The sequence below is a fragment of the Rhamphochromis sp. 'chilingali' genome (genome assembly GCF_963969265.1).
Source record: "Rhamphochromis sp. 'chilingali' genome assembly, chromosome: 15".
Classification (NCBI taxonomy): domain Eukaryota; kingdom Metazoa; phylum Chordata; class Actinopteri; order Cichliformes; family Cichlidae; genus Rhamphochromis; species Rhamphochromis sp. 'chilingali'.
In genome coordinates, this window is record NC_137942.1 from 23099023 (window position 1) to 23169136 (window position 70114).

General features: G+C 41.8%; 4 protein-coding genes across 5 annotated transcripts; 3 read left to right on the top strand and 1 right to left on the bottom strand.

Annotated features, from left to right (window-relative positions):
• Positions 1-1926: 1926 nt before the first annotated feature.
• Positions 1927-8787, top strand: shmt1 (serine hydroxymethyltransferase 1 (soluble)). Its single transcript, XM_080906504.1, has 12 exons — positions 1927-2044; positions 2667-2809; positions 2946-3091; positions 3190-3305; positions 3414-3574; positions 5259-5340; positions 5479-5691; positions 5823-5936; positions 6028-6150; positions 7434-7550; positions 8019-8129; positions 8218-8787. Exons 2-12 carry the CDS (start codon positions 2717-2719, stop codon positions 8388-8390), a joined length of 1449 nt encoding a protein of 482 aa, XP_080762630.1. The 5' UTR covers positions 1927-2044; positions 2667-2716; the 3' UTR covers positions 8391-8787.
• Positions 8788-11218: 2431 nt separating this feature from the next.
• On the top strand, positions 11219-14875 carry cpsf4 (cleavage and polyadenylation specific factor 4). Its single transcript, XM_080904519.1, has 8 exons — positions 11219-11623; positions 11765-11815; positions 12300-12452; positions 12553-12648; positions 12786-12879; positions 13117-13189; positions 13350-13508; positions 14266-14875. Exons 1-8 carry the CDS (start codon positions 11521-11523, stop codon positions 14332-14334), a joined length of 798 nt encoding a protein of 265 aa, XP_080760645.1. The 5' UTR covers positions 11219-11520; the 3' UTR covers positions 14335-14875.
• Positions 14876-14959: 84 nt separating this feature from the next.
• atp5mf (ATP synthase membrane subunit f) lies at positions 14960-17820 on the bottom strand. Its single transcript, XM_080904520.1, has 4 exons — positions 17718-17820; positions 16689-16796; positions 15197-15313; positions 14960-15073 (listed from the first exon to the last, which is right to left on the bottom strand). Exons 1-4 carry the CDS (start codon positions 17803-17805, stop codon positions 15045-15047), a joined length of 342 nt encoding a protein of 113 aa, XP_080760646.1. The 5' UTR covers positions 17806-17820; the 3' UTR covers positions 14960-15044.
• Positions 17821-36059: 18239 nt separating this feature from the next.
• On the top strand, positions 36060-62310 carry slc29a4a (solute carrier family 29 member 4a). Of its 2 annotated transcripts, none has more exons than XM_080904312.1 (11): positions 36060-36302; positions 38078-38443; positions 41846-41977; positions 42063-42176; positions 44676-44804; positions 49948-50022; positions 50132-50391; positions 56093-56213; positions 56400-56587; positions 58595-58835; positions 59710-62310. In XM_080904312.1, the coding sequence occupies exons 2-11, from the start codon at positions 38221-38223 to the stop codon at positions 59853-59855; spliced, it is 1629 nt and encodes a 542-aa protein (XP_080760438.1). In that variant the 5' UTR covers positions 36060-36302; positions 38078-38220; the 3' UTR covers positions 59856-62310. The 2 variants fall into 2 exon arrangements, with proteins under 2 accessions (XP_080760438.1, XP_080760437.1); XM_080904311.1 differs by having other exon boundaries at positions 36062-36302; positions 50132-50400.
• The last annotated feature ends 7804 nt before the right edge of the window (positions 62311-70114 follow it).

A 70114-nucleotide genomic window follows, 5' to 3' on the forward strand; every position in this document is an offset into this window, starting at 1 on the left:
ACATGGCCAATGTGAGGTAAGTAAAAAAACAACAACAACCCACAAATTCAAATTCAAATTCAAATTTTTATTTGTCACGTACACAGTCATACACAGTACGATATGTAGTGAAATGCTTGGACAACTGCTCGTGACCTAAAGAAAACAAAAAAGGAAAAGGCTATGAATAAGAAAGGAAATAAATATGAAAAATTAAAAAGGGTAAATTTAACTAGGAAGGAATAAAATATAAATTAAGGTTAAAAATGAAATAACTGTACAACACAAATTAGAATGAAGGGTAAATTTAACTGGGAGAATAAGATAAAGATAAATATATAAATTAAAGTTGAAAATAAAATAACTGTACAACAAAATACACAATACACAATATAGAACTATATAAGAATGTATGAAGAAATCTAAATATAAATAAATATATACACAATAACAGCAGCTGTACAAGTATTAACCGGAAATGAAGAATATAGTGACCAGTGGTGTGCAAAACCAAAGTCCAGAAAGTCCAGTGTGTGTGTAAGAACCATATGTGTGGGTCAGTACTGTGTGGTGGTGTGATTGAGAGACCGTATCGCCTGCGGGAAGAAGCTCCTCCTCAGTCTCTCTGTGTTGGTCTTCAGGGAGCGGAATCGCTTTCCTGACCTCAGCAGAGAGAACAGTCTGTTGTTGGGATGGCTGAGGTCCTTCACGATCTTCCTGGCCTTGGTCCAGCACCGCCTGCTGTAGATTGAGTGCAGATCAGGGAGCTCGGAGCGGATGGTGCGCTCAGCTGACCGCACAACCCTCTGTAGAGCTCGTCTGTCCTGCATGGTGCTGTTCCCGAACCAGGTTAAGATGTTTCCCGCCAGGATGCTCTCTATGGTGCACGAGTAAAAGTTCCTGAGCACCTTGGAGGGCAGTTGGAAGTCTCTCAAGCGTCTGAGGTGGTAGAGACGCTGTCGGGCCTTTTTCACCACGGTGTTGATGTGACAGGACCATGACAGGTCCTGCGTGATGTGAACTCCGAGGTATTTGAAGCTGTCCACTCTCTCCACTGGGCACTCGTTGATGACGGGGGTCTGGTAGTTCCTCTCCTGCTTAGTGCTGAAGTCCACTATCAGCTCCTTTGTCTTACTGACGTTTAGAAGGAGGTTGTTCCTCTGGCACCAGTTCTCCAGATTCCTAATCTCCTTCAGGTAGGCCGTCTCGTTGTTATCAGAGATCAGGCCCACCACGACGGTGTCGTCAGCAAACTTGATGATGGTGGTGGAGCTGGTAATGGCCACACAGTCATATGTGTACAAAGAGTACAGCAGGGGGCTCAGAACACACCCCTGGGGGGCTCCAGTGCTGAGAGTGGTGGAGGCTGAGACATGTCCGCCCATCCTTACTGCCTGTGGTCTGCCAGTTAGGAAGTTGGAGATCCACTGACACATAGATGAGCTGAGTCCCAGATGCTCCCACAAGTCCCACAACCCCTCCTATTATTAATGACTACATTTACAAGAAATAAAATTCTTTGCAAAGTTTTCCAATGCAATGTCTCCTGCTTTCAGTCCACTGTAAGATTCCTACGGTGGAAGGGGGTTAGCTGAACTGCTGCTCACTGGATATTTTCCCCTTTTCAGATCATTCTCTGTAAACTACATATGTTTGTGTGGGAATATCACAGCAAATCCTCAGAATAGACATTTAAATCACCTTTCTTCTCCGTGCTGATGGTTACTTTGAACCTGATCTAGAGATGGAGATGAGCTGTCATGTGATTGGCTGATTAGATTTTTTTTAGTTAATGAGCATGCTAATAAGTGTGCCTAATAATGTGTCCGGTGAGCTGATCTCCATTTTTCCTCACAGTCGTCTTCATGTCTGTGCCCGTAGCACAAGGTGGCAGTAAAGAATGTAGCACGCAGGATAAAAAGCAAACGAAGAAGAAGCGATGCGCTGATTGGTGGGAAGTTTGGCGGACTTTACCCTCCGCTGTGAAGCAGATATTACTGTTGGCGCTCAGGGGCTCGAACTTCAGCTCAGTGTACGGCTGACAGCGCGGGAGTCTCCACAGACGGTGAGCTGGTTAAAGTTTCACACACAGAGGACGGTAATGTTAATGCGAGCAGGGAGAAAATATGTGGAGAAGTAAATGTGTTTTGCACTTTAACCTTCGTTAAAGCAGATTAGCTCTGCAGGTAGAAGTTTTCACGTTTTGTGTTTTTTAAACTTGATGATGTGTTCAGGGGTCCTCTCAGTTCAGATTTAGCCAGCGTGTGCACTGAACAGCTGTTGCTGTCTTTCTGGGTCAGTCAGGAGATGTAATGAGAAGCATGCGCTGCACAGATGCATGACTGTCATGAGGAGAGACAGTCTGATAAAGATCTGGCAGCTGTGGATTTCATGGAGCAGTGAGCTTGTTATCTGGGTTACAAAATAACCAGTGATGCGGCTTATTGTGTAGTTCAGTGACCTTTTTGGGCAGTGCTATGGTTCAAAGTTTAGCCTTATCACTATAATACTGTAGCAGGGGTGGTGTGCTGCTGCATATTCACTCTTTGTCTGAGGCTTTGTGCTGCAATAATGGAGCATCTGTAGGGCCAGTTTGTCAGCAGCGCTGTCTGCATGCTGTGTCATCACACACAGATGTTCATTTCTTTCAAATTGATATTGTTTTTGTTTTTATGTCTGTGTAAAAGTCTCATCTTTTAGATTTCCACTTTGTGAGACCAAGAAAAAAACAGCAATCATGTCTTTATCTAACGCCCATCATATAAGCAAAGAAGAATGGGAATCGCACAACAAGATGCTGCTGGAGCCGCTGGCAGTCAACGACTCAGAGGTTTGTGTTTAGTGGAGGTAAAACATCAAATTACCTAATAAACGTGTACCTAATAATGGGCCTTTGAGAGTTCCCACCTAACAGGTGTGTGTGTGTGTGTGTGTGTGTGTGTGTGTGTGTGTGTGTGTGTGTTCAGGTGTTCTCCATTATTAAAAAAGAGAAGCACAGGCAGACGTACGGTTTGGAGCTGATAGCATCTGAGAACTTTGCCAGCAGAGCTGTTCTTGAAGCGCTGGGTTCCTGTATGAACAACAAATACTCCGAGGGCTATCCTGGCCAGAGGTACAATCTAGTTAAAATCCCAACTGGCTCAATCTCATTAGTGTGGCATTAACATTATGAACATTATTTGTAATGGTGAGCATGATTCATGTGTACAGGTACTACGGTGGTACGGAGCATATCGATGAGCTAGAAAGACTTTGTCAGAAGAGAGCACTGGAGGCCTACAGTCTGGACTCGGAGAAATGGGGTGTCAACGTTCAGCCATACTCGGGTATCAAATATGGATGCATTTAAATCTGAGTCTGACTACACCCGTTGGCATGCAACATCTGCCGTGCTCCTGTCACTTACTGTCATACCGTTTGTGCTTCTCTGTAAGGGTCACCTGCAAACTTCGCCGTCTACACGGCTGTTGTGGAGCCCCACGGCAGGATCATGGGGCTGGATCTTCCAGATGGAGGTCACCTGACACACGGCTTCATGACTGAGAAGAAAAAAATCTCGGCAACCTCAATCTTCTTTGAGTCCATGCCATACAAGGTATGTATGTGCACGTATGGTCGGGAACCAAAAGGCTCTGTCGGAGTTGGGAACAAATTTCTCAAAGATGCGATGTGCTCTGGTATTTCCTCACGACAGCTGGGACAAATCACAGAATCAAGGCGGTTATTTGAGTTACTGTTCCCTTCCTATCAGCTCAAAGCAGTTTGGCCATTCTTTTCTGACAGTGACAGAGCTTTTTCATCAGAGAACTGCCACTCACTCAGCAGTTTCTGAAACACTCAGACCAACAATCATACCACATTAAAAGTCACTTAAAACATCTTTTTGTCCCCATTCTAATGCTCAATATGAACTTCAGCATGTCGCGCTGATCATGTCTACATACTTAAATTCATTCAATTAAAGTCATAAGATCGGCTGACTAGATATTGCTGTTTAAGGTGGTGTATAAGGTCAAAGATAAGATTTTTGGAAACAAAAGTGAGCACTAGAAATCACCTCGTGGTGGGAGCACACCATCTGTAACACCAGTGAGTACTTCAGACTCAATGAACTACACATCTGTGAAGTTTGACTGAATCTCCCACGGGTTGTGATGCCATTCATGCTGAAAAAAAATATCGTCAGATTCATTAAAATTGACCAGTATCTGCTGTGGCTGTCTATGTTTGTAAATGTGGGCAAAATCAAAACAACTGATTTCACTTTGGTTCAAGTTTTATCCAAAGTCCAACTATGTGGTGTTGTCCTCATCTTGTGTATAGCAGGTGTTATATTTTGGTTTCAAATTCAAATTTTATTTGTCACACACACACAACCATACACAGTATGACATGGGGGTGAAATGCTTGTAGCTGTACAATGCCCGACCATTAAATGACAGAAGAAAGTTTTACAATATTTACAATTTACAGTTTCCTACAGAATTTACAAATTAACTTAGGAATTTACAGTAAAGAATGTGCAAATAGCAGAAGAGATTATAAAGATTATAAGGATTATAAATTATAGGATTATAGGAAATGTGTGGTGGTGCATGTGGTGACGTGTGTGAGAGTCCAGTCTTATAGTGACGTGTTTGGGAGAGTCCAGTCCTACACCTGGTTCAGGCCCCGAATAGCCTGGGGGAAGAAGCTCCTCCTCATTCTCTCTGTTTTGGCCTTAAGGGAGCGGAAGCGCTTCCCAGACCTCAACAGTGAGAAGAGTCCATTGTTGCGATGGGAGAGGTCCATCATAATCTTCCTAGCTTTGGACTTGCACCGCTTGGTGTAGATGGACAGCAGGTCAGGGAGCTCTGATTGAATGATGCGTTCGGCCGAGCGCACCACCCTTTGCAGATCTCGTCTGTCCTGCTTGGTGCTGTTCCCAAACCAGGTGCAGATGTTTGCCGTCAGGACGCTCTCGATGGTGCAGGAGTAGAAGTTCTTGAGCACCTTCAGTGGCAGATGGAAGTCTCTAAGTCTTCTGAGGAAGAAGAGACGCTGACGGGCTTTCTTAACCAGGGTGTTGATGTGACAGGACCATGACAGGTCCTGAGTGATGTGGACACCCAGGTATCGGAAACTGTCCACTCTCTCCACTGGCGTGCCACTGATGATGAGGGGTTTGTAATTCCTCGCCTGCTTTGTAGTGAAGTCCACGATCAGCTCCTTAGTCTTGCTGATGTTTAGGAGGAGGTTATTCTCCTGGTTATGATGTGGTCTGCTGCTTCTCTGTCCAGGTCCATCCAGAGACTGGCTACATCGACTACGACAGGCTGCAGGAAAATGCACGACTCTTCCACCCTAAACTCATCATCGCAGGTAGTTCATCCCTCCTATGTTTTTATCTTTTTACTTTTATGCATCAGTGAGCAGTGACTGGGAACTTTAAATCTGAGGGTATTTGTCGGGGGAAGAAAAGAAAAACTCTACACTTTGTCTTTTTTTTGTCTTTCTCAGGAACAAGCTGCTATTCTCGCAACCTTGACTATGCCCGCTTGAAGCAGATTGCTAATGAGAACGGTGCCTATCTGATGGGAGACATGGCTCACATAAGTGGATTAGTGGCTGCCGGAGTGGTGCCCTCACCCTTTGAGCATTGTGACATTGTTACCACGACGACGCACAAAACACTGCGTGGCTGCCGTGCTGGGCTTATTTTCTACAGAAAAGGTATAAAACGGACCTGAAGCTTTTTCTCCCTTTGTCTTGTTGTAAATCTGCTCTTCCCCACACTGATATCTGTGAATTCACTATTTTTATTTGACCTTCTCCTCTTTCTCGTCTTCACTCCATCTCTTCAGGAGTGCGGAATGTGGATGCCAAAGGAAAAGAGACTCTGTACAACTTGGAGTCGTTGATTAACCAGGCCGTGTTTCCCGGACTGCAGGGAGGACCGCACAACCACGCCATCGCAGGTCATCATTTTCTTCCACTTTCGCTTTTTACTAATTTTCATGTCTCTCACTGGGCTCATGTTTTGTTTGTTTCTTTTCCTACAAATGGCAGGTGTTGCTGTAGCTCTGAAGCAAGCCATGACACCAGAGTTCAAGGCCTATCAATTGCAGGTTCTCGCTAACTGCAGGGCTCTATCCAGCGCTCTTATTGACCATGGCTACAAGATTGTCACCGGTAAGTACTGCAGAGCACCATAATAGACAAGTGGAAGAGAAAATTGCCATGACAGCCAGCTGAAAATACACTGAGTGGGAGAAGAGCAATCAACATGGATGCAAAAAGTATAACTAAGCCCCTTTACTTTTTATTTTTTCATTCTTCAGAGTAAAAGAGGCTTGAAGTTTCCAATCCCGCAATAACTTGACCATCCATCCCTGCTCAATCTTATTTGATTGATGTCCTATGTGAACATGAGACATGGTGCATGCGATGCTTTATAAAGCCTCCCTTATATATAGTTCAAAAGAGAGGGTTGTTTATAAATTTCAGAAGGCCAGCATGTTCATGTGTGTTTGCGTGGCAGTAAAGATCCTGTGAATGTTTCGGAGGATGCCGAGGACGGGGAACACCATGGATGCCCAAGAACGAGTGTTCGAAAACAAATCAAATGAAGGCGTCAGAATGATTGCAGCAATGTGTCCATCAACAAAGAGACTTAGGGAAATCTTTGCACAACATGAAGGACATTTAGGCAAAGTTTATCCCACCTTTTGGATTAAACTCGTGAAACAAATTGAAGCAAATCTGGAGTATTTATATCTGGAGAAGGTTGGACATCACCTGGGTTGCCAAGGATGAAAGAATTCAAGTTCAAGGCTGTGTTAACGGTTTTCTTTGACATTAAGAGCATAATTATGGATTAGAGGACGGGGTTCTAGAGGAATTAACAAAAGGGATTGAACCAAAACTCTATTATAAATGGGTTCTTGAACATTTTTATCTAAGGGTGAAGAAAAAGAGGCTACAACTGTTGGAAAATGGTTCCCTCTTTCATCAGGACCCACACTGCTCTCTCTGAAAGGTTCTTTGGTCCACACCACACTCTGTATTTGCCTGATCTTGCACCATGTGACTTTCTTTTCCCTAAAATTGGATCTGCTCTCAAAAGAACTGATTTTGAGTCTTTTTCAGAAGAAGAAAACGATAGCTTTTGAAATGCCTAATGAAAGATCTGCTGCACTGCTTTGATTGGAAGACGAGAGTGCAGCAGCGTGTAGGTGCAAAGGGGGAAAATATCAATTCATTAAAATTGAATTACAGCATCAGCCTTATATGGTCATTGACTTAACTGATGATCCTGAGCCTGAGTGAGCCTGAATGATTGATCATCTCTCTGTGATGGAGTAGCCTGCCCAGTGTGTAGCGCTCCACTATCTCAGTGGGGTTAAAAAGGTGGATGGATGATTTGTAGCTTCATGCTCATCTAATGTTCCTTTTTGTAATCTCTTAATGTGCAGGCGGCTCTGACAACCATCTGATCCTGCTGGACCTGCGCAGCAAGGGAACCGATGGAGGACGAGCAGAGAAGGTCCTGGAAGCATGTGCCATTGCTTGTAATAAAAACACCTGTCCAGGTAGTTAGTGAGTGTGTGTGTGTGTGTGTGTGTGTGTGTGTGTGTGTGTGTGTGTAAGGCAAAGTAGTTTTCCATACACGAGTATGGCAAGTAAGGAACATTTCATATTTAAGATGGGATAAGAACTTTATTTATCCTGAGGGAAATTCTTTTGTCATAAACATGCTCAGAAGCAGAGGAATAAGGCAAGTTTATTTATATAGCACAATTCAACAACAAGGTGATTCAAAGTGCTTTACACAGAAATTAAAAAACAAAATAAAGCATGATTTAAAATTGATTAAAAAAAAACAGTAGATAAACTCAGAACAGTAGATAAAATCAGTAGTTAAAATGTAAGTTAAGTGAAATTTAAAGATGTACAATAAGATTTTTTTTTTTTTTTTTTTTAAGTAGATAGATCCCATTTTTGCTTGATTGGTGTCTCTGCAAAGTCCCATTCTTAGTTTTTCTCGTACATCTTTGTAGGAGATAAAAGTGCTTTGCGACCTAGCGGCCTGAGGTTCGGCTCGCCGGCTCTTACCTCCAGAGGCTTGGTGGAGAATGACTTCAGGAAAGTGGCTGAGTTCATCCACAGAGGTAATTTATTTCTTTAAAGGAGGAATTGGTGTAAAAAGATTTCTCACAAACAAAATGTAAATAACCCATGCTTTCCATTCTTCCGCAGGCATTGAACTGACTGTGGAGGTGCAGAAAAGTCTGGATCCCAAAGCCACTCTGAAGGCGTTTGTTCAGGCATTATCCCAGGGAGAGAAGTTCCAGCAGCGGGTAGCGGAGATCAGGGTTGAGGTGGAGGCTTTCGCCGGACAATTCCCAATGCCAGGTCTACCCGAGCTGTAGAGCGCAGTTCAGACTCTAAATGCAGCTGAACGGATGATTCAAGAAGATTAGTACGAAGGCATATGATGCTGGGTTTTTGTTTTTCCTTTATTTTGACTGTCGACTCACAGTTCGCATGGATAGACACGATTTCTGTTCAAACAGATTTAATAACCATCGAATTATTCTGTGTTGTTACTGAGCCTTTCCCATTTTTACGTGTTTTCCATTTAGCTTCATGGTCGGGTGTTACAATCATATTTAAGCTTTGAGCTCATCAGAAATCTCACTTTCATCTTTATTAAGATTACACTTCAGAGGTTTTGTAGCAAACTACCACATTTTCAGTATATAGTATCGTAAGTACAACTTTGAAAATAAAATAATTACATTCTGAATAAACTAAGAATGAACGAAACCTCAGCTGTTATGTTTTGTTTTGCTTTATTTTTTCCCCCAGTCTAAGTACATCAGTGCTCTGGACTCTGATTAAGTAAAGTAGATTTTGGAAGCTTACAGTGGTTTAATAATCTTGATTTAGCAGCAATAGAAAAACAGCTGATGCTGGCTGGAATGTCATTACAAGAGCACTGGACAAATGAAAATTCTGGTAGAATAAAAGTTAAGGGGTCATTAAAATTCAAATCACCTTGATGAGAACGAGTCCACAGAGAGTCGAATATCCAGACCCTGTGTTCCTGTGAAACCTGGACGTTGGTTTCAAAGGGTGAAAATAAGTTTTCTCCAGTAGACATTTTTTCTTCCTAGTACAATTCTCAGTGAAGAGATATCCTGGACTTGGATTTTCACTCAAACTGGATACTGCTGTATGAATCTGTATATGCTATAACATAGTCTCTTTCAGGAAAAACGGTCAGTAATCCTGAAAGATCAGGTGATACAGGACATTAGAAAACACTGAAACAGCATAGCATGCTGCTGGCATCCAATTTAAAAAAAAAAGAATATCTAATTTTCTACCTTTCATATGTTGCTTTTGTACCAATTTTAAATTAAACAAACAACCTTATTTACATTTTACGTGGTGTCCCAATTTTATTGGAAACAAGAATCTGATATGTTTCTACTGAAAACTACAAATGTTGGTACAATCACTGGTTTGGGGGTTTTAAAATTTTCTTAATCTATACATTTGATTATTTTAGATTAGAATCTTGTTTGCAGTCGCACTTTTCTCCTCTCCTCCTTCCCCTTATCTTCCCTGCTTAGCCTCTTGTGTCCTTGTCTTGTCTCGTGTGTATTACTTTCCCTGGAACACTCTCTCACAGTCTGTTCTCTAAAACCTAAAAGAGAATTATGGATTTGATCAACTGGTCTCTGAATGCTATTGACACCCTTTTCTCAAGGAGAAGTCTGGGCTCGGGTGAGCCCAAGTGCCCTGGAGGGACTGATAGACTGTTTACTTAGCCTGGTAGGGCGAAGGAAACTGTCTCAGCTGAACTATGGACACGGACACACATACACTTACACTGATAAGCACTCACACATCCCCCCTCCCCTTCCAATGCCTTCGATGCTTGTTGCCTCCTGGGAACACGAGGCGGGTCTGGACCCGCACTGGAGAGACGGCGAGGGGCAGGATGGCTGCTGTGTTGCCTGGGATTACTCCTTTCCCCTACCCAACCCTGTTGCTCGTCACGTGCTCTATAATGTTGTACTGTGGACATTTATGTGCTTTCTGTCCTGAGGAGTTTTTTTTGTTTCCTGTTCTCATGCTGTCCTCCTATAGCCCAGTATGAGTAGAGGTCTCTTTTTTTCCTCTTGTACTTTCCCATTGTAGTGTATATTTCATTGTTTTTTCTGTAATGCAACCGTTCTCTGACTTGTATCCCTATGTGATGTCTGTGTTGTGTGTGTAAAGTCGGGGGGCAGGTTGCCCTGCATTCCACTGCAGGGCAACCTGCCACTGCATGTGGCGAATAAAAGTTGAACTTGAACTCCATCAACAGACAAGCTCGGTTTGAGAAGTGTTGATTAGTGTTTGGGTTCAAATGAGCCAAAATCAGGTTTTGCTCAACATGATGTGTATATGTGTGTATATACGTATGTATGGATAGATAGAAACATATATGTATATATAAAAAAAAAATTACACATAACATATAATGTAATTGCAATGAGGTATTTCTGTAGTCTATTGATACTAGATAGTGGAAAAGGGGTGGGATTAAATAAGCTTATGCTTCTTCCTGCTCCTTTTTGAACATGAACGTTAATTGGAGTTGTGGTTGCTCGTTTTCCTTTTGTTTTGCTTTGTTCATTTGTCTCTTTTAATTCTATTTTGTTGTACTTTTTCAACATGTTCAAAATAAAGATTCAATCAATCAATCATTGAAGATCAAAATAACACATCCCAGTACCCTCAGCTTTCCCACTGAGAAGCTCTATAATAATCATAATAAATGCACGAAAGCAACAGCGATGGATTTTATAAAGAAAAAAAAACACTTCAGTGAAGCTGAATAAAACCTTGTCGGGCCTGTTTTGTACCAATGGTGTCAGACATAAAGGGGCACCAGAATCCAAATGTAATCAGTTTTACATCTTTTCCTTCCAGCTCCCCCCTGGCTATTCATGCTACACTACAGTAATTTCTGATTTCAATGCTCTTACATTCAGATTACAAATGATCTACTATAGAAATTTCTGTTTTGGCTCCACGGTTTTTTCCTGTAATTTTTCTCATTTCTTACAGTTTAAGCCCAAAGAGAAATGCTGACAGATTTTACTAAAGCAGCATTTCTTCATCATGTGGAAAAACTGAAACTTACTGTTGAGTTGTGGATTTAACGAAGCGCTCTGCGATCGTTTAGTCTTGTCTGATTTTGTCAGGTCGGAGGTCAGCCTGCGCGCCTCCCATCATCCACACAGAACAAGGAGTAGTTCGGGGACATACAAACATTTACGGGCCGGTCGTGTCCATGGCTTGTCTTTAAAACCGACATTAGACCTACAAACTACGGCATCTGTTGTATTCTCGGTATCGGAGTTTGGTGCTAACTTATCAGTTAGCTTGGCTAGCCGCCTTAGCAGGCTGAGAGGGAACTTGGTAGCTAGTAGCTAGACTTCGAGCTAGCTTAACCGAAACGGACATTTATCTGATCGGAGGAGTGAATAGACTGCAGGGGACATGCAGGATTTACTGGCCAACGTGGACCACATCAAGTTTGACCTGGAGATTGCCGTGGAGCAGCAGCTGGGAGCCCAGCCGCTGCCTTTCCCCGGCATGGATAGTAAGTGCTGGGATGCTAGCTGGTACTAAGCCCGCTGCGGGTTAACCTTAAGCGGAATTAACGGTAAAAGTGACGAGGGGAGAGTTGACCGCCACTGACTACTTATGTTCATTGACCCTGTGATCGTGTGTGTCTCTGCAGAGTCCGGGTCTGCTGTGTGTGAGTTCTTCATGAGAGCTGCGTGTCAGAAAGGTAAAATCACAACATGGTCTCAACTCTGTGGTGATGTCACTGCAGCGTGAACGGCCCCAACAATGAACTCTTTAACTTCCGTAAAGTTAAAGTTTAGACACTTCACGCCACTCAAACGCACAGATCGGTGCTGGTTGACCTTTTTTTAAGCAAGCTCGACCTCTCATGTCTAAATACAGCCTTAGATATACTGTTTACGCACTGCTACAGTAGCCTGCACCTCACTGATTTCCAAGAATAGCCCATTTTCATAATGTTGTGAATTATATTACTCCTCTAATAGCTTCAAGGGAAATGACCTTTCCCCCCCATCTTTATTAATCACTTTTGTAACCATTTCAATCCCTGCCATTAGGCCAGTCTCTGCTGATCTCAAAATGTCCAAATTTAAAGTACTAAACTGTGTTTTAAGTGATCAGCATGACACTGAGAGCCATGTGTGTCTTAATGAGGAGAAGGTCACAAAGCGCACTGTGTCTCACAGGTGGGATGTGTCCGTTCCGTCACATCAGTGGAGAGAAGACAGTGGTGTGTAAGCACTGGCTCAGAGGTCTGTGTAAGAAGGGAGACCAGTGCGAGTTTCTCCACGAATACGACATGACCAAGATGCCTGAATGCTACTTCTACTCAAAGTTCGGTGAGTTGACATCATGAGTGCATTTATTTGGTTAAACTTTGCACAGATCTTGTCAGATGAATGCCGTACTGATTAATGTTTTGTTCTGCGACCCTCACAGGTGAATGCAGCAACAAGGAGTGTCCTTTCCTACACATAGATCCAGAGTCCAAGATCAAAGACTGTCCCTGGTATGACCGAGGCTTCTGCAAACACGGTAAGGTCAAATTCTGGTACTAATACCACAAACCCACTGCTTATAGACGTAGCCTGTCTGTTCTGTGGTTTAAATGGAGAAAAACATAATACGTCTTATTATTTGTCCTCATCTGTGTCTCCGTCTTCTTACCTCAGGTCCTGACTGCCGACACCGACATACCAGAAGGGTGATCTGTGTGAACTACTTGGTGGGCTTCTGTCCAGAAGGAAAGTCCTGTAAATTTATGCAGTAAGTAGTCCTTTTACATTTACTTCCTACACAACAGGTATGATTCCTGATAGGACCGCTGCTCCACATTAAGTTGGTTAAATCTGCCAAGCAATTGTGCAGGAATTTCATTTCATTACATTACACTCCAGTATAAATGGTCTTTGTTTGATTTTATAATGATGGATAGCTGGATTAAAAGTTTTTTGAGACTTCACCCTGCAGTAACGTAAATTATACGTTGATGTTCCTCCACAGCCCCCGATTTGAGCTGCCTATGGGCGCTTCTGAACAGCCTCCTCTCCCACAGCAAAACCAGAACCAGGCAAAGGTAAGAATGCACACAAACACTCGAATGATGCATCCCGATGCCGGCGTGGATCCATCTCACAGGATGAATCAGCATGACTCTCGGTGCTTCTATTTAACTGTTCGTTCCTGTTGCTGAGGTGCACAGTGAAAACAGTCTCTCTGCTTGCCTCCTGCCGCAGCCCGTGCCTACCATTGGTCGCTCGTCGCTCTCCTTAATCCAGCTCACCAACTCCATCCCAGCCCAGCGGCAGCAGAACAACACGACTACTGTGTCTCAGCAGAACAATCTAAATGCCAACAGAGGGCCTCGTCCGCTGGACCAAGTCACCTGCTACAAGGTGAGTCGGCTGTACATCTGTGTGATTAAAGCTATGCCAGTCTCTCGCTTTGGTCGTAATTGCAATCATTAATCAAACTGTGGTTGGTTATATTGCCAAAGCATGCACCGGCCATACATTTAGATCATTAAAACCAGACTTTTCTCAAGTTTAGATGCACTTGTAAGGTTTTACCTATAATACTGGTTTCCTCTGCGTGGTTGCAGTGAGCCTTGAATAAGATGGATCACTGGTGCTCTTGTGAATTTATCCAGCTTCTTAAAGGGGAACAATTTTCTGAATTTCTTGGCTCTCCACAGTGTAGTACTTTACACATTTGCCTAAAAGCAAAAGGCGGTGACACAAATCTCTTTGGGATGAAAAATGTGCACAAGAGTCTGGCTCCTCAGTTCAAACACAATCTGGAATCATCAGTTTTAAGTTTGCTTCCCACTTTTTTCTGATTGGCTGTCTCTTGCAAATTGTATGCTGAACATGTATGAATGTGGGTGGAGCAGCTGTTCCAACAGCCTGGGGTTTTGGGTTATAGGATTTACTTGGACATTCACTGATATCATTATTTAAACCTTGTACACTTTTAACAGAGCCACCAATCTCACAGCACATATGACTGTAAATAATGAAGGGAAAACACCCCTAAAACAATCTCCTTTAAAATTAGAGGATTTTTTTTTTTTTTTTCCTCGCTACTGGGAACAACTGGAACATGCAGTAAATGTCGTTAATTGCTTCATTTCCGTCTTCCTCTTGTCTGCAGTGTGGCGAGAAGGGCCACTATGCCAACAAATGCACTAAAGGCCATCTCGCCTTCCTGAGTGGTCAGTAACCTTCAGCCGAACACCTCAGTGCTGTAGCGCACCACCCCTGATGTGAGCAGAAGAGAGAATGGGGAAGACTGCTCTACATGCTGGTGTTTCTTAAAGACTAACTGCTGCCCGACAGACACGGACAGTGGGAGGGGGGCCTGTGGACACATGAAAGTGACAAGAAAAAAGGTCATCCGGCCTGATTTGCTGGGTTTGTACAGTACAGGTGACTTTGAAGAGTCACTCCCAGGGTCCAGACTGCTGCAAACACCAATACAGGTGCTGTTGTTCCTCAGGTCATGTGACTGCAACTGCCACTGCTATGTTCCAAGTCTGACCGTGAAAAAAAAAATTGAACAAATGTGATAAACATCTTAGGAATGTAATTTAGCTTGTACTCAGTGCCCAAATCCACACTAGCTACAACGGTCTCATTCTGGACATTTCAGCCTCTGTTTAGCAGCCGTGTGTGGCAGGTACGGTAGTGCAGAGCAGCTGGAAGAGACGCTTTGTTGACAGTCTGAACATATTCTGTCTGTACAAATAAATGTTCTTGTTTCAGATTTTATTAATTTTTTTTACCCCTCACTTCTGATCTTCTCATAGCCACTTCTGAGATTTACACAGTACACTCACAACAGTAAATCCTTATCCTTATTTTTTATTGGTCACAACAATCACATATGAACAGAGCCGAGGATAGAAAGAGCTGACGCGTTCCTGAAGGGGCTCAGTGGTACTTCCTCCAGCGATCGTGTTCTACAAGAAAAGAAGCAGAAGTCGTTTAACATATTAGCTTTTTTTTTTTTTTTACCAGTGAGGTTAACTGTGACAGGAGTGCAAAGAAAGAAAAGAGGCTCTGTAAGCGAGTGTTTCTCTTACTGATGTGGTCGTATTCCCATAAGTAGCTGATGGCCACGTAGCCCACGAGCAGCATAGCTACACCACCGATGCCCCCCTTCTTCACATTGATGTACTTGTTGTAGTATCTGTCATGGCCTAGAAGAGAAAACAGCATGGTCAAGTGTCCTGTTTAGTATTCAATACATGCAAGAGGAGCACTCATTCTGTGACCTTAATTACTACTGAGGCCAGATTCTCAAATTAGTGTCCCAAGTATAAGTAAAGCTACTAGCACAGGGGTCAGCAACCTTTACTGTCAAGAGACATTTTTCAGCAATTTGTGATTCAAAAAAATAAAAGACCACAAAGCACGAGCCTCATGTAAAGAAGGATACTAAGATTAAGTGTAAAGTAGCCTAAATGAGTAGATTCTTACTCTCCAGTGGGCCATTTCTGATTATTTTGTACTTCAATTCTGGATTTTCACTTTATTTTATACTTATTACTAACAAAAGAGAAGTGGAGTTAAACTAGCATTTTTAAATCCACTTTGAGACAGAGCAGGTATAATTTTCAACCCAGGTTTCTGTGCAAATCAATCTTAAGGGGCCCCAATCAGACAATATATCAAAGTGAAATCTAAAAACTTTAAAACAGTCAATTTTCAACATAATTTTAACTAAAGTCCAGCTTTAGATTAAAAATACTTGGTGGTGAAAGTGAAGAAATCATTCCATTTTCCCCTCACACTTTTTTGTTTTTAGATCTGGAATCCATACCAACTGGGAGTTAAAACTACACAGCCATGCTGACCATTTTTACTGAGGTTCAGCAAAAATCAAGGCGATAAACATGAGCTATGATGCACATCGTAAAATATTTTTTTAAGAATCTGTGTTTAAGGACACAATTGTACTGCTGGTAAATGTAAAGAGTGTTTTAGATCAGGGGTGTCGAACTCCATGCCGGTGTCCTGCTGAGTTTAGATAACACCCTGGGTCAACACCACTGAATGAAATGATTAGTTCATTGGCAGGCCTCTTGAGAGCTTCAAGACATGTTGAGGAGGTAATTTAGGCCCCCCCCCCCCGAGGCCTGGAGTTGGACATCTGATCAATGCCAAAAACTGAAATATTCACACACAAAGCCATTGTTTATTTTTATATACATATCCATTTTCTGATAAAGTCACTGGAGAGGTTCAGGACCCTTGTACTAAGGAAGCGCCTAGCCAAAGGCAGAGCTGAGCCCTCATAAATAACATTCCTTACATAACAGATGCGTTACAGGTGAAACCATAAAGATGCAATAAGCTGAAGTAGTTAATGTGGATGGGTTTAAATATGTGGGGGTCAAAGATCCAAGGCAACCAACAGTGCATAAGAGAGGTGAGGAAGAGAGTGCAAGCTGAAAAAAATGTATATAAATAATCAGTCAGTGTTTAAAAACCAAGTTCCAGTAGATAAAAAAAAAAAGAAAAGAAAAACGTTTTTCCTGCCCACCAGAAGTAGTCGGAGCAAGATGTACTCACCCCTGCGAATGGCTGAGAGGATGCCATTGGGAGTAAAGTCTCGACCTCCAAGCCAGGCTCCCAGCTCGTTGAGTTTCACGTCCATCAGCCGCTTCTCAGCTAAGGAAACTAAAAACACGTAAAAAGAGCGTCATCACTGAAAATGCACACTGTCAACAAAGAATAAAAACATGCCACTGAATTACAAACATTAGCAATCTAAAAACACGTTTAAACCGCTTGTCTAAGAAGACAAAAAGTGGCAACATCGTGTACCGAGGATACAAAATTGTAATTTCCCTACATATTTTCTGACTTTTTTTTAAAAAAATATCCAATAAACTATTAACCTTTCAAATAATTATCAGGCTAAGAGTTACGGAGACTAATTAAAAACCGAAGCTCTTAATTCTGCAAAATAATTAACAACTTGTTAACATGTTTTCAGTCGTCGCAGTAATTCAATTACACTCAAAACACAGCAGCCGACTCGCTAGGAGCTAGTTTGAAATTTACCAGGTGTGTGTAGCCGATTGTGATGACATAATGAATGAAAGTTTGCTGGACCGCTTTTCAAAAACACCATAAAGCACACAACAAGGCACCCAAGCACCCAAGTTCTTCTTTATGTTTTTTTACAATTAAAGTTGGTCAAAGAGACCATCCTAGTTTGTGCTAATCGCACCGTGTTTGCGTGCTACCGAGCAAGCTAGCTAAAGAAACCGTTATATAATCGACACGTTTATCAACAGCACGATTATTAGAGCTTCATCCAAGCTGTAGGTCACTCTGAAAGGTGCAGTTAAATGTAAAAAAGCGGCCTGCAGATTTATTTTCACAGTAAATCCGCCAATGACACGCAAAGTCCTTGACGTGACTCAAAGGGTTTAGCGAGGCCTTCAGTCCGAAAAAGACCTTCAAGTGACGAATTCACGGCTTGTCTGATAGAAAACACCCCTCAGTCCCCAAAAGCCTCGTTATATGCCAAGATGATGACATATAAAACAAAAACAGGACAATATTTTTTTGGGAGAAGGCACATTACGGTACCTGCTCTGTCCGCCATCTTGACCGGTGCAGAAGGTTTGCTGCAAGGAATGATGGGAATAAAAGGAGAAAGTGCATTATGGGAGGTCATGTAGTTTTAAAGTGAATCCACTAGAGAGCGGCAAAAGCAATAAAACCAAACAACAAACATTATTATTATTATTATTATTATTATTATTATTATTATTATTATTATTATTATTATTTCCTAAATAAATTAATTTCTTCTATTTTATCGTAATCTGCTCTGAATAATACTTTCACGTTTATTAACATCTTAATTTTTTATTTATTTTGGTGTAAATTTGTATCTGTTCACCCTCCCTCACTTTTAAAAATCTAGAATGAATCATTATTCAGATATTTTTAATGTTACTCCCGGTTGTCTGTTTACGTCTCTACATGTGTTAAAAAATAGGAACAAACTTGTCAGGCACACCATAATTGAATCAACACTTTTGTTAAATGGTGTGCACAAATTTAATTAGAGTGAGATCTGCCCTTTATAACTTATTGATTGAGTAAAGACTTAAAAGATTAACTTGCACACTTGCAGAAGCCTACTTTTGTTGCCAGCTTTCCTTCCTGACTTTGGCTACAGCACCTGTGCTGCTAGTACCTTGTTAGGATTACAGTTTTGCCCCACATGTGTGAAATTGGCACTGCAGATGCAAATAGTTGTATGCGCCTCCTGGAGGTACTGATTTGTGCTCAGTGGCCTGGTCACAGCTCTGGATGGGAGTTCTTAGCTTGGCCGCTGTTGTGAGTTAATTTTTCAAGTGTGCATCACCTCAGGGAAACCTGGTCTGCTTTGTATATCAGATAAAGATTTTGTCTGCCTCAAAGAGAGGAAATGCCGCATTTGATAGAACACCTGCACACTGGAGTTGGATTTCCACCATCTGTGTAACTAATGGAAGCTGTGTTTCAAACAAATAGTAGGAGAAGCACAAGAGGCAGGACACGGAAGGACCGTAGCAACTGTCAAAGTGGCCATTTGTGTTTTGGACTAAGACAGAGCATGACCTAATGTCTCAGTTTCATGCCAGCAAAGGTGCATTGAGCCCCATGCAGGGTCCTTCCCCTGAGCTGTCTTTTCCGAGTGTATGTGGAGACTGAAGATGGGTCAGAGGCTTCCCCCATTAACTTTAGAACACAAGTGCCTTACTCATGCCTGGCGGTTCTGTTGCATAGTTTGTCCATGTGGTGATCAAAAAGATGCCTCACCTCACAGATGAAGGGCTGATATGACAGAAGAGGTCAGTCCAGTGAGTTTGGAAACCATTGGAGGGAAAAACAGCACACGTCTCAAACAGTCTCCTCGGCAATGAAGCACCTCTTATCTGTTCTGAAAGGCTCATTCAGATGGACACCACTGGAGCAGTGTTTATATCATTGATCAAGCCACTTGAAGGTCACTGGAGTCCCTGAAAGAAACCTGAAGGCTGCTGATGTGAGCTTATAACTGTTTTTCATCCTTTAGGTCAATGCAGCTCACAGAGTATTTCTCAAGGCACCTTAAACATTTTCTAAGGTTAATTGCTCAGCGTGGCCTCTGGGTCTGTGCTAGCTCTGGATGTTCTGTCATTAGCCAGTACAAGGTGATCAGCGAGTGGGAATTGTGTTTTTGTAAGATCGTTGGCTGGGATGAGTCATCAACCTTGTTAAGTTGCGAGGGAACAAAACAGCCGCACTGGTCTCTGTGAATCTTTCAGGGCATAAGGATTTTGAGAGGCCGGTTGTAGGCTACCACGTGGGATTTTGTTGTCCCGTTTGTGAAAGATCTGTGATTCACAGAAGCAGAGTTACCTTTGTAACGTACAGTTTAGGGTGAGCTCACAGCTTTCCCCCTGCAGCAGATGAAAGAGCAGGACTTCCATCAGTGCTGCACAGCGACGCTCAAGCATCCACATGGAGCAACACAAAGAGCTGAACTGAGCGGGACTTCCATTATAAAAGAGCCTCTTACTTATTTAAAAGGACTTCATAATACATTTTAAAATGTCAGGACTACAAACCCTGATTTTCCACAGCACACATGGCAAGGTGAAGTAAATAAGGCCCATTCTTCTTACACTGAAATGCTGTGCTGGGAAACCTTGGGTCACTGTGTTGCCTGCCTAAACTGGGGAAGTGGGAAAGTAACCTAAAAGGCAAAATAATCCAAGTAAAGGGTTTTATTAATAATAAAAATGTAAAAGATGCAAATTCTGCTACGACCTTGAAAAAAAGAGAGAAACAAAGATAACAGAGTCCAGAAGTTGGCCACCAAACAAAAGAGTAAGTTACGAAGGGTAAATCACCAGAAGACACACAGCTCATAAAGTGCAAATCAAAACGGCTCTCTGGCACCAGCGTGCTCCTCTCTCTGGCATTAAGTACTCTGGCTTTATTGCTGAGTCAAGTCAGACGTACAAAAGGGAAGCAGCTACACCTGGAGAAAGAACAGAACACACCCACCGGGTCAAATCACAGCAGGCCCTGCTGGAGTCAGAGCACAGACCATGTTGTGGCTGATCAGTAGTGCTATTGTAACCTGTGCAGAATTTGAATGGGAAATCTGCAGACTTATTTATCCAGGATAACCTGTGTATGGTTCTTGTGCTGGCTGCTCTCCACGTTTTCTCACATTTTCTTTCTCTCTTTTTTAAAGGATCGGTGCTCATGAATTCTGAAATACTGACCTGAAGGGTTTACTATTGATGTGTCCCGACACGCTATCAGACAGGTCCTTTTTATTTTGGTTTCAGAAAAGGAGGCGATCGATGAGCAGCACAACAACAGCTTGTAGCACTTATACATAATGTACCTGAAGATACAGTCTCATTCAGAGAGGGGTTTGTGTTAGTGGGGGAGGAGGTGCTGTGGTGCTTCAGGTCCCTGTTAAACACACCCACCAATCAATACACCCCTGTGTATCAACCCCACCCCTATGCACACACACATACCACTAACTAAATTATGTCTCTGGCCTTCATCCAAGACTCAAGACTCAGCACCAACCTCTTTCCTTTATTAGACTGATTTTCCTGCTTCTCTCTAATGACTTTTATTAGATGGACGACTCGCAGCCATGTCCAGCACCCACTATCCTTAGCATCCCACAGCATCAAATTCCTTATGATGATCCTCCATGATGGAGTGGTTAGCACCTTCACCTTACATGAAAAAGATTTCCAGTTTGAGACCTAGGGGCAGACGCAACCCCAGTCCAAGGAGTTATGAACTAATGCACGCCTCGTGCAGGCTTCAAAGTCCCCATAAAGAAGGTTGCTTCAGGAAGGGCATTAAGTATAAAATCTGCACCAAATTAAACATGAGGGACCAGCTGCTGTGGTACCTTTGGAAGTAGGGGAGCAGCAGAAAGTACCTTATACAATTCTTCATAATGAAATTTTAAAGAGCTCCCTGCATTACCTGGGCACAGAAATAACAGAGGAGCACTAAACCATGCTCGCCTCATGACCAAAACACAGTTACATTGTGAGTATTGCAATTATTTACCGAACCCACACACCACTTTAACACTACACTTTTATCATACTATTGCTCTGTATCCACTGGATTGCTCAGTATGCTGACTAATGATGATGCTGAGTACGTACTGTGTTCACGGCTCACGTCTGGTGCTTGGACTTTATTATTTTCATTATGAAGACTTCATATGAATGTGGAGGTGTGTGCCAACGAGCACCTAAAATTACCAGTAACAAGAAGCACTCAGTGAATGCAAACCTCCGCCAAGCCAGCTCACTCTCTGGACAGGATTTAAAACAAAGGCATTGTGGTTTGTATCCAGGTTCTTTTTAAACATCTATTAAGTAGTTTGAAGTAAAAGTGAAAGTACAATGTACAAAGTACAACACGTCGCCTCAGTGAAGGTTAGTGATGTGCCAGCTGCACAGTACCCAAAGAGTGAGGTACTTGTGTCCCATTCCAAGGCAAAACAAAAGTGTTTTTTCTGTTTTAAGCCTGACCATTTAATTGCAAATTGTGAGGCCTACAAACAGAAACAGTCGGTCTCAAGGGCTAGGAGTGTGCCAGCTAACAATGCTAATGCAGGCATGGTTTCAAGATCCAGAGCAAAGCTCTGTTTCTTCTGCCACAAACCTGGCCACCTGATTGCTCACTGTTCAAAAGACAACTCAAAGCAAAATCGATCTGCTTTCAAAAGAGTGAACTGTGGTTCACAAACGGACAAAGTTGCCAGTCCTAGGCGACAGTTGGAGCATAATTGCTCGGTGGTGTCATTTGGTCACTGTCAGAGATCGACTAATTGTGGTCCGCCACCTGTTGACCGTCTTTTAGGTCCAGAAGACCTGCAGTGTGACACATTGTGTACGACACAAACATTCAAACCTGCACCTCTGGCTAACCAGCATACCTGTCGCCATGACCTAGCGAAGAAGCGTCTGAAAAGTGTTTCGGAAAGGCCTTCTAGCTATTCGCTGGGTTCTCCATATGTGATGGCTCAAAAAACATCTGGCTGTCACTTGGGACACTATGTTGAGGGACTTGAGCCAACCCCGTGCAGTGTTTTCAACCCATCAAAAAGGTCTTGGCAGATTTGGCAGGGTATGCCTAACCGTTATTATGGTGCGTGGTAGGTGATATGTTTAAAAGTTGGGTAGGACGTTCTGTGACAAACCACTGGTTTGTATTTATGGGAGGGGGTGTTACAGCCCTAGCTGGGCCTCCTGATACTGCCCTTGTGTGGGCGTGGTGTTTTTCTCCTCCTCCTCCTCTCTTGCTCCACCCCTCTGTCTCTCTCTTGCTCTTCGCTCTCCCCAGGACACAGCTGCTGCTCATTGGCCTCGTTTACCACCTGGGCCCAGTCAGCAATCACCTCTCTGAGGTTATATAACCTGGGGATGGGCTGGATGTGGGAGGGTGGCGTTCTCTGGTGTAGCCGCTTTGAGCGGTTGGCCTGCGATGTGAGCAGTGGAAGAGGCTTCTGGTGGAGTTCCTCTGTGCTGGTCAGTGTGTGAGTCTGGTCTAGGTGTGGAAAAGGCCTGCTGTGTGTGTTACCAGCCCCACCGTGCGTGGCTCTTTGTGAGTAGCTCTTAACTGAGCAGTGGTTTTGCCTAAGTGACGGCAGCCTCCATTATTTGGTTTGGCCTGCCTGGTTATTGCTAAAAGCAGCGTTGCTGTCTTTTTCTGTTGAAGCCTTAATGTTGTTTTCTTTGTTGAAGTGGTCACCATCTTTTTGGGTTGGCCTGTCTGATTTATCATTAAAGTAGCGTTGCTGTCTCTTTTTGTTGTTACTGTGTATATGAATATTGAGTTAATTGATTATAATAAAGATATATTGTGTTAAATATCTCTGCCTGGCGTTCTTTTCATTTCAACCTGGATCCAACTGTTACTGTCCCCCACACTCTTCGCCTAGCTTTCATGTGGGGACGTAACATACAAAGTGGAGCCTTTTGTTATTTACCCTGTTGAACCAATTTTAATATACTTAACATAATTTTGAGTACAATCACTTTAAAACAATTGTGTGGATTTAGTACATGTGTAGCACTGATTTCTTTGTTTATTAAAATTTAAATGTGTAGAAATAAATATCAAGTGTAAAGAGTTTTTGAGATCATATCATATTTTGTATAAAAAAGTATTCATGAACATTGTGCATGTATTTAAACAGTTATAACCTGTTACTATTCTGTACAAAAAAAGGCAGCAGAAATTGATGCATTGTTTTAAAGATAAAATACTTTTTTTGAGATTTTGACCTTATCTGAGCTTGAAGAAGAGGTTAGAGTAACTTACATCCCTATTTATTGTTCCCTGTATGCCTATATGTTGTCGATACAAACAACTGAAGTAAGAAAGATTTAAATAGCTCTGTGTAGAATTATCATCAATGACCTTCAGATTGGTCTGTTGATCTTGAAAGAGAAGTCGGTGTTCAAAAGTGGGATGATATTTTAAATCTTTATATGATACTTTCAATATGTTGACAATACACACCGCACATATGAGAATCATAGTTTCTCAGTCACGAGGTTTTTGCTTATTGTTAACCTGACCCCACTCCACACCTCTACAAAGTTTCATCACAATTGATAAAGTTTTGAGCTATTGTGTTTATAGACAGAATGATGACACATGCACACGCTGCCAAAAACGCTGCCACCGTCTTGGTGGAGGTAGTCAGTAACGGAAATATGCTGTCTCCTGAATCCAAACTGGGAGCTGGTTCCACAGGAGAGTGGCCTGAGAGCTGAAGGCTCCCATACGACCTGTAGAAACTTTATAGAAAGTCTAGGAATGACAAATAAGTCAGAAAGATATGATGAGGCCTGATCGTTCAGGCCTTTGAGTCAATAAAGACAAGCTAAAACAGGAGCAATATGATGGATTTTTCTAGTCCCAAGTCCCTGTGAGCTTTTGGAACTAGACAGTGGATTAATGTGACAGTTAAAGGACATTGTTTTGGTAAAGTTTCTACAATTTGGGTTATTGTAGGCTCTTTGTCTTACAATATAAATGCCGCTGTTTTGATCTATTGCTATATAAATAAAATAGAATTGAGCGTCTACTTTAAATGTGTCTACTATACTACACAAAAAGTCAATTACCTGTGATGTAAGCCTGCAGAAAACGGCTCAGTCTATCCACGTTGCTCTTCTCTTCTCCGAATGAAGGTCAGATTCAGTCACACACTCTGTGGAACCAACACCTGTGTGCGTTTCACACACAGTGTGGGCCAGAACCTCTAATCCAATGTCATCCTTTGACACCGAGAAGCCGGCACCAACCTCCAGAGTGGCATTTTCCCAAATGCTGTCATCAAAACGCCTACACACACACACACACACACACTGATTCACGCATATGTACAATGGCAGACTGGCACACTGAGCAACGGTGCAGCACAAACCCACATGTCTATTGCACTCAAATTTCATTTGGGCTCTGAGGGTTACCAGCGAAACTGTAACGTAATCTCATTTAGAGAATGAACCCAGAGGCAGAAGTGACCCCGCGGCCGAGCTTCACCTGCTTGTTTATTAGTTTTGCTTGTTTGGTGCAGCGCTGCTGCCCAGCGGCCTCAGTGCACTTCAGAGGAGTCTGCACTAGCTACACACACACACACACACACACACACACACACACACACACACAGGCGCTAGGGGACGTATGATTTAATTCCACCTCAAGAGGCAGGTGCCCTCGAGGTCTGCCACAGAGACAGCTCTTTGAAGCTGATAGAGGGAGAAAGAATGGGAGATGGAGGGAGGGGGGCTGGTTTGTGTGAGGGTGAAGAGTAGGCAGGCAGACAGGAGCGAGCGAGGACGAGGGGCTAGAACAGAGATATTACAAAAGGAGAAACTGGCAGCAGAAAGAAAATGATGGAGGGAGATGAAGGATAAAAAAGAGAAAAGAGGAGAGGATGGAGCCCCGTGTCTCTGCACACGGCTCTGTAATACACATGACCTTTAAACAGCCACGCTGCCACTCTCTGCCTGTTCATCCATCCCTTACCGGGCACATCCTTTTAGGTTTTTTCAGACTTTTATCCATGTTTTACTTAAAACTGCCACTTTTTTTCCTCCTCTCGGCCTTGCAAGAAATTTCCTCCCTTCCCCCATTTGTAAGTGTCACTCACTTTTTTGCTCATTTCCTCTCTTTCTTGTCTTTTCACATCGACCTGTTCTTCTCCACATTGTTACAGATGTCCTTTTCTCATCGTTCTCCTGCTTCCGGTGACCCGGATGCTTTTTTTCCCCTTCCGGACGCCCTGAAATGTAACAAAGGTGGGACGGTTAGTGAGCAATAGATTTAAAAGATTTTCTGTTACTACAGTAGTGTCATTAGAGATATGTAGACCATCAGGGGAGAAACTAAAAGGAGATCACAAGCCTGATGAAGGTCCCACAGGAAACTGGTGGGTGTGTGCGTGCGTTAGAGAGTAGGTGAGCCAGCAGGGTGGGGGGGGGGATGGATGCTACATGCACAGAAATGCTCCACAGGGAATATATTATTCATTGCAGTGATAATGGCTTCATCCCCTAAATCAAACTTTCTCATTCAAATCCAATCACAACCTTAATTGTAAGAGGTGCTAATGGCAAGCGGACTAATCAAAGGCACACTTGTGGATGACCTCGATCACAGATGAGCATGTTATACATTTTTTAAGAGAGCTAAAAACCGGCTTTCAGTTTACTGTCAAATTAATTGGCTGCTTTATTTACAACGTGGATCCCGAATGCTTGTCAGCATTGCTTGTTTTCATTTATTTAGGACAGCACCCAGCTGACTGCTCATTTAACCTTGAAGAATAATTCATGGTTGGAAAGCACGACGCCTCTGAATTTCATCACAATCTATGTTTAGTCGAGAAACAATTCAGTATATATTTTATTCTGCGTCCATGTTTTTCTCCACAGTTACTGTTTATTTAGGCTTGTATCTGTGGTTTGCTGTGCTTTATGTGACTGAACCCTGTAAAATTGCATTTTGTGTGTTGTGGATGTAAACACGCGGCTAGTCTCAAGGGCTGGGAATTAACAAAAGCTATAAGATCAGTTTGACTCTCTGTACCGGAACCATGTTCAACTGCATCGTTCTGCTGCAAACTTTGCAGTAATATTACAATCTCTATCATACTTAGTTTGATATCCTGAACTGATAAGAAAGAAATGCATTTTTACTTACAACTCGAATTCCAGTAAAGTTGTTGTGCTGTGTAAAATGGAAATAAAGACAGAAAGCAGTGATTTGAATCCACATTTTATTCACGATAGAACATGGAAAACATATCAAATGTTGTAAAGCGAGGCGATGAAATGAAATTGTGAATGTGATGGCAGTTTACCACTGTGTAGCATCAACAGTCAGTAAACATCTGGGAACAGTCCAGTCTCATTTGGGAGATATATACCTCTTAGTTCAGTCTTCTACAAGAAGCTACGCCACTGTAATAGATGCAGTTTAGCACTATCTTGCTGTAAAATGAAGAAGACTTCATCTGGATGTACAGGGAGTGCAGAATTATTAGGCAAGTTGTATTTTTGAGGAATAATTTTATTATTGAACAACAACCATGTTCTCAATGAACCCAAAAAACTCATTAATATCAAAGCTGAATGTTTTTGGAAGTAGTTTTTAGTTTGTTTTTAGTTTTAGTTATTTTAGGGGGATATCTGTGTGCAGGTGACTATTACTGTGCATAATTATTAGGCAACTTAACAAAAAACAAATATATACCCATTTCAATTATTTATTTTTACCAGTAAAACCAGTATAACATCTCCACATTCACAAATATACATTTCTGACATTCAAAAACAAAACAAAAACAAATCAGCGACCAATATAGCCACCTTTCTTTGCAAGGACACTCAAAAGCCTGCCATCCATGGATTCTGTCAGTGTTTTGATCTGTTCACCATCAACATTGCGTGCAGCAGCAACCACAGCCTCCCAGACACTGTTCAGAGAGGTGTACTGTTTCCCCTCCTTGTAAATCTCACATTTGATGATGGACCACAGGTTCTCAATGGGGTTCAGATCAGGTGAACAAGGAGGCCATGTCATTAGTTTTTCTTCTTTTATACCCTTTCTTGCCAGCCATGCTGTGGAGTACTTGGACGCGTGTGATGGAGCATTGTCCTGCATGAAAATCATGTTTTTCTTGAAGGATGCAGACTTCTTCCTGTACCACTGCTTGAAGAAGGTGTCTTCCAGAAACTGGCAGTAGGACTGGGAGTTGAGCTTGACTCCATCCTCAACCCGAAAAGGCCCCACAAGCTCATCTTTGATGATACCAGCCCAAACCAGTACTCCACCTCCACCTTGCTGGCGTCTGAGTCGGACTGGAGCTCTCTGCCCTTTACCAATCCAGCCACGGGCCCATCCATCTGGCCCATCAAGACTCACTCTCATTTCATCAGTCCATAAAACCTTAGAAAAACCAGTCTTGAGATATTTCTTGGCCCAGTCTTGACGTTTCAGCTTGTGTGTCTTGTTCAGTGGTGGTCGTCTTTCAGCCTTTCTTACCTTGGCCATGTGTCTGAGTATTGCACACCTTGTGCTTTTGGGCACTCCAGTGATGTTGCAGCTCTGAAATATGGCCAAACTGGTGGCAAGTGGCATCTTGGCAGCTGCACGCTTGACTTTTCTCAGTTCATGGGCAGTTATTTGGCGCCTTGGTTTTTCCACACGCTTCTTGCGACCCTGTTGACTATTTTGAATGAAACGCTTGATTGTTCGATGATCACGCTTCAGAAGCTTTGCAATTTTGAGACTGCTGCATCCCTCTGCAAGATATCTCACTATTTTTGACTTTTCAGAGCCTGTCAAGTCCTTCTTTTGACCCATTTTGCCAAAGGAAAGGACGTTGCCTAATAATTATGCACACCTGATATAGGGTGTTGATGTCATTAGACCACACCCCTTCTCATTACAGAGATGCACATCACCTAATATGCTTAATTGGTAGTAGGCTTTCAAGCCTATACAGCTTGGAGTAAGACAACATGCATGAAGAGGATGATGTGGACAAAATACTCATTTGCCTAATAATTCTGCACTCCCTGTATATTGCACTAAAACCTGAATATACCAGTTATGGTGCCTTTCCAGATGTGCAAACTGCCAATTCTGCAGGCACTGATGGACCCCCGTACCATCAGAGACTTTTAAACCGAGCGCTGGTAACAAGCTGGATGTTTTCTCTCCTCTTTAGTCCAGAGCAGTGGCCCCCAACCCCCGGGCCTCGGACCGGTACGGTCCGTGAGAGTTGAGGCTCAGGTGTGAAATGTATAGTTTTCAGGGTTTTTATCGGTTTTCAGCGTTATTTTGTTATCGTTTTTATCGTTTACTCGGTTTTCCTGGGTCTTTTCACGTGTGTTATGAATAAATTTTCTTTTTTTCGGTATCGGTACTAGTTTTATTTGTATTGTTGCATTTATCCGCGACACCTTAAAGGCCGGTCCATGAAAATATTGTTGGGCATAAACCGGTCCGTGGTGCAAAAAAGGTTGGGGACCGCTGGTCCAGAGGACACAATGTCCATGTTTTCCAAAAAGAATGACAAAAAATGACCACGGAGCAGTTTTGCACTTTGCGTCGGCCCATTTAAAATGAGCTTTGACTCAAAGTAAACAGTTGTGTTTCTGGATCATGTTAACATATGGCCTGTTCTCACGTGCATTTGTAGATGGTACGGTGAAGCGCCCTGACTCCTGTACACAGAGGTTTCTCCAGATTCTCTGAATATTTTGATGCTTTTTACTGTAGATAACGAGATATTCAAGGCTTCACAATTTCACAGTTTTCATTTACATTTCTTTCCAACTTTGTGGATAAAGTTTTATGTAGATTGGTGAACCTCTACCTCTCTGAGGTGCTCTTTTATATTAAGTATTCAGTCATGTTACTGACCTGTTACCAGTTAACACAAGTAGTTGCAAAATGTTTCCTGGCTTTTGATGCCATAGTGCCAACCTTTTTTGAAACATGATGGCTCCATCAAGTTCTAAACACCTGATATGTATTCTGTGCCTCACTGTGTATGAGATTTGTAAATCATTGCATTCTGTTTTATTTAGACTTTACATGCCACTGTGGGTATTTTGGACTGGACTCACATTTATCTGTTTAATGTACGTCCACTATTCCTGTCACGAGGCAGGATGGACTCAAGCGCAGACTGAAAAGCACAATTCAGTTCCTTTTATTAACACACAACACCAGGTGCTTGTACAGGTGAGAGAGGGGAATCCAGAGGCGGGCACAGGGGAAGTCCAGGAACAAGGGGTCTTCACACAGCTCCACTCACAGAAAACAAACGCCACACACAAGTCACTTTGCTCGCCCAGAGCTCCAAGGAGCGGGAGACCTATGCACAAGAACAAGAGGTTAATCCAGTGAAACACGAAGAGAAAACTAGAAACATGCGAACGAGTGGCTTTACTAACGAGGGAACTCAATAGTCCAGAGGTGAGATGTTCTCAGCCACTGCCTTAAGTAGTGGATGCTGGTGAGGTAATGAATCACAGGTGCATTATAACTTACAGGTGTGAGGGCCAGGGCCGGGGAGCCCGCAACGAGCTCCGCCCAGGCGATGCATAGCTGGGCAGACACAGGGACCATAACAATTCCAGCTTTTAGACCTGTTTTCATCTTCACTACCTCCTGACAGAAATCCTCTGTTAGCAGGAAGTGCTCAGTCGCTAACTTTGTCTGTGTGTCGTTTGACGCTGAGCAAGTATTGATAGAGCTTTTCACTGAGATCAACTACAGACTGTGTCTGAAAACCATCTTATGAGAGCTGAAACAACAGAGTATCAAAGAACCATGGCCGCCCTGTGCCGGAGATTAAACACAGATTGGTCCAATTGTTTGGCCGTAAAATACTGCAGCGGGGGGCAAAGAAACATAAAACCACAAGCCACACATTGAAAGGCACACAATAAAACACGCATGATGTGTTAAAGCCGCGAGCAAAGTAAGGGAAGTGGTGAAGAAGCTCCTCGTTACATATCAGCCTTTAATACACACAAGAGGGAGGCAGTGCTGAACTCTGACCCTCCCAGTGTCAGCGATACAGAGCACGATGTTTGCATGTTCACACACACACACACACACACACACACACACTAAGAAGGTTAAATCAGTGTGTGTGTGTGTGTGTAATTTGAATGCTTATGCATTGTGTCTGTGTGTTTGTGTGCATTTTTGTGTTACATAAAGGAAAAAAAGAAGGAAAGCAGAGACTTGCTGGGATTTGCCTGTGTTGTCGTGTAATTCCGTCCCAGCACTGATCACTGCCAAACATAACAATAGTGTGGATTTACAGCAAGTGCTTTCCAAGTGCTCAAGGCACTCTCCAGTCTTCACAGCTTCCTAGAGTGTGTGTGTGTGTGTGTGTGTGTGTGTATTCTGTCTGAATGTGTTTTCCTTGTATATGCCCCGCGAGACAATAAAGACACTGAGATAATGTTTGCATGTGTGAGAACAGTAAAGATTAGGAGCTCATGTTTCCGTTTCTTAGGTGTGTATGTGCAATAGCCACAACCAGGCTCCTGAGACAACATTTGATTCCTACAACATACAGGAAACCGTTTTATTTTACGCTGAAGGCCTGAATCATGTTCTTCTCATTAACCATAGTGGGTTTTTCACTGTGTGAGCGTCTCTGCGTGCAGAAAATATTTGCTGAAGCTCCTCTTTTTATTACAGCCTTGTTATGGTGCGCCTGTTGTTTTGTTGTGTTTTGATAATCAAAAAAAAAAAAAATCTGGCACCAACTTTTAATTTTCATTCATAGCCATTTTTAAGTCTTTTTTAATCCTGAAACATTAAATTCTAAAGTGTGGTTGAAAGTAGCAGGCACTTCTAAAACATGTCATCTCGGACACAAATATGATATTCTTGTGCTCAGGATCATATGCACAAAATACTCCTGTGGACAAAGTGACCACTGTTAAAATAACTTTGAGTGTTGTACAGTGAAGTTCTTGCTCTTACACAAAGACATCGTCTTCTCATACTGAAGGACTGAAGGACAGCCTGTGCAGCAAATGATTCCTGCTGATAAATGTCGTAGGAATCTATGTATGACATTCTGTTTACGTTCCCAGGTGAAACAAAAGCTTGGTAGTTAGGAACTGTGTGATTCAAACATTTTCACAGTCCTGTAAAGACCTCACTGCTTCCATTGGAATTAAGAGGATAAATAGCAGCAGGCGCTGATAACCAAATGCACTTGACTGATTGATCACCAGGAAGTATGAGCACCTCTATAAAAGCAGATGTTCTGGAGCAAGTGTTAAGAAAACGCCGCAATCTTCCCGGCAAATTTACCCCCCGGCCTCAGCGCCCACAAGCAAAGCAAATATTTATCTGGCATTATTCACACACATTCGACTGTTGGAGCATTTACACAGTCTGTGATCGTCCAAGGAATCAACACATGGTCTGTACAGATGTCAGGCTGGGTTGCACTGAGCCTGTTCTGTGAGGCTGTTCAGCTGAACTCACCTGCAGTGCTTTGATTTCCTTCCAGTTTCTCACACTTTCTACAGATTTGGGTGGCTAGCTTTGGCCGTGAAGCTTTAGATAATTAACATGAAAAAAAAGAGCGGTGTTGTGAAGTTAAAATTCCTAATCAGGTCACAGCTTCTGAATTTGGTATTACCAGGAGCGAGCAGTGAGTCAGTGCCGACCTCACTCTCTCTCTAGTCCATGATGCATGATGTCTGTTGAAAATCCTTCAATTTTCCTCTCTTTTCTCTCTTTGTCAGATCTCACTGGAGCCTCTGCAGAGTCAATACACTCCCTCTGCCTCTTTCTCCCTCCTGCACCTGTTCCTGCCTCGCTACTTTTCATTTTCCCTCCAAACTCACATCAACTGAGCGCCTCTCCTCTGTTTGCTACAGAAAAGCCTGTAGCCTCCACTTCCTGTACATGCACTTTTATTTTTGATTGAACTATCCTTTACTTTTCACTCCCTCTTCCACGCTCTCTCCTTCCTCAGACACAACAGCTATTCTCCCCTGCTCTCTCACCCTTCGATTCGTGTGTCTTCATCTCTGCTCGTGTGAACTCCCCACCTCCTCTTCCCGCTTCAGCTCTCTCTTTTCCCCCTCCTCGCTCCATCTGTCTCCATCTCCCGATGCCTCTGCCTCTTTTTTTTTTGCTTCCACACCTGCTCTCTCCTTTCATCTCTCTCCTTCACCTGCCTGCCTCGCATGTCGCCGTCACCTCCTTTTCTTCATATTTCTCGTACTCTTTCCCGTGTGATAGGATGAAGGCCTCCATCTGTCTTTGATTGTGGGTTTTTTTGGGTCTTTTTGCCTGTTTTGCTCTCATCTTCTTGTCATCGTTTTCTCTCATTCGCTGATCCTCCTGCTTTTGTCTCCCTCCGTTCCGCCTGCTGCCTTTCTCCATCTCGTTCTTCGGAGGTGAGCGGAGGTGGTGATAGGCAGGAGTACTATCAGCATGCAGAGTCATGGCGCTGTGGCTCTGCCGTCATTGATTGAACCAGGAGCTAAATATAGACACAGCAGAGGCTCAGCATCTTTACCAGGCTGGAAGGAGGGATGGATGAGCGGATGGAGGGACACACACACACACACATACACACACACACACACACACACACACACACACACACACACACACACACACACACACACACACACACACACACACACATTGCTCTAAGGCAGTGTGGTAAAGAGCAGGATAAATATTGGATACAGATAATAAACTAGTACCACACATAGATGCTACTGTCAGTGCAGCACCTCGGGCTATTGTTGGGAAGAAAACTAACTCCATCTGAGCAAAGGAGGCATAACATACTCTGACCTTTTTACACATTCATGACAGAGAGCTACTGAGGAAAATATTTACGGGACACACACACTCACTCACAAAGTGTTGCATCCATGATTTCGGAGGATATCACACTGACATTTACTTCCTGGAGATCTAGTCTCACCTGAACCCCCACCACAACTTTCTTTTAACAAAAAAAGCTATTAGCTTTCAAATTTAAAGATTTATAGCAAGAAGAGGGAAGTCATAATGTGACTGTGCAAACACATTTAGGTCTTCCACAACATAAGTGAGACGTGGATGCCAACAAATCTACAGGAAGTCTTTTTTTTTTGACATATTGCTGTGGGCTAAAACAACACGGCGAGCCATTACTATTCAACATGCAGCATAAATCCAGAGATGTGAGCCTTCCTACGAGCTGAGCAGAGGGAGGCAAGCGCGCAACCAAAACGAGAGAGCCGGTGAGACGGGCAGGCTGGAGACTCAGTTATAACCCAGGCAGACAGGCAGACGGGTGAGAGGAAGACAGGTGCACAAACAAAACAGCCAGCTAAAGAGATAAAGCAGGCACCAGATCCAGGGTATTTCACACAGATTAAATTCATCTTAAGGAAGCGTTTCTGGACCACCGTCAGAATGCCTGCACCTCGGCCACAAGATCTTTTTGCGTGTCTCCGTCTTCCCCTGTAGCTGTAACCACTGACTTTCTTTCCTTTCTCTGAGTAGCAACCTAAGAACTGAAAGGAATTCAGAGATGAAAGTTCAGCTTTTCAAATTCTCCAAGCAGTAAAGGATGCAATCAGGGAAACCCAACATTTTTTATAATTAGTTTGGCATGAAGTTAAGAAAAAAGTTGCCTGGATGGGTCCACAGGGGATAAAAGCCTCCTAAGAGCCCCTCTTAAAGTGAACCTGTTGTCTTTTCCCTTACGTTTGTGTCAGATACAGTACATACTGTTACAAATGGTACAGACTGCACTGCATTTTCCGTTTCAAACTTCTTCTCTGCTCCTGGCTCTTTATGACATCAAACAGGACAGGCGGCTCAGGCTGTAAACACAGCTGCCCTATCAATCTGCAGCACCAGCTTTTTCTTTAGGAGGGGCAGCCAATGAGAAAAAAGCTGTCAGTGAGGGGAAAGAGTGCCAAACTGGAGCAGCCAGCTCTGTTTATTGAATTTGTTTTTCTTCTTTGAATGGTTTAAAGATACAAGGGAAAATGTGTTGTTAGTGAGCTTTGCATTTTTAGGCACAGCTGTGACAGAGGTATTGATCTTTTAATCTAACTCTGCAAGAAAACCAATAAGTCCCAGATGTAAAGGCCAGTCCTTTACATCTGTCAGACATATGTTCTGCTGTGGGGCATCTACAGTAAAGCGTACATACTGTAATTATGGCTCCAAAATTACACCCACAGTGTGATTCGTTTTGCTCATAATCCCCTGTCAACACACAGGTCTGTGTATAAAGTGTGTGCAATTTTTCTAGCACTGTGCAGCTTTGCTTTGAAAAGAATTAAATGTACAGAGAACACCGAAGCTTGAAATTTAATGACAAGTGCATCTTCTTTGGGATATTTTAATGCTTTTCTTTTTTGTACATGCAGAGTAACACTGGTGTGGAGACACACAATGATGGGTGCACTTGTCTTTTTCATGACTTCAAATTGTTCATTTCTCAGAAATCGGTTTAAAAAAACAAAAAATACACCTTGCTGTGCTGTGAGTCAGCGAATGCACTCTTTGCACTGATGATGTAGCACAGGGCTGTAATTTGGACTCATTTCAGGTATAAAGTAAAGGTCTGAGTGATGCCATTATGAAAAAGACAGACATACGAAATCAGCAGCATCAAAAAGTACTTGCTATGCAGCTGTGATTTTCTTTTCTGTAAAACATGCTTTAGCACAGCTCCCGCTGCTTCACTTTAAAAAAAAAATATTTCTACTTGTGTTCTCGCCCTGCGTCTTTTTAATTTGCGTGTCTTCTCTGAATTAGTCTGCCATACACAGCGTGTGCCAGGAAGAAATCAGAAATAGAAATCCAGACTATCAAAGGTTTGCTCTCTGCACATAATCTTTAAGAGATCAGCAAACAGCTATGTGCAAACGTGGCGATTACTAAAATTCACCAAAGGACAAATTCAGCATTCGAATTAGATCAACTTTTTGTTTGATGCTTTACAGCATTGGAGCTTTTCTGTGACCAGTGATTTTAAGCTTGGAGATGAGTGAGCTGAACTCTGCACAAGTGAAATCAACGCTTAAACTAGCAAGCTTCAGAGTGGCATTCAAACCAAGGACCTCACATCATGCACTGCAACAGCAGCAGAAACAATAACAGCAGCAGCAGCAGCTCCTGAGGCTGTTGCTGTGACACTGACAGCAGGCCCACACCTAACAAGGCTGCTATCCCATTTAGTTAATTCCCGCCTGGCTTGGCTCCTTTATGGCAGCAGTGGGGGTGTGCAGCATGACGGAGAGCTTGCCAGTAATAAAGCATTAGCATATTGAACTGAACTGATAAACTTGTCAATCACTTGGAGGCCCCACTGCCAGCATTGTGGTTATTGTGGAGGTGTGCACAATTTATCCCCATTTCCTACCACCGTGTGTCTCATCCACGTGCTCTGGTGACACATGTGTATGCAGGTTATCACATCAGGCCAGTAAATGTTGAAAACAAGTGGGGGGGATGGAGGGACTGTTAAACACATTTATATATGGGCCTGTGACGCACAGAGGACTGTGGTGTGTGAAGTAAGTGCATAATGTCTGCATTTTCTCCCCTTTCTTCCACTGAAATATAATTTTTAGTTGTAGTTTGATGACTTACACCATGGCTTATAAATCATTAAAAAACAAAGCAGCACTTTCAAATATATAAAGCAGGTGATTAAACTGGAAAGTTGTTGGAGACGCACTGGGATGAATTCTCTGCTCTATCGGTGCCTTTCAAAAGGCTGATTGCAAAAGATGAACAGCCACAGGCGGGTGCCCCCCTCCTCCTCCTCCTCCTCCTCCCTCCTCCTCCTCCCTCCTCCCCCCTTCGCTTTCCTCCTCCATCCATCCGCGCTTCCCTCTGCCTCTGCCGCTGGATGGTGCGTTTTTAGGACCCCACGGAGGAGGAAACCCGGAGCTTTCCCCCTCTGTCTGATGGAGACGGCGCTGAGGAAAGGAGCGAGTCCGGTCGGCGGAGACCACCTCGAGGATCCTGCAGGAAGGACTTCGCTGCTGCTGTAGGAAGGCGAGAGAGAGGGGGAGAGGAGCGAGAGGGGAGACTCGGGAGGTAACGGGCCGTTAATAACCTGTTGTTGGTGTGTTTTTGTTTGTCGTTCATAAAGAGGAGAGCCGAATGAGCGACGTGAGAGCGACACGTTAGCCGTGCTGGACTGACTGGGCTGGATTTCTAAAAGAGGAACTGGCATTATTATCTCTGTTTCGCCCTCCGCTCTAACGTCCTGCTCATGTTTATTTTCTATGTATGTATTTATTTTTTCATTAGATTTTATGAAAATCACGCGTTTTCTATCAAAAGCAAATGATTGTGAGTTAATGTGTTCATTTGCCATTTCTGCAGGCGTACGCTCTTCAGAAGGCGTAAAACGAGATGTTAGTTTTATTTATTCCTTTTCTTTCCTTTCTTTTATAATTTTCTTTGCTCATTTAAGTCAACAATAGAAACTGCAGCACATCAGACTGCAATTCAATTACAGCAGCTGGCTGGAGCCTTTTGATTTAAAAGGAGAAGGGCTGCGAGCGCCGCCCGAAGTCTGGACGTGGAATCTGTACAGAGCGTAAACTGGGATCATATCTGATCTAGAACAGCAGCCCGGCTTTACTTCATAAACAGAGCTGTCACTGCTTTGTATTTAATCACCTGTTCCTCTGAGGGGGCCACCGGGGCCCGTGATGTTACACAGATGATAACCTTCTTACATCATCCGATCCTACCAGTTTCCAGACAGCAGAGGATTAAAATAGAACATAAAAAGAAATAAAGCCGGCTTGTTCCGCACTCGGGAGCTTCGTGCTGTTGGCCTGGAGTGAAATAGCACTTGCAGGGCACCAGAGGTGAGCAGGGAGACTGGCAGCGAGGCCGCAGGGTTGAATTGTTGCCTCCTCTTTGCATGTCCTCCTTGTGTTTGCACAATCCAGCCAGGTGCGCAGAATAGAAGCGCTTTTGTGCTCTCTTTCTACGCCAGTATGGAACAACATCAGCGGCCATTAATATTGATCCAGCTTGTAACAATGTTGACTGAAGTAAATGCAAACACGTATTGAACCGCAGCTCAGCTGCTCTGATGACAGAAGGGACTAACTTACATTTAAAAGTGAGCAGGGGTTCCTCCGCTCCTCAGCAGGCTACACTTTCAGTCATAGTGCAGAGAATTTATTGGCGTGTGTTCTGACTGCTAATCAAGTTTCTCAATAATTGCTCGGTAGCAAAGGTCAGTGCTTATCTCATTTATAAGCCTGCAAACTGACTAGATTTGGACTGTTGGCTACAAATAAAAATCAGGGTAGTGGTGACAACAAGAGATTCCAAGCGAGTGTTGAGGTGTTTTTGGTATTGCATGCTGCAACTGTGATGAGCATCGTGCTCTGTTTTCTGATCTTTGTAGAGAAAACGATTCAACAGGTGAAAGAATACAGTGGGCTTCTCTGTTGAATTGTAAAGCTGCAAAAATGCAAACTAGTAATCAATGACTTGAATTGTAGATGACGGATATTTCTGTTAGTCAGCTAATTGATTTCCACTTGGACCTCTTCCTCTCTTCTACACTGCACAGCTTCAGCTCTCTCGGCGCCTCTTTACTGAATGCAGAGATGCATTTATGCTCACCTTGTCTGTCACTCATTCATGCATCCTTTGTCATTCTGTTTCTCTCTGTTAATATGCTTCTCACACCGACACACATACACAAACAGGGGGGCCACATTTCTTTTGCTGTCTAACCTTGAGTTTTGTTATTTTCCGGAAAGCACAGCTTGCGTTTTTTCTAGTCTTCTTCTGTCTTTTCTTATATTTATTTCTGTTTCCTGTTCTTTCATGCCCTGCAGATCCTCCATCATCGGAAGGTCTCCTGCATCTCTTCCAGGGCGTGCCTCTGTGATTGCGTCTAGCATGCACGCTCACGAGAGCGCACAGCTTGTCTAATCAACCACAGTGCGTGTTTCTTCGCGAGCGTACGTCAAGTGCAGGAATGGGTTCGGTGGGCGCGGAGCGCCGCAGGCCCACGCCGGCCCAGACACCCGAGGAGAGGGACGTGTGGAGGGATGGAGGAAGATCTGTTTGGAGAGAGGGCTGGAGAGAGGGAAGAGAGAGCGGCATTGTGCAGAGCTACAGCTTCGATTCATACCAGCTGGAGGAGGAGGAGATCAGTAAAGACGCCCCGGAGCGAGGAGTGCTGGCTTTGTCCGAGCCCGGTGAGGGAGTTTTTGTTCTATCTGTGCATGAGTGTGTGTAATCTACTATTTATAAAGAGAGAGGCGAGGAACATGGAAGGAAGGAAAGGGGTAGGTGTACCAACAAACAGCAATTTGTCAAAGTGAAAAAAGGCACATTAATATCCTTCTACTCCTAAACACCAGGAACAAAGTGTTTAGATACGTGGACAGAGAGAAAAGTGTTTGCCAATGATTTTCCACCAGAAAATTTAAAATGCACCTTCTTCATTGTTTACCACACTTTCACATTATATTCTATATATAAAGAATTTAGACAGAATAGCATTTACATGTGCTGTTTACATATTTACTGATTAACTGTTAGATATGTATTCAGAGGGCAGTAAACCTCTGCTCTGGATGTTTTTAAAATATATTTGAGATTGTAAGAAGCAGTGAAAAAGATGCTTATAGGTTATAGGTTTTTCAGCTGGAAGTTTTCAGAGTTTGCACAGTTGTATAGATCGAAGAATCCCAAGATCTTTTATAACACTGCTACTGATACCGCAGATTAACTACCCAAACTGTCTTATCTTTTAAGACCTGCTGAAATTGTATCTGTGTGGACGGGCTGTAATCTGCTCACCCGTGTTGATTTGACCTGAAACAAGCACATACGCCACAACATTATGTGGGATTTGACAAGAGAGAGGTGGAGAGACTCAAACTGCATGACTGCGAACCCGAGCTGTCAGTGAGTGTGGATAACTCACCTTCACTGCATCTATCCAAATCAACTTTGTTCTGGTTTAAACTGCAGTGTTTTTTATTGTTGTTTGTTTAACAACAAAACACAACACTGTGCAGAAGCCTTGAGTCACTCATAATTTCTTTATATTTAATTAGGAAAATGGGTGCAGAGATTTATTGAAACATGTGCAAACATACATGTAAATACAGTATATAATACAAAACAGAGTTTGTATAATTCTAATCAGCTTGAAAGTCAAGATTTGGTACGACCACCTTTATTCTTCAGCACAGTCTGATCTCTCTTAGGCAGCTTTCTTGTCATTTCTTTAAGTAGTCTTCAGGAATAGTTCTCCAGGCTTCTTGAAGGACACAAACTCTTCTTTGGATGTTGCTGCCTTTTGTTCTGTTCTCTGTCAAGATGATCCCACACTGCTTCAATAATGTTGAGGTCTGGGTTCTGGGGAGGCCAATCCATGACTAATAGTGTTCCACTGTGTGTTTTTCTATCTAGGTATGCTTTTGCTGTTTGGCAGTGTGTTTGGGATCATTGTCAAGCTGAAAAATGAAGCTGTTGCCCGATGTATTGCTCGGTGTATCTAACTGTGATGATACTTTCCCGTGTTCATAATTCCATCAATTTTGACAAGATCTCCAACAACATTGGCTGAAATTCAGCCCCAAACCATGACAGAGCCTCCACCATGTTTTACAGATGGCTGTACACACCCACTGTTGTACTTCTCTAATGACCTCATCTCTACATACTAATGAGCCGTTTTCAGTTAACACCTTTTTGGGAATCACCTCAATGGTACAAAAATACTAAGTTATTCCTGTCAAACTGTGTTGTCTGTGGGATTTTTTATAGATTATACTAAAGGAATTTTAACAAAGGTTTTTGCAACAAAGTGGCTGAAGATACAATTTAAAGTTGATTCTTTGCTGTTCTTCTTCTTTGTCTGTTACGTGGATTACACTACAGTGGTTCGTCCCTTAAGTTAGGTGCCTTTTTATATTTGAATGTTCCTCTGAAAAGAGCCAATACCGGACTGAAAGTGAGTAAAAAGGTAGCCAATGTAAAACAAAGAAAAAGAAAAAAAAAGAGAGAGAGACAAAACTATTAAAGTTCTTCAGAAAGTCTGAAGAACTTTCTAGAAAGTCTGGCTCTTTAGAAGCAGAATTGAGAAGTGGCTCAAGACTTTTTCACAGCGCTGTATTGTCATTTGATTTATTGTCAAATACACTTTACAACAGCAGCTAACCAGAAAAAAATGTTTTAAAAAATCTGAAATAAAATTTTTAGTTATATTAAGCTTTAAATCTCTTCCCCCTCCCCTTTTTTTTTACCATTTCTAACAATGAGACTATCAAACTTCAGCTAAGCTTCTATACCAACAGCTACCACAACAGATAACTAATATGCAAACTTTATTTCAAAAATGAACAATGTTGAAAGTGACATCAGATTTTTTAAATCAAAGGTTAAACATGGCCGTGCTGCTAGATTATTCCAGCCCACTTAACCTCTGGATAAGTTCTTCCAAATGTAGAAAACCGATTGGTTTTCCCAGCTGTGTTTGGGCAGGAGGTGAGGTGCACCCTGGACAGGTTGCCAGTCCATCAAAGGGCCCTTAGATTTTTGTAAATAATAAGTCAGAATGGATTTAATAACCGTCTTGAAGATTTGTATGGGCAGTGCATGTTAGACACAGACGGCGGTCTTGATAACAAAAAACTGCTGTGTTGCCTGGTTACACGGGTTACACAAAGGCCATGTTAATCAGGTCATAAGTGACCAGTGACGCATAATGACGGCCTTGCAGGCAGAAGCCTTTTTCCCTGCTCTCTTCATGTGTTTCTTATTTATATTTTGCTCTTTTTTCCTGCTTCCCTTTCTTTCCTGAAGCTGCCAGTCTTCATATTTCAGTATGCAACAAAACAGACAGGGGATGCAATCTCCACAGAGTCTGCCTTCTCCTAGAAGAAAATAAAAGATGGAGATGTGGCAAAGCAGCCTCCGAGAATGAGTTAACCTTAAGATGCTATTTCAGTTCTGCAGCTGCACAACAACTGTGTTTCTGAGCAGAGGACAACAGGTTTTATGAAGGTGTACATTGATTTTTATTTTCAGCGGCCAAATTAATTCTAAAAGGGTGAAAATCCATTTGTATCAACAGATGTATCAGTAAAAAAAATTTTTGTTTCTATAGTAATAAAGTAGTGACATGAGTCAGTGAGAAGGACATTTTCCCACTCAGTCTGCAGTAAAGCCTAAATTCTCATGATGAATGATTTGGGCCATTAATATTAGGCTTACGGGATTAGGAAAGGATTAAGAACAGTTATATAAAAAACCTGCACATCACACTTTCTCCATGTAACCGATCCGGCTGCAAAACAGAAATGTACGAGTTTTAACTGAAGCTATTTCGACAGCTAGACCATGATCTGAGATCCCCATGATTAATCTTTCACTAACACAAGCGCAACAGTCTGCTCCACCATCAGCTGCTCCATCAAGTGGAACAGAGGCGTTCCTGCTGCCGCTGCACCTTTCTTCCTCCTGATTAGCTTCTCTGAAGACAGAGTGTTCTGGCTTCAGTACTAATTCAGATGTTAATCATATCCCGCCGTCTGATTTCATGCTGCTTTAATTCTCTAACCTATGACTCCCATTTTGCTGCTCAGACTTTGAGGAACCGATCCCTGACGACCGTTACCATGGCATCTACTTTGCAATGCTACTGGCTGGAGTGGGTTTCCTGCTTCCCTACAACAGCTTCATCACAGATGTGGATTACCTGCATCAGAAGTTTAAAGGTATAAATATGGATGCGTGTGCACAAAGTCACGTTTGCGGTTACGGCTCGAGGCTACGCTGTCACATCTCTCCCTTGTGTTTCAGGGACATCGATAGTGTTTGACATGAGTCTGACGTACATCTTAGTGGCTTTGTTGGCCGTCATCCTCAACAATGTGCTGGTGGAGCGACTCAGCATGCACACCAGGATCACTGTGGGTAAGTCAGAGAGGCGCCAAGAGCACAGATCGAGTGGAAAATTAAAAACTGTTCCATTAAAACTTACCCTGTTACTTATTAAATACTTTGGGACCACACAGTCCCGAAGAGATCTACCCACAGGGGAGCTTCACTGAGAACTACAGTCATGAAAAAGAAAGCACATTCCCTTTCAATTCTTTCACAGATCAGGGTGTAAAAAAATCATCTTGGCCTTCAGACTATTTAAATATAACCTCAGATATATTTTTACACCATGCCACTTTATTTTACAAACACTAAGGCAAAATGAACGGTAGAGTGTGTGCACCCTATGATTCAGCAGCTTGGAGAACCACATTTGATAGCAATAATTGAAGAAGCTGTTTTCTGTATGACTTCAGTCTCTCACATTATCGTATTGCAAAAATGTCAGTGCACCTTGTGGGCATTTGTTTATGCACAGCATTTCAGTCAGGTTGAGCCTGGGCTATTGCAACACTTTGATTTTTTTCTTTTTCAGCCATTCTGTTGTAGGTTTGCTGATGTTCTTGCAATCATGGTCCTGTTGAAAGACCAGCCTGGGCCAAGCTGTCAGACAGATGGCCTCACATATGACTCTAGAATACTCTGGAGAATTTAAACACGTTCTCTCTCCCGAGGCTCAATATTTTAGGTGACAAATCGTCAACATGTTACGCTTCCGGGCACCCAACACGTTCCTAAATGACGAAATCGGAAAAATAAGGAAATATGAGAACTGTTTGGAATTAATCCACACATATTCGTTCATTTTCCTCAAATCACTTTGGAAAACACTATTTCACGTCATTAAAGTGCTGGTTAAGGTTAGGTATAAGGTTATGGTTAAGGCTGGAATACATGGCTGGAACATGTTTTACCACGGGATCGTCATTCTACTGTATTTCATCCATAACCCGGCGCTACCTTAAGAACGCCGAAGGTCGCCTTCCACGTTCCTCAGGAACGCTGCCAGATGTAACAAATCATCAGGATGTTATGCCTCCGGAGTGAGAATGAGCTGAGGATTTCATGGTCAACTCAGTGGCTGCAGGGCCCAAATCATCCAACGTCCCCCACCGTGCTTGGAAATTGGTATGAGCTGTTTGCGCTGATGTGCTGTGTTTGGTTTTTGACAAATAGTGTTTTATAGCCAAACATCTTCACTCTGTCCTTTGGACTGAGAAGACCATTGTTCCAGAAGTCTTTTTTTTTTTCAGTTCTATCTTTGCAAATCTGTGCTGTCATGTTTCTTTTAGAGAGACGAGGCTTTCACTTCAAACCTTTTGAAAGAGCCATACACTGTACTGTGATGAACATTAACATTTGACGTGCTGGCTGAGGCCTGTAGAGTCCAAGATGAAGTTTCTCTGAGCGTTGCACGTCTGACCTTGTGGAGAATTTGCACAAGAATGACACAAGACTTGGCTTGTGGTTGGTAATGGAGCATAACTCTTATTATGGTCTTTGATCATTTTGTAATCCTAGTTAAGCTTCTTCATGTTGTCTTAATGGCTTTGGTGTATAATTTCTGCCTTATAGCATGCTGAAAGTGAAGTGCTGGTCAAGATATGCCAAGATTTATATTTCATTTTAATGAGTCAAAAATCATATTTTACTCCCACACACATGAAGCATAAAGCCAAAAACTTCACTGCTGGTTAAAATCAGTTGTATTTTTAATTCTTAAGCCTAACCTTACAAGCTGTCCTTCACGTGTGGACACATAAAACGGTGCACTACTTCCAGCAGTAGTAACAACTGTCAAAAAACAGCAGGAAGCTCAAAGCTTATCAGAGTGTGCAAAAATGGGAAAATGTTATAAAGATAAATAAAAATCCACTTTTCCATGGATCTCTTGTGGTCTTTATTCATAAACACCACAGGAGATCCGTTTTTGGCTTTTGCCGAAAACTGTGAATTGACAAGCAGCGGTTTCAGGATTCATCTGCATCTTCCTCAGATTGCTTTCATATTTCAAAAACATCATTAAAGGTGATTTGCTATGCTCTTTGAATAAGCTGTTCGGTAACAGGCGAGCACATAGAGGCTGATTTAAAATCATGTTTGTTAAAGTCTTAGCTGGAGATACTGGAGAGATGTGGCTAAAAATATTAATCTTTGCAGAAATTATTCTCAAACTGTGATATTGGAGATGAACCTAGAAATATTAAAGCCCTTCAAGCTCACCCTTAAAAAAATCATGATAAAAAGTTCTTTAAATATGCATGTTCCCCGGAAGTTTGAGATCACTGCACATACATGCTAAATTTCAGAACGGGGTTTCACCGCAATAGCCTCTGCTGCTTAAAATAGCTGTGCTTGTATTTTTGGTTAAAGGTCTTTTGAAGTTTGACATCAGCTTGAGAGCATATCCCCAGGTTAAAGAGTTAATGAACTGCCTCACATATAGTTTCCTCACTCTTATCAAATATGTGTTCAGTCCTGCAGTCACAACATTACCTGGATCACTGACTCAGCTTGTCACTCTCTCTGCAGGTTACATCTTAGCTTTGGGGCCCCTGATCTTTGTCAGCGTGTTCGATGTTTGGCTGGAAAAGTTCACCACCAAGCAGGCTTATGTCATCAACCTGGTATCAGTGGGAGTGGTGGCCTTTGGATGTACAGGTACTTTGATGTTCTTTTACCCTAATAATGGTTAAACGAACTGAATGACAGACTACACTTAAAAGGCAGAAGAGCCACTCTTGACTACATCCTTGCAGCCTTGACTTTTTGGAACTAGATGAACTATAATTGGATGAAAGGCTAGAAAGACAGATTGCCAACATGTTACAATCAGTCCATCTGCACCAATTAGCGCAACTTGTCTGCGATGTGGCTCTTTGCAGTAGGGAACTCGGCTCAGCTACCTGGCACCTGGTTGCATTCTGGTTGTAGTCTATATAAAATCGAGGTGGTCAAGCACTTCTTGCATTTTGCAGTTAAATTACAGAGACGCAGCAATTATGTCACTTTTTGTGGAGAAATTTCAGAATTTCAGTTTCATATCCATTGGGTTCTGGCTGTGCAATGAGCACTTAATATGAATTTCTATGTATGTAGATGGCAAAAAATTTTCCATCTACATGCCAGTTTATCAGTTTATCACACACAATTGCCACAAACAGGCTGCATGTAATTTCGGACTTAACTGAAACTAGCAGCCTTTGAGAAATGTTTGCTAGCCTTTCAAAAGCCTAGCAATCATTAGCCGCTATTACAGCCACCTGTGTCTTGTCTCCCGTGTAAATCAACGCAGTAACAATGCTTATAAGCTTTAAGGCTTAACATCTTTGAAAAATGTTTAAAAATTCACCGCTGCAGATTTTTTTAATGAAGGGAGAAATTAGCTTTCGAGACAAATACTCTCTTTTTCTGTCCCAGGCTATAGAGATGTTAGCTAGTTTTACTGTCCAGGCTGTATGTAAATGATGGCTCTCATGTGAGTTTTTTTAACCATTAAAGACCATTTGTGGATGAAGGGTGCACAGCTCAGATATCAGATGGCACAAATTAGCTTGGTTAGCAAGCTACATTTTTGAAATATACCGATGCAACACAAACACATGTGTAATAATAGCTTTAGGTAACAGACTACTGTTACCTAAAGCAATTCAAATACTAGAATTTGAATCGCCATAACTGTTGCACAAACGTATTTGGAAGGCTGCCTGATAATTCCTAGAGATGGCACGATACCACTTTTTTATGTCCGATACCGATACCGATATCATAAATTTGGATATCTGCCGATACCGATATGAATCCGATATAGTGTTTTTTAATCAACAAAACTGTTTTTTAAATATCTTGCTGCATTTTGTATAAGTTCATACTCAAGTTTAAAACAACAACTACACTAAAGCTATTCTGTTATACCTGTATGCAAAAAAAAAATTTCATAGTTCAGCAATACTGATCAATAGGGCTGCTCGATTATGGCAAAAATGATAATCACGATTATTTTCACTGAAATTGAGATCACGATTATTTGACGATATTTATTTAACCCTTTAAAACCTACTATAGAACCAAGTCCACCAGAGCTTATATTATTTTTATTTATTTTTTTTACATGCTGTAGTGCCATTTGTGGGAGCATTTCAAGTTGCTATACATCAATACAACTGTTATAGCCCATATTTTAATAATATGTATGCATTAAGTGCATAGTAATTACATAAATTGCAAAAAAGTGCAATAAACTACAAAAAAAATTGAAAATCGCTTTTGTTTTGTTTACATATATTTCTACTTGGAGAAGTTTAAGAGGTTTATCCCTCAAAACTTTAAATACAATAAAGTTGCAAAAAATAGTTTCCCACCACAAGAAATTTATTTTGAGTGTCTTCATAGTTTTATTTTGGAGATACAGCAATTTTTATATACTGCAGGAAAAACAAAAAACAATCCTATGATGCAAATTTGCAAAGAAAACAGCAGGTGCATCATTTCACTGTGGGAAGTGTTATGAACAGCTGATAGGAACGGCAAAGCGTGTTTCTGGAATATTATGTTTTTGTTCCTGCAAGCGCTTTTTATGCAATTTTTGCAAAGCTATATGTGGAACGAAACCGTGACTGAGGACAAGCTGATGGCATAAAATGTAAGTACAACTCCTCCGGTTTCATATGCAAAACAAATTATTGCGCTAGCTTACACGGTTCAGGTTCTACAGGGATTTAACAATAGTTACGCAAAACGGAGCGTGCTGCTCTGACCGGCTTTAAAGGGTTAACAATGACTTTAAAAAAATAATATAAAATAGTGTGCAACACCACTGAAGTTTTTTTTTTTTTTTAAACTCTTTTCAACCAAGGCAGTCACTCTCCTCTCCAAATAACTTCTGCTTAGCTTTCCGAGCTTCCCTCGGGTCCTCTTAATCAGCGGTCTCCAACCTTTTTTGCGCCACGGACCGGTTTATGCCCGACAATATTTTCATGGACCGGCCTTTAAGGTGTCGCGGATAAATGAGGGAGGGGCTAATAATCGGCTCAGTCATTTTTAATGATCGTTGAAAGCCCAGATCGTAATCGTGATTAAAATTCGATTAATTGAGCAGCCCTACTGATCAATCTAATAAACTTAAACCTGCACCATCCTCCCTATTCTGGTATTTTAAAGAGTACTTAGCATAAATATTAAGCAACCTAACTAATAGGGTTCCAACTCCCAGCAACAACAAAAATAAATAAATAAAAAATAGGGAACCACCCCTCACGCGCCACCTCATGATGCTTAATCGACGTAATCAACCTTAATTTGATGCAGTGTGAAAAAAAATGCACAGAAATCAATTATTTTTCAAGAAATATTAAATAGATTCAACATCTTTCTTCAACAGAATTGCAGACTGCACAGATGGTACCTTCCCAAAGGAAAAAGTACTATAGCTTACAAGGGTATATATATTAGACTTAATAGTTACTATATACAGTAATGGACTTCTATTCCTTTTACATCAGATTAAAACTTTGGGTGTCAGATAATTATTTATTAAAAGCTAGACATTTTAAATGAGAATAAGAAAGAAAAGTATGTCTTTGTGCCCCCTTTTCCCTGTTAATGCCCTATCGGCCCCCCTGGCTAAACTTTGCTAGATCCGCCCCTGCACAGTTACCAGCCGTCAGCTACGTAGAAAAAGATCCTGGAGTAGAAAGTAATATTAAATACATTCTAACAACAGCTGATCAAGCTTAAACGTGCTGCTGTTGTTCAGCCGCTGGTTTCCTCTTTCTGGTGCAAAGTGGGCCAAAAGCAAACTAGAGACACGGACTCGCGACAGAAAAGCCGATCAGCTGATCGTTAAGCAGTTTCATGATTGAAGTAGCAGCCGGAGAGGCAGTCGCTTGTTAAGCTTAACGCAGGAATGCTTTACAAACATTCAGAGATGGACTTACACACTTGCTTTACTTCTCTCGGGATAACTTTGTCGGAGATGAAATGCCAGGTTGCTAGCGAAGCTCCACATGCTATCCAGACCACCGACAGGTCCCGCATGCCACAGCCGCTCTATCACGTGATGCATACTGCGCCGACGTGCTAACGTTCTGAGGTGAGTTACGGCGTGTTGCAAGTTTTGTGAGGTGCTTTCGTACGGAGCCCCCCAGGGGACATGGGAGAAAAAAAAATTACGGAGGAAAAAAAAAAAAATTAGGGAGAAAAAAAAAAATTAAGACGGACTTTTGCGAGATCTCGCAAAAGTATTGCGAGATCTCGCAATAAGTATTGCGAGCGCTCGCAAAAGTATTGCGAGATCTCGCAATAAGTATTGCGAGCGCTCGCAAAAGTATTGCGAGATCTCGCAAAACTCCAACAATGGCGGCAGCTACTTAGTTGTAATATTACTCTTTCTGGGTCACAAAATACACTTTTAAGATATTTTGAGGCGTGAATGTAGTTGTGTAAACGTCAGATACCTGCTCGGTTTACAAGACATCACATATTTGCAAAAGAGCTCCGACGTTTTTGGAGATCTGACACCCACTAGCTCGAAGCTAACGGGCGGTCGAGACCTACTACAGCCGGGAGGAACACCGCTTTCCCGGCACATCGTGCCTCGACCTCCCGGTCGGCTTCGAGCTGGCGGCCACTAGCTCGAAGCTAACGGGAAGTCGAGACCTACTACAGCCGGGAGGAACACCGCTTTCCCGGCACATCGTGCCTCGACCTCCCGGTCGGCTTCGAGCTGGCGGCCTCCGAAGAATGCGGCTAAAACTTTTGCGAGATCTCGCAATACTTTTGCGAGCGCTCGCAATACTTATTGCGAGATCTCGCAATACTTTTGCGAGCGCTCGCAATACTTATTGCGAGATCTCGCAATACTTTTGCGAGCGCTCGCAATACTTTTGCGAGATCTCGCAAAAGTCCGTCTTAAATTTTTTTTTTCTCCCTAATTTTTTTTTTTTCCTCCCTAATTTTTTTTTTCTCCCATGTCCCCTGGGGGGCTCCGTACTTTCGTGATATTTAATGGATCGGATTACATTTTTTTATTTTTCTCCGATATCCGATCCAGTAATTTAGGTCAGTATCGGACCGATACCGATACGTAATATCGGATCGGTCCATCTCTAATAATTCCATTAAAAAAACCCTCCAAAAGGCGCTAACAACACAATCACCTTAATGAGGTTGATTTCAGGGACTCTGAAATTGTCTCAATTGTGCCTCAAGTGGAGATTAGAGGACCTGCATTGGGTTTAGTCCTGGAGCTGCTGGTTGTATATGACTATGTGAAAAGTGTGGCTCGTAGCAAAAAGCTTACAGACAATGTACAGTTTTGTCTGCAGGCAGCTAGCAGACAACAACACTCTGCTAAAGCCTGTACATCACCGATTCAGCCTGTAAAAGAAGGCAGAAAAAGTGGAACATTTAGCTCCTTAATAACCAGACAGTTCCCTCATGAGTTTGTGGAAAACAATATAGAGCTATGAGGACAATTGCTTTTATTAAAAGGATAATAAATTATAACTAAATATGTGTCAGAGCTCCCCCTGTTGGGATAAACACAAACCCAATAGAGGTTTTGGTCTTCAGGTGCTGCCGACTTTAATACATAGAGTCGTTTTCCTCTGTGTTTGTCAGTGAGAACTCAGTTTCTGCCTGCTGTAATATCAGTTTAATTAGTGGAGGTCTGAGGGTCAGAGCAGCTTCTCTCAAGTGGTGTGTGGTGGTTCATTAAGTTCCCCTCTAAATAAATCGTGTTGTTACAATGTTGACTGTTGGGCCTCTATTTACACTGATAACTGCCTCCCTCCTCCCTCTTCAGTGCAGCAGTCCAGTTTCTATGGTTACATGGGGATGCTGCCCAAGAGGTACACACAGGGGGTAATGACTGGAGAGAGTAAGTACACTCAACGATTAGCACACACGTTTTCGTTAGCTCTTGCTGCCAGACTTTGTCATCCTCCTCACCTTCTTCATCTCCTTCATCATTTACGTACCCTCCTCAGGTACGGCGGGGGTGATCATCTCGCTGTCCCGCATCTTCACCAAGCTGCTGATCAAAGATGACAAGAAGAACACGCTGATCTTCTTCCTCGTCTCCATCAGCATGGAAATGCTGTGCTTCCTGCTTCACCTGCTGGTCCGCCGCTCACGATTTGTCCGGTATTACACCAGCCACGCCCAGGGTAAAGGTCCGGGCAATTGTCACGATCCGAGAGACAACGGGACCGGGTACAGGGTTCACCACGATGTCACTGCAGAGGAAGTAAGATTTGTAAGTTTATGGACAGCTTATTGACTCACATGTGTTTTATGTCTGTTCACTGCGAATACTAAGTATTGTTAGCCATGCCAGCAGCAGGCTCAATTACTCTGGCACAGAACACACATCTTAACATATATACTATATATCGCAAAGAGCCAGGCTTTCTTTAAAGTGTTTAAAGTGCTCTTAAACTATTGCCTTTAGATATTGGCTGGTTTTCACTCTTTTATATTACAGTCCTAGTAGCCGATCATTTCAAAGGAGTGTTTTTTGTTTATTATGCCATTAACACTAACCTATGAATCATTCAAACATTAATAAGCTAACTTAGCAGATGGATCAGTGTTGTCTTAGGTGTACCGTTAACAGCTGTGACAAAGACACAAAATTTCTTCCCATTTCTTGAGCTAAATCTATGAAAAGTGTCAAAGATAACAGAGTTTAACAGGCAGAAAATGTTTTACACTAACGTTCTCAAAGCACTATCAGTAGAAAACTTATATCTCAGCATGCTGTGCAGCATATTCTTAAAAAATGAATGAAATTGTAAGTAGCAAACAAAAGAACTAAACAAGTATCTACAGCAGATGAAGAGTATTTGAAAGTCATGGTCTTAAGAAATAAGAAAAAGAAATCCAGCAAAGACCTGACATACGATCAGAGAGATGTATCTGGCCCTTTAGTCGATCCATCTACTGTTCACTAAAGATGGTGGAAGGATGGCTCTCAAGAAGGGAAAGAAGAAAGACTGTACTGTACTGAAAATAGGCGGGAACATGTCTGATGGAGTGATGAATCCAGTTTTGACATTTCTGGTTTAACTGTTCATCAGTATGTTTGGAAAAGGTCAGGAGAGGTACAACAGTGTCTACAGCCATCTGTAAAACACGGTGGAGGCTCTGTCATGGCTTGGAGCTGCATTTCAGTCAGTGTTGTTGGTGTTTTTAAAACTGATGGAATTATGAATGCAGAAAAATACCATCAGATTTTAATTCGATATGCAGTAACAACTGAAAAGCATCTGATTGGCTTCATTTTTCAGCATGATCCCAAACACACTGCCAATGCAGTAAAAGCATAGCTGGCTAGAAGGACACACAGTGGAACTTCGGTCATGGATTGGCCTCTCCAGAGCCCAGACTTCAGCATTATTGAAGCAGTGTGGGATCATCTTGACAGAGAACAGAATAAAAGGCAGCAAACATCCAAAGAAGAGCTTTGAATGAAAGCCTGGAGAACTATTCCTGAAGACTACTTGAAGAAATGACAAGAAAGCTATGCATATCTCCTGTAGTGCATTTGGTACCAAAAGTCATAAATATGCCATACACTATACAGTGAACTGCTAAAGTGCTTGGACTTGATATTTTGCAGTCAGCGTTGTATCTTCAGCGTCTTTGATATTTTTCTCACGTTGCTTTTCAAGTTAGATTAGGATACTGACTCTACACAGACCAACAGGCTCCCTCATTAAAGCTTCCGCTACATGTTTTATTCATTAAATCATTTATAAATATTGTAATGACAAATAGTTTCTGGACTCAGACAGGGAGGAAATGCCAGGCCTCTAAACTGTAATGTCATCCAGAGCGAGCACGCACACAAGTATTGAGGGCTGGTTGTGCTTAAAAATGCAATCACTTAGTAGCTATGAGCTGTTTCTTGGCTGCTGGTCAGAAAGATGCTAAAAGAGAGGAAGAGCAAAAGATATTGGAAGTTGTTCTTTAGGGCTGAGGAATATAGGGAGTGGTGCAGGAGAAAGACGAAGAGTTGACGACGCCTCCTTTGAACCCAGAGAGAAAGAGAGTCACGATGCTGAGAGAGAAAAAAAAGTTTACGGGAAGCTACTAATGCGAGACAAGTGAGAGAGGCAGTGCAGAGAGTGGGGAAGAGCTCATAAAAATTGTAGAGAAAACATAAGACAAAACAAATTAAAGGAAGAGAAGGGAAAGAGAGCAGGACACCGGCCATGACAACGAGAGGAAAAGAGGGAAAGAAAACGACTTTGAATTGAAACCCACTTTGTAGCTGTGCTTTGAGCAGCATTTTGTAGCCTGAAGACATGAAGCTAGTACTGCTCATCCTGCTCTGTGTGTGTGTCTGTGTGTGTGTCTGTGTGTGCATTCAGAGCCTTCAAAGGAAGAAACTGCACCTGAGGCTATCATCGCTTAATGTGTGCGTGTTCATATTTGTATGTGCGCCATTACATACAAGTGTGTGATGGACGTCCCGCGGTGTTTTACAGCTCTGTGTGTGTGTGTGCACGTGTGTGTGTGTGTATGTGCACGTGTGTGTGTCTGGGGTTGATTCTGGCAGTTCTTTGTTCTGGTTGCCATGGGAAATGAATGCAGCTCTTCCTATTATGCGATAATCAAGAATAGGAGTGCCTTCTGGCCCGGCAGCCCCTCTAATCAACTAATGGATCTATCTATCTATCTGTGTGTGTGTGTGTGTGTGTGTGTGTGTGTGTGTGTGTGTGTGTGTGTATGTGTGTGTGTGTGTGTGTGCGTGCAGTCACCTGGCTCAGTGAATTAGTGTGTATTTGGAAAGACCTCAGCATAAAGGGATGTGCCCATACCCGAAAAGATGTCTGTGTGTGGTGGTGGTGGTGGACATCATTAAGTCAACCTTCAGCCGGTCACAGCCATCCTCTCTAATAGTCACTGTCATAAAAAGGGGATGTTATGTATCCCAGAAGCCATTACTAATGAAAAAAACTAAAACATGTAAAGGTCAAAGCAGTAAAAGTGAATGTGTTTATTTATTGTGTGATGGCTACCTCTAGTGTTTCCTTAAAGAACCTTCAAATGCTTTAAAAAAGTTTTCAGAAATGAGCAACAAAGTCTTAATTTTCCCACTCAGAACTATGTTTAAAAATGAATACAGTTCAGTATTTTCTAGCATAGGGAATTAAAAGGGGACAGAATCACATGTTTTAGTGTTTTTGAGGACAAAGGACCCTTTTTTTTATCCCAAAGATAAGGATGAGTATACGAGGGAGGCTGTGACTTCAAAAGATGATAAGTACTGCCCACACCTGCAGAATGGATCTGCATTCCTAATATAATAACCAGCTGGGTTTTTGCTCTTTTGTGGAGTCACCGTTTGCTTACTTTAACTCCAAAACTATATCACCTGCAAACATAAAACTCCAAAACCTCCAAAACAAAGTTTGCATCTTGCAGCTAATGCAGCTAACATCACCACCTCTATGCTGCTCGCCTAATTTCTGTACACTTATGTAATATACAGGGAGTGCAGAATTATTAGGCAAGTTGTATTTTTGAGGAATAATTTTATCATTGAACAACAACCATGTTCTGAATGAACCCAAAACACTCATTAATATCAAAGCTGAATGTTTTTGGAAGTAGTTTTTAGTTTGTTTTTAGTTTTAGCTATTTTAGGGGGATATCTGTGTGTGCAGGTGACTATTACTATGCATAATTATTAGGCAACTTAACAAAAAACAAATATATACCCATTTCAATTATTTATTTTTACCAGTGAAACCAATATAACATCTCCACATTCACAAATATACATTTCTGACATTCAAAAACAAAACAAAAACAAATCAGCGACCAATATAGCCACCTTTCTTTGCAAGGACACTCAAAAGCCTGCCATCCATGGATTCTGTCAGTGTTTTGATCTGTTCACCATCAACATTGCGTGCAGCAGCAACCACAGCCTCCCAGACACTGTTCAGAGAGGTGTACTGTTTTCCCTCCTTGTAAATCTCACATTTGATGATGGACCACAGGTTCTCAATGGGGTTCAGATCAGGTGAACAAGGTGGCCATGTCATTAGTTTTTCTTCTTTTATACCCTTTCTTGCCAGCCACGCTGTGGAGTACTTGGACGCGTGTGATGGAGCATTGTCCTGCATGAAAATCATGTTTTTCTTGAAGGATGCAGACTTCTTCCTGTACCACTGCTTGAAGAAGGTGTCTTCCAGAAACTGGCAGTAGGACTGGGAGTTGAGCTTGACTCCATCCTCAACCCGAAAAGGCCCCACAAGCTCATCTTTGATGATACCAGCCCAAACCAGTACTCCACCTCCACCTTGCTGGCGTCTGAGTTGGACTGGAGCTCTCTGCCCTTTACCAATCCAGCCACGGGCCCATCCATCTGGCCCATCAAGACTCACTCTCATTTCATCAGTCCATAAAACCTTAGAAAAACCAGTCTTGAGATATTTCTTGGCCCAGTCTTGACGTTTCAGCTTGTGTGTCTTGTTCAGTGGTGGTCGTCTTTCAGCCTTTCTTACCTTGGCCATGTCTCTGAGTATTGCACACCTTGTGCTTTTGGGCACTCCAGTGATGTTGCAGCTCTGAAATATGGCCAAACTGGTGGCAAGTGGCATCTTGGCAGCTGCACGCTTGACTTTTCTCAGTTCATGGGCAGTTATTTTGCGCCTTGGTTTTTCCACACGCTTCTTGCGACCCTGTTGACTATTTTGAATGAAACGCTTGATTGTTCGATGATCACGCTTCAAAGCTTTGCAATTTTGAGACTGCTGCATCCCTCTGCAAGATATCTCACTATTTTTGACTTTTCTGAGCCTGTCAAGTCCTTCTTTTGACCCATTTTGCCAAAGGAAATGACGTTGCCTAATAATTATGCACACCTGATATAGGGTGTTGATGTCATTAGACCACACCCCTTCTCATTACAGAGATGCACATCACCTAATATGCTTAATTGGTAGTAGGCTTTCAAGCCTATACAGCTTGGAGTAAGACAACATGCATGAAGAGGATGATGTGGACAAAATACTCATTTGCCTAATAATTCTGCACTCCCTGTATTTATTCTGTGGTACAGCAAATATCCTCAAAACGCTGTTCTCATTTACATATTTGTTTCTGCCATCACACAGAGATGAGAGTGTGAAACAGGGAAATGTAGCCCATTAACTTACAAGACCGTTTTCACTCACCTCTAAAAATCTTGAAACGATCGTGAATATAAGTTTAAAGCAGCGGCTAAGATCTAAAATGATCACTTAGAGAGAAAGCAGTCTTTTTCTTCCTCTCTCCCTCTAATCAGTTTTTTTGGATACCACCCAAACTGTAAGTAATTATATGAGTAGCTGGAGCTCTGATCTCATGAAAAGTGCTTTCTGATTGTTGTTTTCACAGTCTGCAAACTAACAAGTTTGTCGCTTTAGGGCCCGCGACATAATGTTCTTGCTTTGTGACTCTTATTTTTTTCCACATCTTCACTCATTGTCATTATCGGGTCTATTTCGTGTTGATTTTTTCACATTGGGGTTGTAATGTAGTGATCTTTAATAACAATCTTAATCTTGTAGTTTTTACAAGTATGTTCTGACTAGAAAATTCTCCCTTAGGACATCTTTCCCACAGTGTTGAAGGATTAACCTTCTGATTATTTTTAAATACGTCATTGGATCCAACACAGATGAGTTCCTGAAGCTAGGGTCGTTCAGCACATTGATATTAAATGTTCGTGTTTTCTGTTGCACACCCACTACGTGTAAAGAGAAATAAATGTCTGAATGATTTGATATATCTGACTATTTTACATTCTTTTCATTTCATTCATATATGTCTATCAATATATATATAGAGAGAGATATGTTACAATTAAGATTTGAAAGCATTAACATAAAGTCTCGTGTGTCTATTCAGTTTAGAAGATTACAGTAAACATCTCGTCTGTCTCTCTTCAGGGAAACGGTGGTACAGGAGCGTCTTCTGTGGAGGAAGGCGTCGAGGACATTGCGGGCGGTACCTATGTTCGATTTGATGCCCCAAAAGCCAAGATGAGAAGGAGCTGGCCCGGGCTCCGAGGTAGTCTCTTTCAAAATCTTGTCTAATCACTTCTCAATTACCCTCTGACTCCAACAGATGGATCTGAAATTTAAATGCATCCCCTGGTGATTTTTATTTAGGTAGAGGAGCGATCTCAATGAAATGACTGCTCGAGTGAATCATTTGAATTTTTAATACGGTCATGTGTGTGTGTTCTCAAACCAGACATGATCTTGCATCGTTACGTGGTGTCCCGCGTGATCTGGGCCTACATGCTGTCAATAGCTGTGACCTACAGCATCACTCTCTGTCTGTTTCCCGGGCTGGAGTCAGAGATACGAAACTCCACCTTAGGTGAATGGCTCCCCATCCTCATCATGGCCACCTTCAACATGTCGGACTTTGTTGGCAAGGTGAGCCATATATTAACTTCACAAGTTTGAATTTAAACATTGTGGGTGGTGACTTTTACATGAATACTTCACACATGATACTTTTTATAAAATCGGAGAGATTAGAATCATATATTCATATATTTCACGGTGGTGACTTTTAACCTTTGATTCCAGGGATTTAAGTTTTTGGAGAGAACTTGGAAGAGAACAACCCCAGTTCCAAAACTTTTGTGACACCGTGTAAAATGTGAATGAAAAAAGAAAATCCAAAGCCTTTCCTTTGGCTGATCCATGTTCTTTATTCATCCAAAGAACATGATCCATGTTCTTTGGATGAATATGGTTTCTTCTTTGCACGATGGAGCTGTATCTTCATATGTGGATAGCACAGTGTGGTCACACACAGTGATTTTTGGAGGCACTCCTGAGCCCACAGTGATTTCTATGACAGAGTCATGTCTGTTTTTTATGGAAGCCTGTTTCCACCACAAAAAAAAGGGTATCCATATGATATAGCTCAAAATTTTGACTTATTAACTTGAAATTTCAATTTACTTTTCTCAGAATTTCGAGTTAATAACTCGACATTTCGATTTAGCTCTGCCAATCAGTAATCTACATGAATGGCGTCATTTTCTTGCAACCTGGAAGGATACGGCACAGAGAAATACGCACTCAAAACCGGATCGCAACAAATTGGGGCTTTTTATAGTACGTTTGCTGATAGTAACGCCACATGATTCAGCTAATAACACAAGGATTTCATCATTTGTGAAGAAAATAATCAGCAATTTGTGCGTTCATGACTGGCTATAATACTGTTAGTTTAGCTGTAGCATTTGTAGCTGAGGGCTTCAGCTTCCAGGTAACAAGGAAATGACTTCATTCACGTAGATTACTGATTGGCAGCGCTAACGCAATATGTCGAGTTAATAAGTCGAAATTTCAAGAAAATAATTCAAAATTTCAAGTTATGGATACTTTTTTTTGTGGCGGAAACAGGCTTCCGTAGTTTTTAATGCAGTGCTGTCTGATGTGTCTTTCAGCCTTGTCCCTTGTGCACAGAGATTTCTCCAAAATTATCAGAATCTTTTGATCTATATGTATAACAGATGATGAGGAATATTACTGAAATTGTTCCAAAAATGCAGTTTTTTTGCAGATTGCTGAAAGTCTGCCTCTCTAAGATGCTCTTTTTAAATTAAGTTTTAGGTTTGTTCTGTTGTGAATCCCATCATTTTTGGAACTGGGCCTGTATTAACTTACTGTCAATGTATAAAATTCACTGGTTTAACATCAATATTAAATGCTATTGCCCTTCTCACGCTACACTTACTGAGATTTTGGGATTTAAATTTCCATTTACAGGCATCTTGGCATTAAAGGAACAAGAAAGACAGAAAGGCAGAGTTAACCTCTTGAAACCATTAAAGTCGTCGACCCATTAATTTAACGTAAGGCTGGTAAAACGTCTGGTGTATTGTGGGATAATTGCACTTACTATAGCTCGGAGGCTTCATCCGAACACTCTGAAACTTATCTGGTTTCCTTGGGTCATAATTTTGACTTTGAAGGCACCAACATTGGTTTAGTGAAAGTTGTTATGTAGGCTTTGGCTTTGTCCTCGCGGCAAATTGAGTTTTTTCTTCAAATGAAAAGGGAAAGAGATTAGACGAGGAATTAAATTGAAAAAGGAAAAATTAAGGTAGCTTAGAGGTATAAAAAAGAGAGAGAGAAAGAAAAATGTCACAATAAGAGACTGGAAAAGTGTAAAGAGGATTTTTCTTTTGCATTTCTCTCACGGTTCACTTTGTTTTGCACTAATACTGTTATTGTTCTTATTTATTTTCCCTGACAAGTGCTTTCCTTAGAAATTGTTCCAAGCAATGGAGAATTACTGAACATAACGGTCTTAAGTTCAAAACTGCAAATGCTCATATATTTCATATATTATTTGAATATTTTTCCTTGTTTTTCCAAAGTGTAATACACAGCCTGACTGAAACACTCCTGCTGTCCCCTCAGATCCTGGCAGCGCTGCCATATGACTGGTCTGGGGGTCGTCTGCTCTTCTTCTCTTGCCTGAGGGTGGTCTTCATCCCTCTGTTTGTCATGTGTGTGTATCCGGCCAATGAACCCACCCTATCCCATCCTGCCTGGCCCTGTCTCTTTTCTCTCCTCATGGGAGTCACCAACGGATATTTTGGGTCTGTACCGATGATCCAGGCTGCGGGCAAAGTGCCGCCTGAACAGCGGGAGCTTGCAGGTGATTTTTGACTTCTTTTGTCTGATTTGTTGTTAAATAAAAAGCATCAATAATTGAACTGAAGCCAGTTGATTAGACCCAATTAGCTTAATTTTAGCTATATAAGTTGTTGTATGTCATAAGAATACCATTAAATGGTTGTAAATTAGATCATTATATTCTTCTTAGCAGCATAACACTGACCTTAGCACTGTAACTGTAACTTAATTATTTTATCAACTTAATAAAGTTGCCTTTCTTTAGAATGAATGAGGTTTTTTTTGGCCTGACAGCTAGCTTAGCTTAGCTAGTAGCAACAAGGCAAATATAGCCTATATTAGATGTAATTTTATGTTAGCTTAAGCCTTCAGAGAAGGATTACATATAAGATATCAAACAAACTCAACACTGTTATGTGCGCTATAATATTAAACATTATTACCTGTGAGATGCTTTTTAAATTTTATCTTTAACACTCAAAAGTAGTGCATATTTCAAGAGTTTTTTTTAGCTAGCAGTCTGACATTGTTTTCAGGCTGGGATTTTGTGAAGAAATACTAAAGTTACATTTAGATTATAATTATAGATTTTATTATAATTTTCCTCTGAGTGACCTGTGCTTGGTGTCTTGCGCTCCTATTAATGTTAGCTTGCTAAATTAGCATGCTAAATTAGGATGGTTATAATGGCACATGCTATCCCTGCAGATGCTAACATGCAAGAACATCAAAGAGTGGATAGCAAAGATGTACTTTCTTAGACTTGTTACTCACTATCTAACATGTTTCTTGCTTACTTGTTCACGCCGAGCAGTATTCTTTATTTAAAAATGGCATTCCCCCCGGATTAGGCAGTATGATCAGCTCTACAGTTACTCTCTGCTCTCTCTCGCCAGGGAATACTATGACTGTCTCCTACATGACAGGCCTGATGGTTGGCTCCGCTGTAGCGTATGCAGCTTATAGCTTCACTGCTCCACCAACAGGAATACACTCCTCCACGCTCAACATACACACACCTGCCAACACTACCGTGTATTGAATGTCCGTAGGTTTGACACGCACTCACTCATCCATCTGTATACATTTACATGTACACACATGCTGCGTAAGGACAGGACGTTTGCCCTTTCAGCAGCATAAACTGATGTACTAGACTCCAGCTGCAGAATAACTCAACAATAACAAAAGAAAAGACAAGCAGTGGCTTTTAGTGTTGAAAGGGATTAAGTGAAAAAAGTGCAGATTTCTCCACTCGCTCATCTCCCGGTGATCCACTGACCTTCAAGCATCTGCTCCGATGAACTTCCCCGGAGGAAGAGAAGTGGAGCTGTGCGTCTGCCAGCAGGCAGACATTAACCCTCAGAGTATCACACAGTGAAATTACTGTCTGCATATGTGCGAACACATCATCTGACATTTGTACAGTGCAAAGTCAAGTGATATTTTGTTGCGGGGAGCTAATGGCTTGTGGTTTTAGAGGAGACCTTGCATTATATGTGATGTTATGTTTTATGAATTCTCAGAGCTGTCGCCCATCATAGAAGCGAGATGGTGTTCAGACTCACGGAAAAATATGATCAGCGTTTTTAGACGATGAGTTCCGTAAATGCTCATTTTATTCGGACCCTGTTATTAAAACCAGTTTAACCTTATGAGATCTCAGCCCTCATTGAGGATGACCCTAACCCTGTGCTATCAGAATAAGTCATTTTTCAAACAAATAATCATTCTAACTGAAAAAAACTTACATCTTGGGTTAGGGCTTGGGGCTATGAGCTGTTACCAATAACAACTCAGACCTCACAAGGGTTAAACAATCAGTGTCTTTTCTGCCTAAGACTCAAAGACATTTTTTTGACCCTGAGAGCACTGTGTTAGATATCTAATGCTGCAACCAGACTGGGGGAAATAATGGTTGGAGGCAATTATTGCAACTGTGTGCAATTAAATTTTAATGTCATTGCCTTTGAAATGGTTGCTTTGACAACGTAAATCGGATCTGCAACAACTTGCAGTCAGTCGTTGTCTTCAAAGCGAATTTGTTGCATCGAGATGACGATAAAGGAACAAAAAGACTAAATGGAGTCAAGTTGGCAGTCTGTTTGTGATAACAAACACTGAAATTCACAACAACTACTTCAAATTCGGAATCCATCCAGAACCTCACAGATTTGAAAGAGAACTCCCTCTGTTTCAATAGTGACGTAGTTGCTGCAGGATTGCTCAACAACCTTGCATTCTAACAGGAGAATAATAGTTTGCAACCAGTTGATCCAAACCCCTTACTACAACGAGACACTTTGCAGACAAGTTGTACTCTTCGATGCAGACTACTATAGACTGAGTGCAACATGTTGATGATCTGTCTCCATTTATAAAGTCAACTAAACAATGATTATCAGCAAAAATTCACCAATCAGTCTGATTGCTTCGTACCTTGGAGCAGACAACACCCTCAACCTCGGGGTGACCGCTTGGTTTCACGTGAGCGGACCACGCTCCTCTCTAAACTCACCTTCTTTCTTTTTTTTTTTTCAATCTCTAAACACTTGTAACATTTTGTGACTGCATCTTGCATGTTTGTGAAACTGTGTTGAAAGAATCTGTCCACAAAGTACTCGAACCTGTCGGTGTGGTATTTCCTACTACAGCAGAGGGTCTCCAGGACCACGCAATTGTCATCATGACACACAAACAATACCAGCTGTAGGGTAAAAAAAGAAAGAAAGAAAGAAATCGTGTAAAAGGAGAGATTTCACGTCACTTCTTGCGCCCCCTGATGGCTGAAAAAAGTATTTATTTACCAGAGGAGGTATTGCAGTCCTATCACTCTAGTCTTTGTTGGTTTATCTGAAATGCTTTGCACCTCCTTTGAATGGTGTCTGTATTAAATGTCTATGTGATGATGTGGGATATAAGGGGACAAAATAATTAGTGCCAAACAGTCTGTGTTTATGACAGATGCGATTGGGGGAGGGAGAAAAAAGTGAATGTAAAGTTGTAAATAGAATAAAATGCATTCAAGGCAATGAAAGGCATTTATTTTCACTACTGCAAAGCCTGTAGAAAGAATCAGATTCATATCTTTTGTAGCTTTATTTAGTTGAAGTGACCCCTGGATCCCCTCCTTTATTTATCTCTTTCTTTTTTCCAGCTGACGCACAGCAGCGTCTCCGTTCCCTCATGTTTCCTGTTGGACTTGATTAATTTTTCAGCGATAAGAGAAGCAGCCGAGTTCACAGTTTATATATTATATTTAAAAATAAATAAATAAATAACAGACCTCAATGTAAAAAGCTGCAAATGTGCACTGCATTATGTAAGTGATGGCTTGGATGGAGAATGTTGGCACTGTTTGAAATACGGTGGGATGCCATTTGGGAGCTAACCTCATTACTGTATGTATGTCCTGCTTCCTGCGGCCTCTCAGCGAGCTGCTGGGTTTGAAGCTGTTTTTAGTTATTTTTGGTCAATTGTGTCATTAAAGGACATGAAAAGTCTCTCTCCTTCTCTTTCTTTCTCTCCTGCAGACATTTTGAGAGAGGGGGGAATCCAACTTTCCCAGGAATGCTTTTTTTAACCATTCCTCACGATGAACTCGCACATTCATTGTGAGGATTCGTAAAGCAGTCTGGTTTTTATGGAAATTATTTTTCTGTAGGGTTTTCAAGAAGGGTAAACAAGAAACTAGCAGCTATCTAACTAACCAACTCCCCATTTTTACTTTGATGATGGGATGATGGGGTTTTTTTTATGTTGATTTCGCTCTTTTCTGTCTCACCACTGCAAAATATGGTCCTCAAGACGCCCATTGTGGAAGAAACAACCTCAAAGGACGTCATACTTGTACATATTTAAACTTCAGGAAGAGTGAATACTTAGAGACCATGTGGTGTACGATCACACACCACACCTAAACTCTTAATAATGATTTCAGTTGCACCAGCGAATGCAACTTTGTGATCATTCCTGCTGCAGTAAGACCACAAAAAATGAATAAATAGACCGAAACAGCTTTACGAAAGCATCTAAAGGAGCCTGCACAGTTCTGGAAAAAACATTTGACTGATGAAACCAAGATAACCTTGATGAAACTGCTCGGGATCTAAAGCGGACTGCATCATCTGTCAAACATGGTGAAGGATGTTATGCAGATGTGTGGCTGATAATAGTTCATCAGTGTTTACTGATGATGTGACTGCAAAGAAGCAGCAGGATGGCTTGTGAAGTGTACAGGGTTATAGTCTCTGCTCAGATTCAGACAAATGCTCCAAAACTATCTGGACAATGATTTAAAGTGCAAATGGACAATAAACCAAAGCAAAACTTTTAGAAATTTGAGGATTTTGTGTAAACATGTCTGATATTCCTAAACAATTAATGCAATACCAGTCTGAATGAATCCATGGAGGCAGTATGAAGAGGCAACACTATACAAATTGTGAAATATTGTGTCTTGTCCGACAAATTAGACCTAACTGTAGCCACGTGCCAAAAAATGAAAAATAAAAGTTGTCTCCAGGATCAGAACAGGATGAAGACAGCCATGCTGTCACAGCTCATAGGAGCAGCTGAGAACATGAATCCAGCAAAATTGATATTAATAATCTACTACAAGAAGAATTGCATGTACACTCCGGGAATTTTTCCACTGGTGATGTCGGACTTTCATCATGTCATAGACTTTTCTCGGATTATCCAAAGTGACACATGATGGGCTTCACAGAAGAACGAGCTTCATGAAAAAATGAATCTCTGAAAATTTCAGAGAGCTCTGACAAAATCACACATGACAGCAGAAAGATCCTCAAAGAGAAAGCGTGTCAAGAAATCACATAAAAAGGGGCAAAAGAGGCAGAAGGAATAGTTGGATGACAATTAGAGTGAGCCTTGGAGCAGTGGGAAAAAGATCCCCAAGGGGGAGGTTTGTGCCTGTGATGGAAAGTGAAGGAGTTTGAAGGTTACGCCACAGCTTTGCAACGACTTTCACTTTCAGCATCATGAAAACAGGGATCTGGTTAGAACAGAAACAGAAGCACGGGAACTCTTTTCATTCTACATTTTATCTCACCCATCGGGGCCGATATCTTCCACCCAGCATGTGACTTCCTGTTTCTGTTTATAAATTCAGCCACACTGTTCCATAACACTTTTATTGAACTATGATATATTTTAGAACTACGTCACGCTGACTATTTTAGGCTTCAACATGTGACTGCACGCTGTGATGGTGTAAAAGGATGGAGCATACACAGACATGCACGCACACACTGTAACGTGATGATATTTCACAGTTAATTTGTGAAACAGAAGAAACAAAGAAGAGTTTAAGGGCTTTGCACGTCCTCTGTAAAGACCTGTTCTGCAAAGAGGTGCCGCGAGCTTCTTTTGGCTAAATTATTGTGTGAGCTTTGGGTCTCTAATCAGCTTTTTGATGCAAAATCCTTTTGCATTAGCGAAGGATTCAACAGAGATCATTCTCCTGACTACAATTTATAGGGTGTTGAAGTAAATAAGGACAGGATACCCTTTAAAAATGATATGTAGTACTTCACCTGTCAAAACATGACTGATATTATTGTAGGAACTGAGCAAATGTGCAAAAATTAAAAAATAAAATAAAATGGCTTAAACTAAAAGTGCTTTTATATGAACTGTTCTCTTTTTGGTTTAGGATCCGTCTGCCCATACCCTCAGCAAACATCTGCTGTTTGTGTTGCTATTTTTGCAGTTATGGAAATGGAGATAAGACTCTTTCGCATGCTATGGTTTAGATCAGAGATAATTTGTGTCTGTGAAAACAGGAAGAACATTGCAACCACATTCAGTCGCTAGGATATGGCTCTTTCCCCCCCTTTTTTCTCATGTTTAAACAGCTGTGAGCAGCACCGATCTGCACCACAAAAGCTCGAATCTCGCGAAATCTTTTTTTCCTTTCGTTTGAGCTCGCACAAATCCAGCCACGATTACGAGTGTTTGAACACCGAATTATCTGGAATTGTGCACAACACGAAACACTAGAGGGAGGTTTGATGCCGGAGCTGCTCTGTTCTTCAGGTGTGGGTTGGTTGCTGTGTGATCTGGGGTCAGTTAGCAGCCTGCTGCAGGAAAGAAACTGAAGAGACAAGAAACTGTGGTTTTATTCATTTCATTCCAGCAAGTGCAATACTCTTAAAGTGCTCCTGAAAAGAAAACAGCTTTTGAAAGCTGATTTGTATTTGCTGCTTCCATCCAGCAGAGAGAGCACAATATCAGAGCACAGCATTTAGTCCCGTGCAGTATCGGGACTTCACAGGACTTCAATATCTACAGCAGATCAGGGGCTCCAAACAACCAATCTTATTCTCTGCAAGGAAAGAAAAAGTTCTCTTTGTGGCACAGAAATGTTTCACTGAGACAAATGACACCTCCGTCTGTGTGCTGTGCTACAGAGGTCAGAGCGCTCTTGTGGAGCTGCTCATCTGCAAGTGCGTGCATGCACCTTTCTGGTTTTTGGTTGGAAACGTCTGCACGCAGACTTGTGTACGCCTGTGTTCTCATAGGTGTCTGTGTGTGCTAATTTTGGATGTGGCTGCAGGGAAAGCAAGTCTCCCGTGTGTAACAGAGTCACTGATCATTAGTCACTCTGCTCCACATACCGTAGCGAGGAAGAGTGGAGGAGAGGGAGGAAGATGGAGGAGATACAGAAAGGTGGAAAGAGAGTGAAAGTGTTGTTGGGTGGATGCTGCAATTTAAAGTCTGAAGTTAAACACATAATGAGAAGCCTCGCGTCAGCTCATTTGTTTCTCTAAACATGTGCATCATCATCCCACTGCTTCCTTTGAAACGTTATCTATCACATCCGTCACATGTTGCAGGAAACTTGCAAGAAAGAGTGTGATTCTGTGCCACGGGGCGCTTATTTTTGCATCCTTTATTTTTACTGATGTGAAATTGCAACAAGCGCTGTTTTTGCATCGTTAAAAATTGTTCTTCTTTACTCTCTCTGTGGTGTGAATCAAACCCCAAACAGAGAAGGAGGAACCAGCACTAGACATGCAAAACTGCTGAGCTGACCACTCACTTTTGTGCAACTTACATCTATTCCCTGTAACCAGAATCAGAATCACTTTTATTGCCAGGGTTGTACATAAATGAGGAATAGGAGAATAATGTTTTTTAATTACAATAAAATCTGATAGGATACAAAACAAAACTGTTGTGGAAGTTGGTTTCTGTGTGAGTCCACAGAAACCAAGCCCTACCCCAGTATTTCAGTAACATATAGCGCAATTTATCACCTTTGTCAACTGCAAATTACGTCCTCAAACTTAAACTTTGTCAGCATCTGTTTTATCCAATAAGATGAAGTCATGCCACGTTGGGTTAACAATGAGACTGTCAAGAAAACCAACAGGTCAGAAAAGACTACCATAAATGTTGCAATAAGTTGGAGTCAGTCTGTCTGTTTCCTATAACACAGCAACTAACTGTGGAAAACTGTTAAAATATAGTTATGGATTTTATTTGTGGTGTTGTATTTTCAGATTTTCAGACACGCAGTTGAAAGACTAAATAATGACCCTTGTATCAGGGTTTTTCCCCACGTCTCACACACCTGGTCAGGTGACTGTTCTTGGTTAGGGAAAGCCAACAGGCTGGTGTGGAATCTGGATTTCCATTAAGCTTTCAAAGTGCTTTCGTATTCAAGAGACAGAAACAGCAGATTTGTGAAGATGTTGAACTCTGAAGCAGCCTTGGTGACTCAAACAGGCTGCTGGCTGAACTCCAGGAGTAAATGTCCCGATGGCTCCCCTGTCCACTCGGTGGAAGTCTACACTCCATATGTTCCAGCAAGAAAAGATTAATCACTGCAGTGAGGACACAGACAGATTTAAGGGGTTCATTAGTGCGCTAGCAGTAGTGCACAGTGGAGGCCGGAGTACAGACTGTCCAGTCTGTGAGGCTCATTCATTTCTGTTGATGTGTGTGCAGGTTCTCAAAGCTTTACTGTTGGACACCTTTAGGTCAAATAAAGCAGTAGAAACATGTGTTCACAGTAGCTGTCCATATGTTGTCAAAATATCTGACCAGTCCTTGATGATTGGTCCCCAAGGTAAGGCAGATTCAAGGTGGTACCCAAGTCACTTCTCAGGGACCTGAGGATGGATGTTTTGTTTTTTGCTGAGGTAGATAAGTCGACCGAGCCGTCTGGAGAACCTGCTGCTTCCAGGAATCTGTGTAAACCTAACTAGCTGGCACGCTTAGATGCTGTTCTTTTTTCTTTTTTTTTGATCTCATTTTTATCGCCATTTGAACAAAAATTGTCACACATTCACTAAAACCACAGAGAAAGATTAAGCAAATGACAAAACCACAGGAACCAGAAATAGAGGAATGGAGCAACATAGACGAAGAGAGTGATAAGCAACATCGATAAATGTTCGCTCTGATGATGATTAAGCAAACCATCTTTGAAGCAGCTGTCACGTTGGCAAAAACGTGCTTCTGGGTTTTGTGCAATGGCAGCTGATGCAGGATAGATGGAGACAGCGGATAAGTAATATCTCCAACCACTCTGCAAAAAAGTGGAGACTCCAGTGCATTCACATACTACACCATATAAGGTGCCAGTGGTGCCTATAGGGCATCCTGTGTATGAAAGTTAAGTGTATTTGCTGATAAGCAGGATTTCTGGAGGACTGTTTAACCTCGTCCCAAACACCAGTTAACTAGGGCTGAAGTCAGGGACATCACATCAGACACACTATTTGTCACAGCAGAATGTGTTTGTCACTCTGTCACTCCAGAGTCATGTGCAAGCCCTGGTTTTCACTGAATACAACTTGGGGAAGTTTGGAGTAACTGCAGATGGTTTAAGAGACGTGTGTGTTTACAGTTTTGTCATTAAAATGAGATTAAAGTTCAAGAAAAAAGAAAAATAGACAAAAACAGTACCTGATGTTCATTTTGAATGACAAACTGAACACTTGATTTGTAAGGCTTCTCTATTTCAGCTAACCAACCAGTATGAAGGACTGTGCATGTGTGCAAAACAGAATCCTTCAATTTATAAAGCAGTGAAAATGACACAGTCACATCCTCTTTTAGTCTTTCTGTAACTTTCCATTAACTGTACGCAGTTTCCTGAAAAACCCTTTGATTCCATTATGCTAGACATAAGAGCTTTGCGATGTACGAATCTTGTATTCTAACTGATGAATTGCAGTCACATCACATCAGGACAATATAACACAACCATCTGTGGAAGATCAGAACTCCGTGAAGGGGCCCCAGTAAACATCATGGACTCCTGACAGATCTGTGAACTTGTGTACTTTTGGATCTTTCCAGATACACATCCTTTCTGTACAAAACATCCATAAGAGCATCTGATAGATCAGATCATCCTGTATTCCCTCCATAAACCTCTTGGATATCTGACACGTACGTTTTTTCACTTTTGGCTTGAACGTTGTGCTTGTTGTAGGGTTCAGGCAGTTTTTAAAACTTTGGTTAAAAAAAACATGAGACAGAGAGATGTGAAATATTAAATACAGTAACTGATACAGTACTACAGACATGTCATCATTACTGGATGCTGGTATATAAAGTACAACAATTGCATTCCAGAAAACATTACATGAAGACATAACAGATCAACCTTTTCCAGTCGGCTGTTCTCGTTTTTCTGGCTGAACAGATACACAGAGAGATAATAATGTCTCTGTATGCACCTAACGAGCTATTTGCATGTGACTGTCGATGTCCTACTTTTAGTCTTTCTGTTGTAGTTCAGCATTTCATGGTCACAGCTAAATTTAAAATGTTGCAAGAACATCATCAGAGGCTATGAGAGGAATGTAGGAAATAAGCACCATGATCGCGCTGTATGCAATTATCTGTAACAATCTGCAGCATCCTATCTGAGCATCAGAACATGTAAACTATGCTCGTTCATACGCTTGCTTCCTCCTTGCACATCTGCTGTATCTCCATGCCTCCCTGAGCAGGGATCACTCGTCTTTTTCTCTATGCTACGGTTCATCCTTCATTTCCATTCTAGGGTTGCTTATTAATGGACCACAGATTTGACTAAACAAACTCAATGCTTAAAGCAAGGAAGACAAACACAAACTAATACGTGCTATCTATGCTGATAAAGAGACAGCAGGGGTTCGAAATAATTGCCATGCAGCCAGGCTGCTATTTGCTATCAAGTCTTTTTTTTTTAAATTGTTGTTCAGCCAAAGGAAAAATGGCAGAAAAAGTAGCATTACGACTTCTGACTTAATGAAGATGAAAGAAATAGAAGAGAGCAAAAGAGAAAGACACGATAAAGAACAATGGCTATAGCGTGAAGGTATGGAGGAATGAGGAGGAGGAAGGAGAGGCGATGGCTGAGTGGCGGTGGATTGGTTACAGGGACAGATGGAGGCCTCCTGATAAGAGACACAATGCTCTGAATTGTCTCATATCTGAGATGGATAGAAAACAATAATACAAATCTGTCATATAAAAGATGAAATATGACAGTAAACTTTTCAGGATATGAATGTGAGCTCTGGCCTACCGGTGGCAGCATTGAGCTGGCGAACGCTTCAGCCCTCTGCTACTTTAAATAATAAAACTCAAATTTAATGTCATGACTATGAAGTTGAATGAATCCAAACAGGTTGTAAGACTTAAAAAGCAAGTTATTTATAACAAACAAGCGTGAGATTGTATTCCCAAAGGGACTTTAAGATATTTCAGCATTATTTTCTGACATTCTCCTGTAGGTTTTTTATTCAGATACCAACCTCTAAGATATCGATAATCAACTTTGAATTAATATAAAAAATGTAATAATCTCACCATAGACTGTAAATAAAAGATAGAAGCACCCAATGTCTCTCCATCCGTTGGTTTGCCTTTTTTGTGGCTATATTTGGAGGAGTGAGCATAGCTGGGAGTTATCAGGCAGCAAGGACCATCTCTGGTCCTTGTCACAAGTAACGCGTTACTCGTCACAAGTAACGCGCTACTGTAATCTGATTACTTTTTTCAAGTAACGAGTAAAGTAAGGGATTACTATTGCAAAAATCGTAATTAGATTAGGCCTACCGTTACTTTCCCGTAGGAACGCTGCGTTACTGCGTTACTAAAACCGTGGGGTTTTTTTGCCAGAATGTCTCATGACAATGACGTAAGCAAGTGCGACATTGGTGACAACAGCTGTGTGCAGATCAACAATGGATCATATATCGAGTGCAGGAGAGAGTATGAGCGTGCAGCGTTTAAAGTGTGGAAATACTGACCTTACTTTAAGTTTGATTC

Bases quoted from the DNA above. Each gene is read 5' to 3' on its own strand.
- cpsf4 (XM_080904519.1), top strand. From the start codon at position 11,521: ATGCAGGATTTACTGGCCAACGTGGACCACATCAAGTTTGACCTGGAG. The intron at 11,816-12,299 runs GTAAAATCACAA...TGTGTCTCACAG, and splicing joins GAGAGCTGCGTGTCAGAAAG to GTGGGATGTGTCCGTTCCGT. The intron at 12,453-12,552 runs GTGAGTTGACAT...CGACCCTCACAG, and splicing joins CTACTTCTACTCAAAGTTCG to GTGAATGCAGCAACAAGGAG.
- slc29a4a (XM_080904311.1), top strand. From the start codon at position 38,221: ATGGGTTCGGTGGGCGCGGAGCGCCGCAGGCCCACGCCGGCCCAGACA. The intron at 42,177-44,675 runs GTAAGTCAGAGA...CTCTCTCTGCAG, and splicing joins GCACACCAGGATCACTGTGG to GTTACATCTTAGCTTTGGGG. The intron at 56,214-56,399 runs GTAGTCTCTTTC...TTCTCAAACCAG, and splicing joins GAGCTGGCCCGGGCTCCGAG to ACATGATCTTGCATCGTTAC.
- shmt1 (XM_080906504.1), top strand. From the start codon at position 2,717: ATGTCTTTATCTAACGCCCATCATATAAGCAAAGAAGAATGGGAATCG. The intron at 3,092-3,189 runs GTACAATCTAGT...TCATGTGTACAG, and splicing joins GAGGGCTATCCTGGCCAGAG to GTACTACGGTGGTACGGAGC. The intron at 8,130-8,217 runs GTAATTTATTTC...ATTCTTCCGCAG, and splicing joins GGCTGAGTTCATCCACAGAG to GCATTGAACTGACTGTGGAG.
- atp5mf (XM_080904520.1), bottom strand. From the start codon at position 17,805: ATGACCTCCCATAATGCACTTTCTCCTTTTATTCCCATCATTCCTTGC. The intron at 16,797-17,717 runs GTACCGTAATGT...ACGTGTTTTTAG, and splicing joins CAAGATGGCGGACAGAGCAG to TTTCCTTAGCTGAGAAGCGG. The intron at 15,314-16,688 runs GTGAGTACATCT...TTTCTCTTCTAG, and splicing joins CCTCTCAGCCATTCGCAGGG to GCCATGACAGATACTACAAC.